General features: G+C 35.2%; 11 protein-coding genes and 1 non-coding gene across 13 annotated transcripts; 10 read left to right on the plus strand and 2 right to left on the minus strand.

The window, feature by feature from the left end:
* Positions 1–150: 150 nt before the first annotated feature.
* LOC105167016 (P-loop containing nucleoside triphosphate hydrolases superfamily protein) lies at positions 151–5,261 on the plus strand. The gene is made up of 11 exons (XM_011086566.3): positions 151–477; positions 734–970; positions 1,352–1,612; positions 1,758–1,837; positions 1,944–2,049; positions 2,133–2,246; positions 3,051–3,149; positions 3,248–3,337; positions 3,854–3,960; positions 4,040–4,183; positions 4,500–5,261. Exons 1-11 carry the CDS (start codon positions 211–213, stop codon positions 4,762–4,764), a joined length of 1,770 nt encoding a protein of 589 aa, XP_011084868.2. The 5' UTR covers positions 151–210; the 3' UTR covers positions 4,765–5,261.
* A 910-nt stretch (positions 5,262–6,171) lies between these two features.
* On the plus strand, positions 6,172–11,182 carry LOC105167017 (cytosolic endo-beta-N-acetylglucosaminidase 1-like). 2 transcript variants are annotated; one of them, XM_011086567.3, is made up of 12 exons: positions 6,172–6,749; positions 7,221–7,358; positions 7,575–7,684; positions 7,768–7,879; positions 7,980–8,087; positions 8,221–8,333; positions 8,577–8,658; positions 8,751–8,831; positions 8,965–9,020; positions 9,326–9,461; positions 9,679–10,405; positions 10,821–11,182. In XM_011086567.3, exons 1-12 carry the CDS (start codon positions 6,273–6,275, stop codon positions 11,039–11,041), a joined length of 2,361 nt encoding a protein of 786 aa, XP_011084869.1. In that variant the 5' UTR covers positions 6,172–6,272; the 3' UTR covers positions 11,042–11,182. The 2 variants fall into 2 exon arrangements, with proteins under 2 accessions (XP_011084869.1, XP_088738470.1); XM_088882344.1 differs by lacking the exon at positions 10,821–11,182 and having other exon boundaries at positions 6,173–6,749; positions 9,679–10,413.
* Positions 11,183–11,875: 693 nt separating this feature from the next.
* On the minus strand, positions 11,876–13,656 carry LOC105167198 (LOB domain-containing protein 12-like). The gene is made up of 2 exons (XM_011086821.3): positions 13,455–13,656; positions 11,876–12,310 (listed from the first exon to the last, which is right to left on the minus strand). Exons 1-2 carry the CDS (start codon positions 13,623–13,625, stop codon positions 11,963–11,965), a joined length of 519 nt encoding a protein of 172 aa, XP_011085123.1. The 5' UTR covers positions 13,626–13,656; the 3' UTR covers positions 11,876–11,962.
* A 4,671-nt stretch (positions 13,657–18,327) lies between these two features.
* LOC105167018 (ferritin-2, chloroplastic) lies at positions 18,328–21,462 on the plus strand. Its single transcript, XM_011086568.3, has 8 exons — positions 18,328–18,747; positions 18,908–18,991; positions 19,092–19,152; positions 19,241–19,328; positions 20,534–20,595; positions 20,802–20,867; positions 20,979–21,042; positions 21,207–21,462. Exons 1-8 carry the CDS (start codon positions 18,452–18,454, stop codon positions 21,251–21,253), a joined length of 768 nt encoding a protein of 255 aa, XP_011084870.1. The 5' UTR covers positions 18,328–18,451; the 3' UTR covers positions 21,254–21,462.
* Positions 21,463–22,391: 929 nt separating this feature from the next.
* On the minus strand, positions 22,392–27,718 carry LOC105167019 (putative apyrase 7). The gene is made up of 3 exons (XM_011086570.3): positions 27,510–27,718; positions 23,985–26,135; positions 22,392–23,391 (listed from the first exon to the last, which is right to left on the minus strand). Exons 2-3 carry the CDS (start codon positions 25,987–25,989, stop codon positions 23,087–23,089), a joined length of 2,310 nt encoding a protein of 769 aa, XP_011084872.1. The 5' UTR covers positions 25,990–26,135; positions 27,510–27,718; the 3' UTR covers positions 22,392–23,086.
* Positions 27,719–29,090: 1,372 nt separating this feature from the next.
* TRNAK-CUU (transfer RNA lysine (anticodon CUU)) lies at positions 29,091–29,163 on the plus strand. The gene has a single exon. It is a non-coding gene; the product is annotated as a tRNA-Lys (tRNA).
* A 1,715-nt stretch (positions 29,164–30,878) lies between these two features.
* LOC105167020 (eukaryotic translation initiation factor 2 subunit alpha homolog) lies at positions 30,879–34,814 on the plus strand. Its single transcript, XM_011086571.3, has 7 exons — positions 30,879–31,396; positions 32,954–33,010; positions 33,114–33,200; positions 33,279–33,425; positions 33,531–33,635; positions 34,239–34,337; positions 34,465–34,814. The coding sequence occupies exons 1-7, from the start codon at positions 31,013–31,015 to the stop codon at positions 34,618–34,620; spliced, it is 1,035 nt and encodes a 344-aa protein (XP_011084873.1). The 5' UTR covers positions 30,879–31,012; the 3' UTR covers positions 34,621–34,814.
* A 594-nt stretch (positions 34,815–35,408) lies between these two features.
* Positions 35,409–40,065, plus strand: LOC105167021 (S-adenosyl-L-methionine-dependent methyltransferases superfamily protein). The gene is made up of 8 exons (XM_011086572.3): positions 35,409–36,677; positions 37,740–37,889; positions 38,003–38,273; positions 38,355–38,465; positions 38,573–38,747; positions 38,846–39,088; positions 39,204–39,404; positions 39,751–40,065. Exons 1-8 carry the CDS (start codon positions 35,649–35,651, stop codon positions 39,935–39,937), a joined length of 2,367 nt encoding a protein of 788 aa, XP_011084874.1. The 5' UTR covers positions 35,409–35,648; the 3' UTR covers positions 39,938–40,065.
* A 1,512-nt stretch (positions 40,066–41,577) lies between these two features.
* On the plus strand, positions 41,578–46,536 carry LOC105167022 (protein MALE DISCOVERER 2). The gene is made up of 9 exons (XM_011086573.3): positions 41,578–42,263; positions 42,411–42,549; positions 42,870–42,941; positions 43,036–43,179; positions 43,265–43,405; positions 43,750–44,243; positions 44,482–44,672; positions 44,795–44,927; positions 45,740–46,536. The coding sequence occupies exons 1-9, from the start codon at positions 42,161–42,163 to the stop codon at positions 46,306–46,308; spliced, it is 1,986 nt and encodes a 661-aa protein (XP_011084875.1). The 5' UTR covers positions 41,578–42,160; the 3' UTR covers positions 46,309–46,536.
* Positions 46,537–46,981: 445 nt separating this feature from the next.
* Positions 46,982–47,871, plus strand: LOC105167023 (non-classical arabinogalactan protein 30-like). Its single transcript, XM_011086575.3, has one exon. The coding sequence runs from the start codon at positions 47,178–47,180 to the stop codon at positions 47,703–47,705; it is 528 nt and encodes a 175-aa protein (XP_011084877.1). The 5' UTR covers positions 46,982–47,177; the 3' UTR covers positions 47,706–47,871.
* A 1,899-nt stretch (positions 47,872–49,770) lies between these two features.
* LOC105167024 (uncharacterized) lies at positions 49,771–53,560 on the plus strand. The gene is made up of 4 exons (XM_011086576.3): positions 49,771–50,404; positions 50,923–51,408; positions 51,932–52,438; positions 53,276–53,560. Exons 1-4 carry the CDS (start codon positions 49,892–49,894, stop codon positions 53,357–53,359), a joined length of 1,590 nt encoding a protein of 529 aa, XP_011084878.1. The 5' UTR covers positions 49,771–49,891; the 3' UTR covers positions 53,360–53,560.
* A 3,469-nt stretch (positions 53,561–57,029) lies between these two features.
* On the plus strand, positions 57,030–58,856 carry LOC105167199 (uncharacterized). Its single transcript, XM_011086822.3, has 5 exons — positions 57,030–57,480; positions 57,592–57,668; positions 57,799–57,838; positions 57,927–58,035; positions 58,258–58,856. The coding sequence occupies exons 1-5, from the start codon at positions 57,258–57,260 to the stop codon at positions 58,769–58,771; spliced, it is 963 nt and encodes a 320-aa protein (XP_011085124.2). The 5' UTR covers positions 57,030–57,257; the 3' UTR covers positions 58,772–58,856.
* Positions 58,857–60,948: the final 2,092 nt, after the last annotated feature.

Here is a 60,948-nt window from a genome sequence, read left to right on the forward strand (position 1 = left end):
TCTATACTAAAATAATCAGAGTGCAAAATCTTTTACCCCAATAAAGAATTTTTTTGAATGTGCAAAACTCTAAAAGATTTTCTTTATTGGGGCAAAAATGAAATTTAGTTAAATTGGTGGTTCACACCGTGAATTAACGTAAGTTGTGAAACCTGGTGAGGGTCCTTCAAAACGAAATAATTCGCCGACGCCAACCAGAGTGCAGCAACAATGGCGGCCGAGGACAATAACCCAAACAAAGCCCTGACTAACACGAGATTCTCCGACCTGAACCCGCCGATCTCCGAACCGGTTCTGGATGCACTTACTCGGTCCGGGTTCGAGTTCTGCACTCCTGTTCAAGCCGCCACCATACCCTTGCTCTGCAGCTACAAAGATGTGGCAGTCGACGCCGCCACCGGCTCTGGAAAAACCCTAGCGTTCGTCATCCCAATCGTCGAAATTCTCCGCCGCGCCGTCCCGCCGCAACCCCACCAGGTCTTTGATTTCAATTAGAACACCCAAGCTTCAGTTTATGTAGCTATTCTGCTAATTTTGTTCATCTAAGAACGTGAAGTAGTTTGCTGAAAGTTGTTAATTCAGACATCTTGGTATGGTGGGAGTAGTTTTGTACCATGCATATGCAGTTTTGAAGTGTGAAAACGTAAATTCATTTAGTTTCTAATTGTTTTTCCGTCTGTGGGGAATCTCTGTTGTGTTTAATCCTTGGCTTACTTGTTACTTGTGCTTACAGGTGATGGGTGTAATAATTTCTCCAACAAGGGAGTTGTCGTCGCAGATATTTAAGGTTGCAGAGCCATTTATTTCGACATTGTCGAATGTGAGGTCGATGCTGTTAGTAGGGGGAGCTGAAGTGAAGGCTGATGTGAGGAAAATTGAAGAGGAAGGGGCTAATTTGTTAATTGGAACACCTGGAAGATTGAGCGATATCATGGAGCGCATGGATGCATTAGACTTCCGAAACCTGGAGGTTGTTTTGTCTCCCTTTCATTATGGAAATAATAGATTTTATGCCTCTGCGGTGTTGCATTACTCATATATTATCTTATGTTTTAATGTGTATATCCCAAGCTCAAGGCCAATCTGTGATTAATATCTGTATAAACTGAAGTTTGTAGGCCATATATCCGTGTTATATGTACCGATCAGTTTTCTGGAACAATGAGACTCTGGTGCTTGAAACTTTGTGTATCATCTAAATTCATATTATTAGGATTACATCTGTTCTCATTCCTTTCCCTTGTTTCTTGTTTGCTGAGTAATGTTTGTTACTTTGTTTGCACTATGAAAAGCTCGCCAATTCGATCAGATGTGGAATGCTTGCTTAAAATGATGTTAATTGGTGATACAGATATTGATTTTAGATGAAGCTGATAGACTACTAGATATGGGGTTCCAGAAGCAGATTAGTGCAATTATATCTCACTTACCGAAGCTTCGAAGAACAGGTCTCTTTTCAGCTACTCAAACTGAGGCAGTTGAAGAGCTATCCAAGGCAGGATTAAGGAATCCTGTGCGGGTAGAAGTCCGAGCTGAAGTAAAGAGACAAAAGGATTTAACATCTTCACAACAAGTTGCTTCTTCAAAAACTCCTTCAGGGCTTCATCTTGAGGTATTCCTTTTTCTATTTAGACTTCCTCTCACTTCCAGTTTGCTGTTCTCGATCTTGATTTGAACTTATTGCCAGATTCAGAGCCTGATTGATGTCTAATAAAAGAAACTGATGTTTATATGCTCTTTGGTGGGTGATTTTGCAGTATCTTCAATGTGAAGCTGACAAGAAACCTTTGCAGCTCATTGATCTCCTGATTAAAAGCAAGACTCAGAAAACGATAATGTGAGTTGCACCGATTCAATGATTTTTGTATGAAGTTGCTATATTTCGTAGTTAGTTTAGCTGCAAGAACGTCTTATGGATGCTTATAATCTCCTTTCTCGTGTAGCTATTTCATGACTTGTGCTTGTGTTGATTACTGGGGAGCTGTACTTCCACGTCTTTCTGCTTTGAAGGGTTTCTCTCTGATCTCACTTCATGGAAAGATGAAACAGGTAATTTTGTAATTGTAGTCAATGGTGGCTTACACATCTGTTTAAAGATTAGAGTATTCTCATTACTTATATCATGCATGCAGGCGGCAAGGGAGAAGGCGTTAGCATCGTTTACAAATCTTTCAAGCGGTGTTCTTCTTTGCACTGATGTAGCAGCACGTGGGCTTGACATTCCTGGTGTTGACTGCATAATACAGGTAGCCTCTAGCTAGTAAACAACTATAATTCTGACTTCTGATCTTCCATTTGACTATTCTACATGATCAAACCTGTATGGCAAAATTGGTTGCATTTGAAATTATTAATCTGATTCTAAGGTATGGAGGATATGATAGACTAATTTTCTGAAATCATACGTTTATTGTGCTTAAAGGTGTAATTTATGGATGTTTACCTGCAATAGCTGCAGTCCTCTTTTATAAATGTACTTGATGTTTTTTTTTCTAATTAGTAAATTGTTGATAGCTGAGTTTGGGATATTTGATTCCTTGAATGTTACAGATAGTATGTGGATTCTTTAGCGAAACAACTCAAGGAAAATATTAACAGGATGATTTTGTAGGGGAAAATTTCTAAAATAGGTAACTGAAGATGGAAAAATCAGTTTCATATATTAAAATATGATCTTTACTTTTTTGTGCAAATGTTCTCTATTAGCAGAACAAACCATTTCTAGGTTCAACATGGACATGATACAAGATTGAATTAAAATGTATTGCTTTCATTACTTAGGCAGGATCAGCGGTCTGTTGGACCTCATTTTGAATGATGTTATATTCTTTTTTTATGTTTTGACTTTAAGAATCTGCAAACTATGCACACCCAAAGTCAAAATATAATATCATGACCATCATTAAAATATCGGGAGATATGTTAGTTCTTTATCCCTTTATACTTCACCTTGCTGAATGAAGCATCTTTGACTTTTCCGTAATTGATCTATTAACTAGATTGATTAAAGCTACTTAACTGTTTGGAGTTGATTGTCATTCTGCCTGCAGTATGACCCCCCACAGGACCCAAATGTGTTCATACACAGAGTTGGCCGAACTGCTAGGATGGGACGACAAGGAAGTGCCATTGTCTTCCTGTTGCCAAAGGTTTGGTCAGAATGGTCTAATCTTGTTGTTTGGATTTTTTGATTTTACAATTGCAACACATTATTAATAGTATTCTGTATAATCTTTCAACTAAACAGGAGGAAGCATATATAGAGTTCCTTAGAATAAGGAGAGTTCCACTTGAGGAGCGAAAATGCTCTGATGACGCTCCTGATTTTATTCCTCAGGTAAAAAACCTTACCTTTTAACAACTATTATACTTCAAATTGTTTTCTCAAATAGCTGGATATTGCATGTTTTCATGCAACACATAAATGGGCTGTACTGTTAGGAATAAATGCCCCAATTTCTATCTCAACCTTCAGATGTCTCCTGGCTTGCCAACCTTTAGTAAAGCATGTGTCCTTATGATGTTATTCGATTTTACAAACAAATGTAAAGATTCGTTCTTATAATGCTTATAATTCATTAATAACAATCCTGTTTTCTCTTGCTAAATAGATGACCTGTGTGTCAAAATACAGCTACTTGCTAGTTTGATTATGTGCTCGGGAACGAGGACTGTGCTAGTTGTTTCTTCATCCTCTTAATCTCTTTTGATCCTCAAGTTTACCTTTGGCATTATGCAATTTTCTGTGATGCTTTGTGTACTTTGACCTATTTAGGAATTGAGATATGTACTCCGAAATATTCATTACTACTACTTATCTGTTGATCTAATCTCTGAGATAACATTGTTCTAGATACGTTCTGCTGCAAAAAAAGATCGTGACATTATGGAAAAAGGGCTCAAGGCTTTTGTATCATTTGTTCGTGCTTATAAAGAACATCACTGTTCTTTTATCTTCAGGTTGTAGAAATTTTTTATGCCCTGATTCAAATGGTCATTTGTTGATTACTTTGGTTCTGATGCTCTGTTTTATGGGCAGGTGGAAAGAACTTGAAATCGGTAAGTTGGGCATGGGATATGGTTTGTTGCAGCTCCCTTCTATGCCTGAAGTAAAGAACCACTCTCTTTCTACGGAAGGTTTTGTTCCAGTTGAAGATATAAACCTGGAGGATATCAAGTACAAGTAAGGATGCTTTCTTAATATTGTCGACTCATTTAAATTCTTTACTTGACTGCATTCCTACATTCAGAATTATGAGTTTGCTGGACGGTTAATATTGTTACCATGAGAATGGGAATTTGTTGTTCGACTATTTTTCTCCTTGTGCATAATTAATGATTTGAGTTATAATTGCTGCATTGACAAGCTTCTTTTTTGTTGGATTCCATATAACATTTAGCACATATGCAAACAACTTAGGTTACTCGATACAACATAGTATGTGAAAATTTTATAGTTGAATGTGGCCTCTGCTTATGGTGTCTGAAAATTAATCCAGGGATAAATCTAGAGAGAAACAAAGAAAGAAAAACCTGGAAGCAAAACAAGCTGAAAAAGAGCAAAAGCAGCAGAAGCCTAAAGCAGGTTCAAATGCTTCGAACACGGTCATGAGGAAGAAAACAGCCCGACAAAGACGTGCAGCTCAATCAACAGAAGATGCAGATGAGCTAGACCGGGAGTATCGCTTGCTGAAGAAGCTGAAAAAAGGAAGGATTGATGAAAGTGAATTTGCAAAATTAACTGGAACAGAAGATCTACTTTGAGACGCTGACTGTGGGGAAGGAATATTGAGTAAGCTATTCGAAGGTCTGGATGTACAAGAATTCCTTACCAACCCAAGTGGGGGTTTGAGCCTACATGGCGTTGATGTTAGGAAGTGAAATGTTGATACCATCGTATATACAACAGAGCACGATCCTACTTAAATATGGTACTGAAGTGGATGGTGTTTCATGTGCCAACAACTGGAACACAATCATAATGGGGTTGAGATCAAGCTTATTTCGCGACGGGCTCGGACTCGAAGCCAATAGTTCTCCTGGAACTTCTGAAGGTAAAGCTGCTTAGATATCACACATCGAGCCAAGGCTTTGAATTTGCTTTTTCTCTCCAAGAAAATGCAAATATTTTAGTTAAATTAAGTTGCAGTTGTAGTTATATTACTTTTCTGACATGATGTGATTAGTGAAATTTAAATTGGTTGAGAGAACAATGAAACAGTGAGACATTTACTTGAAAAATGAATGGTTTCTCAAGGTAATGTGATTATTGTCCCAAATGTATTTTTAAACTTGTACTTGATATATAAATATAGTTTTACTTTCTGTTTGATTATCAATCAAACACAATTACATTTCACATTTGAAAATTAAACCAATAAATATTTTGTGATTTTAGGTATAGTCTAGAATAATAACACAACTTACAAAGATCAATGAGCATAGCTCGAGGTGAGGACAAAGCAAAGCAAAGGTTGCTAATATTAATTCTACTTGAAAATTCAATCAAGTTTTGTACCTATTATAACACTTATTTATTATGTCATTTTACTCGAAACTGTTAGCCTCCGCAGCATGCTATATAGGAAGACAAAATGAAACAAAACATAAACTGAGGTCAGAATATAATTTTTTCTCCATGAATGTGGGTTATTAAAAATTATTAATATTATTATTATAGTGAAATTTTATTAAAAGGATTGGTGAAATTAAAAGATAAATTTAGATATTAAACAATTGGTACGAAAAAAGAATTCCTTTCTATAATTAATAATTATGTAATAGGTATAGGTATGATATATTTACTGTTTAACTATTTCAATTTAGCCCAATTCAATTCAAATTAAAATTTTGGAAACTAAAATCCAATTTCGGAAGGATATGTCTTTTCTATAATAACGGAATGTCATTAAGAATTTTCCCAACATTAAACACTAAAATCATGAGTCAGAAAATAATCAGAATTGTGTGATATAATCTCAAGATTTTCAAATAATTTGTCAAAGACTTACCTAAGTTCAGATAATACAAATAGTCAGAGTTTCCTAGTTTTACATGAATATTCTAACAATCGAGTCATAATCAGCACTAAATCATGTCATGCAGACAGCATTTCCCTCCATGCAATTCACATAATCCAACTCATAAAACAACTACTGTCAGATTTGTCTTAATCCTGCCGCCAATTCGCTGCGGAAAATCCAAAGAACCAACCAACAATCTCATTGCAGAAATCGAGTCAACTCTCGTGGCCATGGATTCTTCCACCTTCCATGTTTCCAGTGGACCGCTTGGCCGGTATAAAAGCCCACCACCGCGGACCTATCGACGACCTCTGCGACTCGGCAATGACACGAACAAATGGAACAGACTCCGCGGCCGCCAACCCTCCGCCGCCGTTCGACCCTTTGGCGCCCGCAGTTCCTATATCTTACCCGCTGAAGACGCTAGAAGAACTGGATTCGCGCGCCTACTTCAAATCGTTTCACTTCCCGTTCAACCAGGCTGGTGTGAAGCTTCCGGCTGGAGGGGGCGGCGCGGAGGCGATGCCGCAGCGGCCGCGGGTTCTGGTGTGCCATGACATGGCGGGAGGGTACACGGATGACAGATTTGTGCAAGGCGGGACGAACGCTGATGCGTACGCGATTTGGCATTGGTATTTGATCGATATTTTTGTTTACTTTTCGCATAATTTGGTGACGCTGCCTCCGCCGTGCTGGACTAATACTGCTCACACACATGGTGTTAAGGTATCATGTTAACAGGGACTATTTGCTTTTGGAATTTGAGTTTTTGGCCTTTCTTTTTTTGGTGATTGCTCATAGTTAAAATCATGTTCTTGTGGTTATTGATCTTTAAGTGGCATGATCATCTTTGACACCCGGGTTCTTTCAAAGGAAAATTGCATTTTTGGTCCCACACTACAGAGAGTATTGCACTTTTGGTCACATGTTTTCCACATTTGATCCCATAGTATAAAAAGTTGTAGCATTTTTTGTCCCGTTAGATTAAACATTGTGGCACATTTGATCTTATAGTATCAAATATTATAGCACTTTTTATCCCAAAATGCTACAATTTTTTAGTGTACCTATCCAAAAGTACAACAACCTCTATCTTGTGCGACCAACACTGCAATTTCCCCTTTTCTTCATGATGAAATTACTGGCTCTTCACTTGGTGATTGTTCATGGAACTGATTGTATTCTTGCGAATTTAAGGTACTAGGTACATTTATCATGGAGTGGGATGAAGGGAGAAAACAAGCTGATAAACTGCTATCCACAAAGACTTCTGCTCAAATGTATGCCGAGCGATTGGCTGAGCTTGCTGTTGCTCTAGGATTTGATGGTTGGCTGGTATGCTTATGCTAATTCGATGCCTAATCGCCGTTTGTAGGTTGTTTTTTGCTTTACAAGTTAATGGACTAATGTGATTTGGTGCTGATGAACCTAATCATGTGTATTTCTCTCGGCAGCATATGGTCAATAAGTTGATGAAATATATCTTGGTACAATTTTCCCCTACAAATATGATATCAAGGAATTAGCTATGGCCTTCCTTTTTTGTGACAGCTTAATATGGAGGTCGATTTGGATCCTGGACAGATCCCAATTCTGGAAGAGTTTGTCAGCCACTTAACACAGATTATGCACTCTTCATTGCCTGGTTCCATCGTCATATGGTACATGCTGTGACTCAACAGAGTAAATTCGTCTTTAGGTTGTTTATAAGTGAACATTTTTGTATATAAATGTGATGATTCAGGTACGACAGTGTTACCGTTGATGGTGAACTTTACTGGCAGAATCAGTTAAATGACCTAAACAAGCCTTTCTTCGACAGATGCGATGGCATACTGGTGAATTATTCATGGGAGGTATTTCTTCTGTTGTATTTTCACAAAGTATATTCTGATTTAACTCTCTCATTTTTTCCTCGACAAAATAACAATAAAAAAAATCATCTGCATGATACAGGAAAGTTATCCTAAGCAATCTGCTGAGGTTGCCGGCGATAGAAAATTAGATGTCTACATGGGCATTGATGTCTTTGGGAGGGGCACTTACGGTGGTGGACAATGGACTGTAGGTTTCTACACATTTTAGCCTTGTCCCTTGCAAAAACTTCAATTCTAGCCATACTAGAAATGTTTCTTGCAGTTCCGTTAGTTCATGAACTCTGATTTTCTTTAAAATCATTATTATTATTTTGGCTCAGACAAATGTTGCCCTTGATGTGATAAAGAAAGACGGCATTTCAGCAGCGTTATTTGCGCCGGGATGGGTTTATGAGACTAATCAACCCCCTGACTTTCAAACTGCTCAAAACCGGTAACGCACTCGCACTTTCTTGTACTGAATTAATCTTATTACTTGCGACTATAGTAATCCGATATTTCTTATAACTATGTTTTAAATTTCTGGTTGATTAAGATACACATTTATTAAAAAATATGTGGCTGGACATATCATCACTTCTCTCCGTTGTGATGGAACTGTATCGACTCACTTAATTTTAGCTATCCCTGATAAGTTCTTACTTCCCGTTGCTCTACATGGATATTAAATAAACAGATGGTGGGGACTTGTCGAGAAATCGTGGGGAAATGTGCAAAGCTACCCCAAAGTACTTCCATTCTACTCAAATTTCGATCAGGTATGTAGCACACATGTTTCATGTCTATTTTCTCTGAGGCATTTACACACCTATATCTGTAATAATTTAAGCGTAATGTTATGATCTCCCAGGGTCATGGGTACCATATATCTGTCGGTGGAGAGCAAGTGTTCAACACTCCTTGGAACAACATTTCTTCCCAAAGCTTTCAAGCATGTGCCAGATAGATGTTTTATTTACTTTTATATATTTCCTTTGTCTTAGAAAGGATGTCTATATATTAGTGTCAGTTTTTACTTAAACTGCCTTTTTCTGTTGTCCTAACTCATAGACCTTGTTATATAGCCTTTCCTTGAGTACCCTGGAGACAACACTGCTCAGCCGATCCAAGTCTCCGTTAAGTATGTATTCTGTTTCTTGAACATGCTAGTCATTATGTGAATTCTTACATATTATATGATAAGTTCATATATGTAATAATATCTACAGAAAATGATATCAAGAAGAAACATTTTGTTCATTTTATCTATATCTCATATTGATAATTTCTGCTTATAGATTAAGTTTTTCCTTCCTGCACTGTCAGAAAGATAACTGTGTTTTATGCGAAGCCTTATCAATATGCAGATTACTATGTTCTTGACATATATACCATGTAAATGTTGTCGCAATACCTGGAAATATGACGTGCATTTGCTAATCACAGTTTCAAGGAAGCGTCTTATAGTGGAGGAGGGAACGTCACATTTAGAGGGATGCTTGGTGACAATGCTGAATTCACGGCAAGGCTCTTTCTTGGAGAGCTTCTTTTGGGGAATTCACCACTTCACGTTACATATTCTGTAAGTCTCTTGCCAAGGAATTTAATCGTACAAATTTCATTTCCCCAACATTTTCACGGATACTACGTGGACTAGAAAAGAAGGAACTTTTGCAACTATCTTAGTGAAAAAGAGATAGCTAAGATAGCATCTTCTAAGGTGACCACAGTAGTATTCAAAGAAGTAATTTTCGTTGATCGTTCCCTCCGATTTTTTCACATGATATTAATCAATGCAGGTTAAATCAAGTGGGAACTCTTTGTTAGGTCTTGCCCTTGTAACCTCTACCACAACCAATGAGAAAAAGACATTCTTCCTAGCCACCTCAGGAAACGCCTTGCTAGCCAGGAACCATTTCTCAAGCCATTTTACCCAAGTGATAATGCCACGTCGAGTAACCAAGCTGGAGGCAGAACCTGGATGGGTCATGCAAGAAAGCAGCATCGAAATGCACGGCCACATACTAAAAGAAATTCGGGCTGTATGCTACAGATCAAAGGCCAAAAATTCTCATGCTGTTGCTTACGCCCCTTCATCTGCTCCATCAGAATATTATGCAGTTCTTGGTGATATCAAGGTTACTACTTCCGGAGAAAATATAAACTTTCCACCATCCACAGCATGGACCGTTGACGGTCAATTCGTCAGTTGGACTTCGGGTCCTAAGGGGTCCAAGAACCTTAGTGTTAAGATTACATGGCGACTAAAAGACAGCAACGTCGATCTTTTCTCTAAGTACAATATATATGTCAACAAGCTAAAGAGTGTTTCGTCTGTATATCAGAGTGAAATGCTTGAAGGATTTCAGGAATATCTCGGTGTAGCAGCAGCAAAATCATTCTACATCTCTGATCTAGAAGTTGCTTCCGGCATTTCCAGCCTGAAATTCACAATCCAAGTCTGCAGTCCTGATGGGGCTTGCCAGAAGCTTGAAGAGTCTCCTTTCTTCCTACTGCAAGTTCAAGGTGCATAAACCTCATTCTCCTTTTCTTTTCTTTTTCGTATTTAAGTGTCGACTGTTTCAATTCCTTACTTTTTCTTCACGAAAAGCTGCTGTTAGATGAACTTGTATGATCATTCTAGCATAGGGTGTAGAATATACGATGTTGATGAGGTTGTCATATACTAGCACAGGGTTGACAAAGATACCATTGTTCGATCCAAATAGTCGGAAATAGGTTGTGTTTGATCTGACTTCCTTATACAGCCCTTCAGGATGCTCTTTTCACGTTGTCCATGTGTATGTACACGAGGACGGCCCCCGGTGATATTACAAAATATTCCAACAACGGACTGAATTGTTTTCGCTGTTCTTTAAATATAAAAAAAGGAATTAGATATGATTCACGGCTTCCTCTAGTAACTTTTCTAGTGTTGCAGGTGTCAAATATGGGAAGGAAAAATGCATTCACCGCCAATATAGTAAGGTTGAAAGTCGCGACATCCTGCCAAGGTATGTGCAAAAGACGAGTGATGACCCTAAGGTACAAATCATGGAAACTGAAGGCGCAGTACGAGTAGTTTATTTATGTTTTATCATGAACTTATCAATTTTAGTCCTCTATACGTCGTATCAGTTCTTGAGAAATAACAAAAATTGATTGAATTGGCATCATCTCTCCGTTTTAGACTGAAAAAGAATTATGTATTCTGCAGTGTCTAAAAGTAAACAAAATAGAAAGATGATGTAAGAATTGAGGTTGATATATATAAGGGATACTATATTTGTCTTGTTATTACCACATTTCCACGACTTTTTAATCTTTGGCTTCCTCTAAATTCAACTTTATTTTCCCGCTTTCCATTATCTAATTTATCTTTTTCTTCAAGTTTTTCTGCCCGTAATGTGACATCCACTAAAGCAAATTGTTAATCAGGTGAGGTAACCTTTTGACAAGAAGCAATTTAATTTCTTTAATACTAACAAAAACTACTTTTGTCTTTTGTATAATCATAGAAACTTTTTGTGCGTGTAATTTTCGAAAAATAGAAATAATTTGTGTACATGATTTTGATATTTCTGATGAGTATATGTGTAATTATTTAAAAAATATAAATGATTTGTAGCGCAGATGTAATTATCCCTTATTAAGTGTGTGAAGTTGTCTGTACCTGTACAGCATTTTAGTTGCTTTTGGACACAATTAATTTCCAGCTGATTATTAATGGACTTGCAGTCGTGCAAGAAATTGAATGAATAAAGACTAAACGACAGGCAACCACAATTGTTGGTTAATTTCATATTATTCAAGTACTCGTCCTTGTTTATGTACTAGCTAGTCCATGAACTGACCACTTTCTTGCACTACTGCCATCCCACATGAAAGAAAATTTCTTATTTAAATCAAAATTTATCGAATCAAAACAATCATAAAGTATTCATTTGATCAGGATATAACTCAATCTATCCAAACTCAACTAGATCTGATTCAATACTCATCCCTACCAGTTACGAGTCATATTTAATAAGAAAACAATATGACAATAATGATTAAAACATCATTAATTGATTCTTCAATCAATTAAGACACCAAATCACATCCGTACACAGAATCTTTCTTGAAAGAGTCGGAACAAATGACATTTTTGTTATCAAACGAGGTAAAATTGTGGAATTGAGGCATATGGTTGTTTTGGGTGGCCGTCTCGTTAAGATACTGCAAAGTGTTTGGCAAGAGCTGTTGATCTTGTCGTATTTGATTGCAGAGTATTTCTGCCTGAGCCAAAGCGAGCTGCATTTGTAGCTGAGCGACTTGGCTTTGGAGGTACGATATGGCTCCCGTGCAGCCATAAACCGGATCTCTCACTCTAGCAGTCGCCTCGTACACTAGGCTGCTAACTGCGTCTGCTCTTTGAGGCAACGGCAGTTCCTGTAATTAGTTACCATATGTTATGGAAATTTGTTGTGAAATTACGTATTAGTACATTAATAAATATATATATAATTATATAACAATTAATAATCACAGAAACAAAGAAAAACGGTTCTTGCATGGTGAGATTAATTAGTTGAGGCGTTTGATTAGGACGAGGTGGGATTTAGGGTGTAATGTCGGAAAACCAACTAAGATCCGCTCAGCTCATGCATCATTTGTCTAAATGGATGGACCCTATAGGAGCTATAGCTGTTGACATTCATCCATCATGTTCACACATTGTTTATAATAAAAAATATTTTTATTCAAATTGAATTTTATATATGGGAAGTTTAATATACTTCTCGAGTGGTTAATATACAGTACATAAAGAGTGGTCAGTTATATACAAATATATTATATTTGCTCTATAATTAATTTAATTCGATCAATTTAATTGGAATAAATAAATTTCATTTATAATACTTCACAAAATTGGCTCTCTTGGATAATTTGAACTCCTCACTTGTACTGGGGTCCAAAATCCAAACTCGGTGGTAGTAACAATAACCCTGTTTTTTCTTGATGGATCCATTTCCACTAAATAAATTTATTTAGGTATAATTTTATTTATATTCATGCCATATGATATATTTATATAAATTATTTTTATTTTTATTCAATTACATAAATCATCTCTAACAATAAAAAAATATTAATAATTTATCTTATGATGTTGATGTTATTAAGAGTGTATGTGGAAGGGGGGTTTTGTGTTAATGTTTTTTGTGGGTGTATATATAATTATCCAAAAAATTGAAATGATATATCAGATAAATTTTTCTATTTTAATAATTTAATAATCTAAAAATTGAAATTGATGCAGTGTAAAATGAGCCTCACCAACCCGTGTCCCAAAAAAAAAAAAAACGAAAAGGAAATTGTTTGGGCATATATTATTAAAAAAAAAAAAAAACCCAGTAATTTAAACAACTTATTAACACATCACAACAACCTCCAACTCCGGCACTACGATATGCATATACAATACAAGAAAAAGCGGGCAAATCGTCAGTCTGTCTGACTGAATCTAAACACCGGCCGATGGCCTGATATTTTTATTACAACATCAGAAGATTTGAGAGAGAGAGAGGTTTACCTGCAACATTTTGCTAATGTTGCTTGCACCAAAAACCTTGTGAACAATGGCAAACTTGTGAGGGTGATCGGAGGGGAAATGAGGAGCAAACACGCAGTCTTTGGCGCAGCGCCGCCTGAGCAACTTGCATGAAGCGCAGGGGGAGTTTCCAGCTGTTCCACTTCCACCCATTATTCAGACAATGCAAATTTTTGAGGGAGTAAAGGTCGTAATAGAAATGGGAATGAGGAATGTGTGCGTGTGTGGTGTATTTATAGTTGATTCATGAGAAAATCCTAATCCCGAGTGGGTTTAGTTGGACATAAATTAATTATATGACAATTACAATAAATATACTTATTATGTTATGTTAGTATATAATTAAAAAAAATAATTAATTACATGACAAGTGTATCACATTTATTTTGTAATTGATTTAATTCAATTAAATTTGATTTGAGGAAAAACCTTTTGTTGATAAGAGTGTGTAACAAAAGAGTTTAATTATTGAAACTGAAAGCGATTAATTACATTTTCATTTAATTATGTTGTGTTAGATGAGATTTTAGAGCTTAATTTTGGCACCACCTTTGTGTTTGGGAAAAAGAGGGCCCAAAAGTGGGTGGCTGAACGTTATACAGTTAATTAATATTAATTTATCTCCTAATTAATTAATTAAAAAATTAATCTACTTTTATATGATATATATATATGTATATATATATTTTATGGAAGTTTTTATTATACTTAGTCGTGAGAGGTTTGTATATTTACGTTGAAAAGAAAAGAGGTTTTTCCTTAGTTGAAGTGATTAAAATTATATGTATATGTAGTTATTTATTAATTGAATTTTAAGTTATCGATCTATTAATAATCAACGAATTATATAATTACTATTAAGTTATCGCTTTTTCCTAGTAAAATTTTAAATCAATATAATTAAGCATCTTTTTTAATAATAAACCACAATGATTAAGATGCCATATTTTTTTTTTCTTTTATGATTTATCTATACTAATATAAAAAGAAAAGTTGCTCCACACTCACAAACAGTGGTTAATGACACTGCTGCACCAATTTTTTATAAAATAAAAAATATCTTTCATAATAAAATAACTAATTTATTCAACTTTTCAAAATTTGTATTAATTGATAAATTACTTTTTCTTATTTTTTATTAATATAATATATTATTTTATATATTTTACTGTTATTTATAAGATATGTTAAAATATAAAAAAATATTTATTATATGCACGTAAAAACGACGTGACATAACGACTAATATAGTATTATTATAATTGATTATACATTAAAAAGTACTAAATTCCTATTCTTATTGTTATTTATTTTTTATTATTATTTTTAAGAACTTATGAGATACCTAGTTTAAAAGGAGAAGTTGCGTCATTGATCTCTTACTTGACTGGTGGGGTTGAAATTTCGTAACAAAAAAAATTGTGAGTATAAATTCTACGAATATAGTTATTTTATTTATTTTTATTAATAGTATTTTTTATTTATTCTGAATTCATTAATCAATTTAAAAATATTGATATATTGTGTATTAAATATTATAAAAATACTATAAGTTTTAATTTAAAATTATCAAGATATTTATTTTAATAAAAAAAGAGTTGAACGTGAATGTTTGTTTGGCGAACATTCACGAGAATACATGCACGTTATGGATTTTGGGCCCCAAAATACAATCCAATTTTGATGAAAACAACGGTCACAAATCTGTTTGGATCTAATGCAATTTATTTTTTATGATATTAAAAATGAGTAAATTACTTTTTTATAAAAAAAATAAATAGTAATTTATCTCACTGTATTTAAAAATATGAAGTAATTTACCTCCCTAGGCAAAGAGGTAAATTGCTTCAATTTTAAAAACATAAAAGGGTAAATTATTATATTTTGAAAAACACAAGGGTACATTGCTATTTTATTTTTTATAAGGGGTTGTTTGCTTATTTTCCATAACACATGTAGGTAAATTGCAATTTATCCTAAATCTATTTATCTATTTAATTATCTAATATTAATATATATATATATATATATATATATATTATTAATAGTGGCAATACGATATAATTTTACATAAACTAATTAATGGAGCCCACATGAATGTTAGTCCTATGCCAATTTGACCGATTGATACGGTTGTTGGTGCCATAACATAATTATGGGATGATCGTTTAGTAAATTGAATCATTTCTTCAAATATTTAAATACGGATTTGAACCATAAGTTTTCATTTCTTCACTTACATTAATTTACAAACTCTTTTTTACGAAGAAAAACGAAGTATGTATCTTTAGCTATAAGTCCCTATACATAATTTTTTTTTTTTTTTTTAAGGAGGATCAAAACTGATTACTCAACTTCTTTCATATGACTTAAACCCATTCATTCTCTCTCTTTAACAAAAACAAAATTCTGCTATTGAGACACTTGATCGTCCCTTACACATGCAATAATTTAGACACATGGAAGAACTATTTTTTTTTTAAAAAAAAAAAAACTTCAATATTTTTTAATCAATAACATACAATTATTGCAACATTCAGTATATAATACATTAGTAATTTTAAATTAATCAATATATCAAAATAAATAAAAAATAATATATAATTATTAAAAATAAACTAAATACCTACCTTGGTAAAATTCAAACTTATAATTTTTAGTGATGAGACCTGGATAACACATGGATGATTGGTGAAGTACTACTTTTATTTACTAACTAAAATTATTTGCCAACAGATCTATGATTCAGTCCAACCCGTTGAATTGATTGGGTCGGGTCTCGAGCCCAATAACTCTTAGCGGGTCAAGTCTTGAATTATCGTCGGACTTGACATCGCCTGATCTCAACATCTGGAAATACAGATCCGACATCCTGCCGCGACAACCGTTGTAAGAGTGTAGTGTAGCCCAATGAGTCGGGTTTGGCCCGTTTGCCAATTGGTTCCTTACCTGGTTCTTTTTTTGATTGCTTGGGTTTGGATTTCAAGTCTTCTTAATCTATGTTTTGTGGGATTTAGATAAATTTTGAATTATTTTTATATGGAATTATTTAAGATCATCTTATTATTAAATTAGTTTTTCAAATTCAAAAAAAGTGTGTTATAGGATATCTATATTTTATTTTACAATGAAGGTAGTTATTTTACGGAATAAATATGGATAAATATTTGGTTGGGTGAAAAGTGGGAGTATAAGAAAAGTGGAAGTGAAAATAAATGTATAAGTGATAATTTGATGTTTGATTAGAGAAAAAAGATAGAGGAGAAGTAAAATTCGATGTTATAAAACTTCTCCCTCTAAAGTCCAATTACGTCCAAAATTAGGTAGAAAAATAAAAGTATAAGGTCAAAAAAGACAAAAGAAATTACAGTTCTTATTTTTATTACCCATATATAAGTATATTGGTGCCTCTAAAATTATTGGACTAATCCCACAAACTAGGCATACTAGCCCAACCGGCTAAGAACCCAAGGGCTCATCAGCAATACAGATAAAGCCCATCAACAGAGATTAAAAGCCCACATGTTTACCTGCTACTTTACTAAACTGACAGACCCAAAAAATAAACTCATTTCAGCTGGGAAGACACCTCATATAGCTTGCTAACATATTTTGTACACATCCTTCTATAATATCTTCATTTGGTTTCAGGTAAATTAGGCATAAATGAGTTAGAAAGTCCATGAGTAATTAATTCACAAAAAAATAGGCAGATCTGACAGGATTTTGTCCAACTCACGTATCTTAGCCAATACTTATCCAAATCACCAACGGTTTGTTGCTTATGATAGCAAACCAAACAGATCTCTAATGGCGTACGGAACTCGGTATTTGACTTCATATCCAACTCAGTACTAGCTTATAAACAGGTGCCTTGTGCAATCATTTGGAAACATCACATTGATCCTCAAACATTCTCTTTTCTTGCACCATTCTCTCTCGATTTTGAGCATATTTCAAACCTATATTTTGCACTGCACGAATATTTAACACTCTCACGTCATATTTCACCATTATTCTCACTTCATTTCAAATTTTTTCTTTTATTTCTTATTAAACAGTTACTGACTTAAGTATTGAAGTGATAAACTTTGTTTTGCATGGCTAGTCCTTCGATAATTTTAGAATTTTCTTAAAGATCCTTATACCCTTGTGGAGTGGCCAAAATTTTTAGCACGCATCATTGGTGTTGTCTATGGGAACAGTTGAGATAAAATGCATAGTTCAAGGGTGAAAAATATGTTTAACCCTAATTTTTATTTTATGTATACTAAATAATGTAAACTAAATAAACAATACTCATTTTGATGTAAAATATTGATAAAGTATATTCTTATTCTTACTTGATAAAACATTTTTATTAATAAATTTTTAAAAAAATTTCATATACTAAAATTATATTAATATAATATTAATTTATTTATTTTCTTATACAAAAAAAAAGGATTATTCAATAAATTATAAAAGTCTTTTCTTCTTAATTTATTTTTCTCATACTAAATCAAAAAAATATTTAAAATTTACTCCTCTTTCAATCATATAAATCAATTTAAAAAAATTGTTATTCTTCCTCTCCCCTCCCTAATAATAAAGTATAGCCATAGATTATAGATTAATTGGAATCTTTTTCATTAATATAGTATTTAATGTTCCAAAGTTTTGGCCCTACATTGGAACAGCCAGGTCGCCGCAGTAGCAGATTTTATCTCGGGATTCCACAACATTTCCACGAGCCAGCCACGCGCATCCTTCAACTGCCCATTCTTCGCCATCCACCTGCTCCGCATCCAACGGCTCACACCAATCCCGATTTCCCATAGATATAGATATAGATATATACAAATCTATTACTTATATATATCTCGCCCCTCACACACACAGAGTTCTATTCCACCACCATTTCCTTCTTTCCATCAATTTCTACACACAGATCTCTCTGCATTTCAACTCCACATACACAGTTAAAAAAGGGTTTGAAAATGCTTCTGAAATCTGCGCCGACTTTGGGTTTGTTGAACTTCCATGGCGAAAATCTGAGCTCTTTGTTTTCCTCTGCCTCGTCTTCTTCCTTTAAGAGTTTTTTGGGCAGGAAGGGGAATGGGTGTGTCGTGTGTGTGGCTAAACACACCAACAGCAAGCCCTTGACCGGCGTTGTTTTCGAGCCCTTCGAAGAAGTGAAGAAGGAGCTCATGCTTGTGCCCACCGTCCCTCAGGATTCGCTTGCTCGCCAGAAGTACAGCGATGAGTGTGAAGTCGCTCTTAACGAACAAATCAAGTGGGTTTTCTATGATTTTAGTCTTCTCTTGATCTTCTGTTCTGTAAATTCTCATTTTCATTCTTCTTCCTCTTTTCTTAAGAAATTAGTTCCGATTTTTTCCTCGTCTGATGGATTCATTTTATTTTTCTCTTTTTGGGAACTTTTGCGGTGTTTACAGTGTGGAGTACAATGTGTCGTATGTCTACCATGCCATGTTTGCCTATTTTGACAGAGACAACGTTGCACTCAAGGGGCTTGCTAAGTAAATACCTGAACATTTTTCTGATATCAGGACTGTTTGAGTCGCTTTTTGTTTTTTTTGAATTTACTCTGATCCCGAGTTTACAATTGTTGTCTTATAGGTTTTTCAAGGAATCAAGTCTAGAAGAAAGGGAACATGCTGAAAAATTGATGGTTTACCAGGTGTTTGATCATATACAACATGTTTTTTTTTTAATTTTTCACAAATTTTAGTAGGATGGGTGATATTCATTTGTTCAACAAAACTCAGAACAAGCGTGGTGGAAAAGTGAAGTTGCAGTCTATCTTGATGCCCCTGTCGGAGTTTGAGCATGCCGAAAAGGGAGATGCACTACACGGTAAATCCTTCTCTTTCATATGCTGTCCCAATTAGAGTTCCCTACTACCATAGGAATGATTTATGTGGATGGAATATGCTATGAAAAGGGTCCAAATTTATCCTATAATTGAATGGATGTCATTTTTGCATCTATCATAATTCATTCGGTGGTCTATTCTTGGGAGGCTATGTGATATTAACTTCAATAATCTGGACCAATTTGTCTCGATCCTACATTTCATTTCGGTTAGCAATAAAGTACAAATAGATGGTATTTCCTGTTGGCCGACAGTTTTCCTTGATAATTTCTTTTCCTTTTCTTGAAATGATATCTTTCGCAGTCATTAACTTTGTTATCACATCACAAGTGTCTGACTGTTGATACTGAGTGGTTATTAAGCAACATAGGTTGTACGTGTGTAGTTAGTTCTCGTATAGGACATGATTTGAACTGTTATAGCTGATTCTCCATCCTTTTCAAAAGAAGTAGGATTATTTTTATTCATGGTGTCAATAAAAGCAACTAGGTCATTCTTATAAACTCAACTCCTTTTGGGCATTCATTATCCCAAAGGTTCCCTGCCTGTATATGCAATAAACTTAAGACGTACTGGGGATCAAAAGAATTTCCCTGCAATGTTTCGGTTGGAGCTATTATTTATGCATGACAAGCGCCCGACTGTATGACATAAATTTTCAACCCAATGAAAATCATACTGCTATCAGGTCATGTAGCATAATATAGTCTATCGCCTCTTGTTATGCTCCACGGTTCATATAAGATTTCACATTTTGCAAAAATTGGGTCCTCAAATGTTTGTTCTATGTAGCATATACTACTTGTTTCATACTAACCTTTTTGATAATTTTGAATTTTATATGGGAAAAAGTATACGAGGAAATATATTATCTCAAACTGCATACATGAGATGAATATTTAACTTAATATGGGAACATTAGTTCATGCATAGAGCATCTTAAAGAATTATAGGACAGTTTATTATTGAATCAGTAGCAATAACTATGAGTAATTGATAGATAATGGAATAATTCAGTTTTATTTTTCTTGTCCATAAAATGCATGAGTTAGTTATTCTATAAAAATGATATGAAGTCTGTGTTGCATGCATCAGCATGTCCAATATTAATCTTGTTGTCAGAATTTGGGCACTCTTATGGTAGTCAAATACTAAATTAACTTGATATTCCCTTCTTATCTTACAGCTATGGAGCTTGCATTGTCTTTAGAGAAGTTGACGAATGAGAAGCTTCTAAACCTTCATGCTGTAAGTTGTGTACTCGGATTGTATTTATTTTATTTCCTTTTTGACTTTGTGAAACCAACTGTAGTATTTTGTTATAGTATGTGTCAAATAAGATTTAGGAATCAATGTCACTATTGAAATATGAAATCTGCTGCATATCTGGAATTTTTGAGGGCTGTGTATCTGGGTGTATGGTTATTGCTAACATCTCCAAGTTTCAATAACAGGTAGCCTCCAGAAACAATGATGCGCAGTTGACTGATTTTATTGAGAGCGAGTATTTGGCTGAGCAGGTTTTGGATTCTTTTCCATGTGTATTTGTCTTCAAGAACAGAGAGGTTCTACCAAGTTCTGCTTGATATAATGGTATAAAACTAATCTTAAAATATTTTCTTCTTTTGCAGGTGGAATCTATCAAGAAGATATCAGAATATGTTGCGCAGCTGAGAAGAGTTGGTAAAGGTCATGGTATGGACATAACTCCTATTTTGCTTCTACCAGCATTTTCATCTTTTTAATATGTGCTTTCACTTTTATATTTTTGGGATATTAGCATGTGGATATTATATCACACTGTTCTAGTCGATTACCCCCTTACTTTTCATAACGATTATACATGCTTGGGATGTTAGGTGTTTGGCATTTCGATCAGATGCTGCTTGATGAAGCTGTTGCTTGAACGGGAGCTCAAGCTCTTTGCCCCCTCAAAGTGCTTTCTGCTAGTGCATGACATTTTGCATTGTAATCTTAGATAGAAACGGTGTTGGCATTAGATGGAAGTTGCATATGAGTCTTGTTTTAGTGGTTTGCAGGAACTTTAGTTCAAGTATCCCGAATTCCCGGTAGAACATGAGTAAATTTTATCTTCGACCGATTGCAGTTTGGATCTGTTGGGTTGCATCTGATTTTTATGCTTGCTGAGTCCCACCCTTTTATTTTTCGCTTTGGTCTCTTGGACACTGTTTGTTCTTGTATTGCCGATTGCTGATAGTGAGGAGAGGAGGGGACAGGCAAGCTATATTGCTTGCAATCGCTCGCTACTTTTTATTTAGAAATTTATGTTGTATCTTCTACTGCTGCATTTCAAAATAAATAATTTAACTCACGTTTATAATATTTTTAAGGAAATATCTTCTACCGATAATTTATGATCGTAAAATACAATATCAATATCCAAAACTATTTGCTATTATTCCCGACGGAATTTGTCTACTGCCAATCTTTGAACGACTACAAATTATTATTGTTGAGAATTGTTTACCAACTATTTGAATTCAATTTGTTTAATTATTATTCACACGGTGCTAAAGCTTTAGATTAATTATGCGGTGTGCATTTCAAAAATATTAATTCAACATAGGAAGATAATAAGTATCAAAGGTGATTTTGTATTCTCTTTCTACATCTTCTACTCTCATTGTTCCTTTTAGTATTCTTTAACGTTTCGATATTTGTAAATTATATCTTAATTTTTAAACTTTTAAAAGATCCTACATTATTGAAAACATCTATACTTTTGCATATTTCCAAAAAAAGTGACCTCTTTTCGTAAGGGGTTTCCACTTTCCAGGGAATGCTGCGACGCTATTCCGTCTTTTTTCCCTTTTCCGATTCTTACCATCATCCATCGCCAAAGTGTACCCAGATTTTCTCCCTACACCTTACCTCTCTTCCTCTGAAGTCTGCACAACATATATATATCCATCAGACTGGAGACAACTACGATGCCCGCTTGTATCATAAGCTTAAGTTACACGGTTCTTTGCCGTGAAAACTCCTATTTAAGTAAATCATCTGCTTTACATCGTACAAACACATCCAAAAATGAATGTTTCTATTAGTCAATCAACTTAAAATTTTTATACAAAATGAAACCCAACGATATACGTGTCATAAGTTAAATATAGATTTATCCTAAATGGTGAGTTCCCAAAATTCTTCAATACGCATGTCAGGCGAAAGAATCCATCAGCAGAGTCGTCTTGAACCTCCTCAATTGTACTTCCATAAGGTTGCAGCGAATTCTCACTGATGCCTTTTACTCTCTCAGCTGCGCCCATTGTCCAAAAGCTTTACCAGCTAGTCCAGAGATGTTTCCAAAGTTGAAATAGGTCTCCAGCTGTTCACAAAATTCGGCTTCTTGTTAATGCTTCTGCCTGATCGCATGTCCACAAATTTTTTTGCACATCCGGCGATGAACTTTCTGCCTCCTACATTTAACCACTTTAGGTCTATTGGTAAGACATCCCAGAAGCTGGAAAACTCAAGACTATATTATCCTTGATACTAGTGCACTTTCTTCATCTATTCTATGTTGCAAGGATCTTCCAAGATTATTTATTTTCAGCAAGCAGCATTACATCTTTGCCAAGTGTGCCTCAGCAGTTTAACCACTTCAGGCCTGGGGTTAAGATATCCAGAAGAAGCAAAATTCAGATTATGTTATCCTTGTTAATGGTGAATCGCTGACTTGATCTATGTCGCAAGAGTCTTTCGAGATAATTTATTTTCATTAGACCTTTGCCAAGTGTGCCTCAGCAATAGAAGAATTGAGGTCTTCTCGGGATTGGGATCTCCTACTTTGAAGACGCATTTGACTTCTATTGGGAGTCCAGATGGAACCAAGGTTACTATTCTCAAATTGCATCTGACCTAGGCTGCCAGAAGAGTAACTGTGTGCTACACTGCTAGACGAAGAATACAACGAGGATTCAGCCAACTGAATGGCCCCGCCACCAAAACCAAGTCCAGTGTCGAACTGTCTTTGCTGAGAACTTGCAACAGTGGGGCTCAATGGCATCTTAGCCCTTCCATCCCCTGAATCAGAATAATCAAGTGGTCCAGATCATATATTTTTGCATGAAATCAAGAATCTCAGAGAATCAAATCTCAGAAAAGTGTGGAGTATAGTCATTGTAACAAACACAATTCAAGAACGACTTTTGATAGCTCTTAAACTCATTGTCTGAGCATTATTCGAGATAATTTGGGAAAAACTTGATGAAAATCTGATGTTCGTAACAAGATTCATCATTCAATTCCCAAATAATTCGGGAATATATCAAACAAAGTATGTACCAATATTGTTAAAGTAATGTATTATGCTTGAAAACTATTGCTAAAAGCTAGTTTATCTAGTAAATTTATATATTTAAAAGAAGAAAAGATGTCCCGTATTAAACATCTGTATCCAGCTAATTAATCTTAATAAATACTTAGTAAGATTCAGAAACAAATTGCTATACGAAAGAAAAATTGGGGAGAACTTCATCGCACCAGTGTTTACAAAAGATATGTACACAATTCAAATATCCTATGAAAATATCGTGTTTTATTTTCCAAAAACTCAAAGAATTTTGTCACTATGACAACACCGCATGTTTTGCTATTGTATGAGAAAGAAGAATTACCTGTATTGATAGGACTCCAGCGCTGAAACCGGAAAGGGGCAGGAAGATTGAGCACTGATGTGGATGTCACACTATTATGTCTGAAAAGCGGGAGATACGACCTTCGCAAGAATTTTGGCATCCACCAATTGCCAATGCATGAAAATGCACAAAATAGGACAAACAAGGAAGCAAACAAAATAGCCAAAAGAATAATTGGATTTATCTCAACCCTCAATATCTGATAGCTGTAATTTTTTTCCCTGTATGGAAATTCCTTTCCAGCTTCAAACAAAGCAACTCCAAGGGTCCAAGTGATGCTTCCAGAACCGATAATTACATGGCTATCAGTAATGTGCAGTCCTTCTCTCAAGAGGCGCACAACATACGGTGCCCTGAAGCAGTATTGTTCTATGAAAGGCTGAGGAACGACACTTTTTCTTGCAACATCCCATGTTTTTTCACAAAATTCACGACCCTTCTCTAGTACGTCATCCAGGGCAGCATCAGGAGTCAAGTTGAAAAATCGGTACACCACATAGAAGCCAGACATAGCATAAAATTGGCCATGAGGGCGAGGGAGATTTTGTTCAAGTGCGCATGGTTGCAGCTCGCAATCTGTTCCTAAACTATGATCTGACCACTCAGACAAGTTGACAGCAACTTTGGCAAGTGCACTGCATTCCTCCCATCTGGGAGTTCCAATAAGCTGAACAGGAACTCCTGCCTTTCCTCCTTTAGGTAATCTTTTCCCGCCAATAGGACTTCCATCTTTTAGCCGTATGGATGAACAATGGGAACATACGTACTTTGACTTGTAACCAGACTGCAAACATGGATGCTTAATTTCGACTTTTCCACTAACCAGATCTGCATTGCTAACCTGAGGAAACTTCTTGAGAAGATGAGATACAGATTTGTCAAATGCGTCATTGAGCCCGTATCCAGCTAAAGAATAGGCACTTAGATGATGGTTAACAGGGCCAATGCTAAGCTTTAAGCTTGTTTCGCCATGGTCACTTACCTTACTTTCAAAAGTAACCTGCAGTGATGAGCCACCCAAGTCAAGTGCACCATATGTTTCCTTTTTAGGAATTGAACCCAGTATACCAGTGTGATAATTTAGTGCTATCCATCCATAATAGGCTTCCTCCATGCCCGTGATAATTTTAACCCACTCCTTTTTGCACAAAAAAGGTGAACTCTTTAGAATTGACCAAGCATTATTAAGAAGCCAATCAGAGTCTGGACTTGGTAGCCTGCGAACTCCAGCTGTAGCATAGAGAAAGAGAGAAGTAGTCTTATGTTCATTTTTTGGAATTTGCTTCTCAGCCCATCTAATAAGAGGTTTTATTGCTTTCCTCAGTCCAGATATATTTCGTACCAATTTGTCAAATCCAGGCTCAGTCTCCATTCTGTTGTAAGCCCGGCCTCTCTGGGAGCCAGATTTCCTCTGGAATCCTTCAGGCAACGATTTTAATAAAATAGGAAGATTATCATCTTTTTGGTGATTAACGGATGCCTGATATACATAAACACGGGTTCCAGTGCTACCACAGTCGATCACAACATAGAACCTGGATGGTCCTCTAGACCAGTTCGAGTAAAGGAACAGCAGGGCGTAACAAAGACAAGTGAACAACAATAAACAGAGGAAAACACAAAGAACTCGCACCCATTTCTTCCTTCCAGATGAAATAGGTGATACCTTCTCCTTGGAAAAGCTTGATGCACCATTTTCTTGTTGCAAAAGCTTTGGCAATAATGCACGACTTGAACTTCTTTCTATTCTGGGGCTATGGATAAGATCACCTTCTGTATCAAGCTGGCGATAAGCAGACAAATCTTGTAGGGATGAGGAGAGTCTCAAATTAGTCTTCTTCTCTGGGCCGGAAAAGGTATAACCATGAAGAGAGCCAGAAAGTGGAGGCAATCCGGGTGATTTATATGAAAGATTAGAAGTCTTTGGGGCTGACAAACGAGTTGCTGCAGAAGAAAGAAACTCAGCAAATTTACTCAAGACCATGTTAGCAGAAATTTGAAGTAGCACTTCAAATAATTTTTCGTCTCAAAACTGCTACCCCTTTTGTCGCAAGTTATAACCAAAAACAGCAAACTGTGTAAGCTCTACAGTCATTGCAGTCAAAGAACTAGTTGAACATATGAAAAGTCCTGCAGAATCAAAAATGACAGGAACACATTATTTGACAGAGGCGAAACGTAATAACTGACCAGTAGAGGTAAAGGACATCTTGTCCTTTACAAATGAATGAAATAACAGAACTGCACATTAAGAGTGTAAATGTTGGCAGAAGCCAGACAACATAGGTTATTATGAGAATAAAGAACCAAGAGACTTCCTGTCAGTTATTCTAGAAAGACTTCGAATCTCTGCCATTACGAAAACTACTTTGTAAGAAGAAAAAGTACGGATTAGTAATCCTTGCATGACCTGTCATAGAAGAAGGTTGTAATATTTGCTATTTGACGATAAGAATTATATAATTTCTTAAGTAATGTAAACATAAGTTCATTGTAAGTACAACTAACAAAAAGGACTAATCAGTCTCTCCCACTCTCTCTCTAGCACATAAGATGGCATTAAATAATTTCTGTGTTTCATATGTTTTCACGTATAAAAGAGGAAAAAGTACAACAGCATCTAATTTCGCATCTGGCAACTTAATTGTAGATTTCTTGAACAGAGCAACATCACAGAAGACCATCAATCCCAATGACAACTTCAATCTAGACTATTAACCCTTGCTTTTCGTAAGTACCTTCAATCAAATCTGAAAGTAAAAGCACAGTATAAGAATGGACAAATACCCTGTTCTCTAGTCTTAGCATTTCTAATCCTCCCATTCAGTTTCACCGGCTGAATACATAAGTGCTCAATTTCACCACTCAAATTTGAATTCAAGATCACACCATCAAGAACTTGAGGCCTTCAAGCCAAATGCATGATTCACTTACAGACAAATAAATTCAACTTAATGCAACAAAACATATCAAAACCTTATCCCTACTAATTACATTGGTTACACGAATCTTCCTCCAAACACCCTATACCAAATGACAACATTGATATGAGAAAATATCAATCTAGTTCAATCAAGAGGTTAATCCAATCATGTCAACCAAAATAACATGTTGGAGTTCTGTTCCTTGTTCTTTATATGTCTTGTTCACACCAGAGTTTGGTAAACAGTCGATTTCCAAAAAGCTATTACTAATCAAAGATAGCATTTCTATAGTGTAGAGAGCTATACTCAGCCTTCACACCTGCAATTGCAATTATTTCAAAATTCAGCACTAAACTAATGTTTCTCCATGAATTCCACACTTAGAAGAATCACTTGGAATCTAATATCCTCTACAACTTGACATCCCATTGAAGACCGCATAAACAGCCAAATGAGACAGCAGACAAACACTCAAAACAACAGATCTTTGAAACCCACCCACAAAAACAAAACACACTGGCGCATAAATCATCCGTAAAAGCAAATATAACAATCTGGGCAAACAAAGATTTCCACCAACCATCAGATCATGAAGTGCTTGAAACGCAGTACAAAAAGTGCTTGTTTGCGGGCTCCATCTGTAGATCCAAATTTTCAAATGGGGTCCGATTTTTTACCCAAAACATCAACCAGAAACCCAATACCCTCTGCGTGTTCAACTACACCACCATCCTCTCTCTCTCTCTCTCTAAGAGGGGTTTGAAGTTTTCACACCAACGCATAAGTTTAAAACCTTCTTGGTTATTATTATTATTATTATTTGTTTATTTCTTTTTGTTCTTGGTAGAGATAATTAGAGTACATTTTGACCTTTCAGTAATTTTACACAAAATTGAAAATACCAAAAAAAAAAAAAACAGCTTATGTTTATTTTCAAATTATTACTAATAATAAAATAAAATATACGGCTGATAAATTAATTATTTTTATATTTTCTAAAAAATAATCTAAACCAAACATCTCAAAGCTACTTTTCCAACTAAATAATGTAATTTAATTTTTATAAAAAACCCTTTTTGCTGCACTCACAAAATAAAATAAAAATTACAGTCTCACCTAATTCAGAGTGACCCAAATTAAAAATAAAATAAACTTGATTTTACTATTTGCATTTCAAGGAAAAAAAAAGTCATAAATTAAATAGAATTAAAATTGAGAATGATATAGTACATTGGATGATACTGAATTCTGCAAGACTTTTCCACAAAAGCTTGGAGGTCAAATGTTTTTAACTCACTGCAACAAATATAGCATTTGACGCTGGCTAAGTGCTATAATTTAAAACAAATAAAAAAAATATTGTAAATGGTTATCGATTATGGTGACATAACGTTTATTGGTTGTGATTTTGTAAATTGGCAAAAACGTCTGTCATGATTAAATGTATTATGATGAATACTTTTGTCGTGGTGAATAAAGTTAAATTTATAGTAATTAAAATATATGGGCAGTAATAAATTTTCTCTAGCAAACCCAATTCAGTACGTAGATATATTTTTCTTGACAATGAGCATTGGATCCATCAAATTCATAGTTTTTTATGATACGGATTAGCTTTTTGGACTTGAAAATAAAAGAAAACGAAGCAAATATGAATATTTTTTTTCTATTATATCAGAATTATAAAGTTAGGAAAAGGTGGATTCATTTATTGAATTGTAGTTAGAGGGTATTTTGCAAAATTTGATGTCTAAGCATATGAAAAAATGATGGAGAAGTTGAAGGCAGTTATTGTTGTCCATTTCATGGTTTAGGTAACACATTCACACTTTGAGGGGATGGGATCAACCTTAGTGGGTAATTAGTTGATATTCCATCATCAAAAGTTGGATCCATCTTTTTGTTACAATCTTCTTATTTCATGTGACATTGGTAAAATCAACAATATATAGATTTCTGAATAATCATTGTTCTATTAAATTTGGGTTAATTATATTTTATTTTTATCAAATAATTATCCTGAACAATAAAAATAATAATAACATGACCGTTGATTGCTTAATTCATAAAATTTCATGAAACCAGTTGAATGTTATATTTGATTTTCGTAAAATTTTTCCCCCTGTCCAAGTAAACAAAAAATTTAAAATCCTTCCAACAAGCCCGTCTAGCTCAGTCGGTAGAGCGCAAGGCTCTTAACCTTGTGGTCGTGGGTTCGAGCCCCACGGTGGGCGGTTATGTTATTTAGTGAATTATGTCACACTTACAGTCCGAAAGATGGGGTGCCTCTGGTAATTCGCGCTGTAGGTTATTATGCAACACGTTTCTTTTGCTTATTCACCAGAAAAATTTCGTTAAATAACTATTTTACATAACAATTCTGTTAAATATTCTTTATCTTATACGGGAAAATATAAACTGGCTGAGGATGAGGAATCCTTTCTTAACGCAAAATTAACTTTTAAGACCAATTAATCAAAATTTTAATTTTACTAATTTAAAAATATTTTCATTTTCACCATCCTTTATACAATAATCAATATAATACATTGATGTGGGGGTAAAAATAGGGTCTAGTATTAAAATAAAAATAAGGCAAGCTATCTTAAATATGCACGAGTTATGGGAAAATGACCCAAGAAATATATAAGTTTCGAAAAATAGAATATGGTCTGTAAAAATTTCGTAGAAGAGTAAGGTCTTTACAAACTTTCATAAGAGGATAGAATGCAAGAAGATCCTTCAAAAGATGCCTTTTGCAACACCATATTTCTTCTAATTATGAGCTCCTAGGTTAAAAGATGACAAAAATCCACGAAATCCCTTAAAGAATCGCTACAAAAGTGCTCCTACGAACTACTAAAAACATTTTACAACAAATTTTAGTGAATGGTTTTCTTAAAGTTTTGTTATGAGGGGTTTTTGAAAAAAGGTCCTATAAATACTATAGCTCGAAGGCATAGAGAAAGAAGAGTGAGAAAAATACGAAAAACATTAAAAAGATGATCGATTCTTGAATAAAATTCTCTCGCATCAGTTTATGCTTGCGTTTCACAAATAATATATCATCATATATTCCCCCCCCCCCCTCTTTTTTTTGTTGTGGTGCTACAAAATTTTGATATATTTTCCTAACATTTAAATAATTTCAAAGCAACAATCAGCCCTCCCTTGCTTATATATTGAGCATATCTTGTAAATATTGTATTCGATGTTGAATATTTTGAATAGTTAGATGATTAATACATGCTCCATTTCATAAAATAAAGGGTATGTTAAAAAAGTTTTAGAGATAATTATACCGTTCTTTTTTAGAATTTGGTGTAATTATAATATTAGATTCTTTATAATTTTGAAATTACATTTAATACCCTTAACATTATTTTCGTTTAATAAATAGATCCTCAATTAGTTAAAAATTATTGAATTATTAACAAAAAATTAAATAAAAATCTATATGTATCTCCGATTGACTTAGTACTGTTTCAGTGTAGGTTAAACAAATTTTTTTTCTCACCAAACTAAGGATTTGTTGCAGGTAAAATAAAATCCATATATATTTGATCATCAAAAAATTTGTTTGATCTGTATACTAATTTAATCGAAGATGAATATGGATTTTCATTTATTTTTTACTAATATCAACAAATTTTGTAAAATTTAACTGATGAATAGATCTATTTGTTAAACGAAAATAAAAATAAGAAGTATTAAATATAATTTTTCAAATTACACGAAATTCATGTATAGTTTCACAAACCTTACAAGAGACGAGGTAATTATCCCAAACAGTTATGATGCATTTTTGAAATTTAAAGTCTATTTTGATGTGACTTTTGCCCATATACATGAAAAAATGCCAATAATTAAAAAAAAGAAAAAAAGAAAGAGAGGGCTAATATGTACTAAAGTAAAGTTAAAGCAAGTAAATAGTTGTAATGGAAAGAGAATTATAATCAATATTCTCTGGGTGAAATTTACTACTGCTTTGCAGTTCTATTTCGCTTCTCTTTCATTCTCACTTTCTCTCAAAACCCCAACCCCCGGAAACCCTAAATTCCCACCTTGGCCCGACCAATATCCATGGCAACCAACGGGCCAAACCTGGAGTGCCGGATGTACGAGGCGAAGTACCCGGAGGTGGACCAGGCTGTGATGATACAGGTGAAGAGCATGGCCGACAGCGGCGCCTACGTTTCACTCCTTGAGTACAACAATATTGAGGGTATGATTCTGTTTTCTGAGCTGTCCCGCCGCCGTATTCGGAGCATCAGCAGCCTCATCAAGGTTGGCCGCATCGAGCCCGTCATGGTCCTCCGTGTTGACAAGGAAAAGGGGTATATTGATCTCAGCAAGAGGCGTGTTTCCGAGGAGGACATTCAAGCCTGTGAGGAGAGATTCAATAAGAGTAAGCTCGTCCATTCCATCATGCGACATGTCGCTGAAACCATGAACATTGACCTAGAGGTATGCATTTTTTGGATTCTTTATGGTTTTTCTATTGGGAGTTTGGAACTTCTTTGTTTGATGACTCTAGTAGGCTTTTGTTCCTTATGTTAAGTGACTTGTGCCTATTATGTTGTAATTTGTGAAGGAAAAACGAAGTCACTTGGTATAGTTAACAGTTCTAATTGGGTTTGCCATTTTTCTTTTTTGGAACTTTTTTAAGGAATAATGATCATAGGGGAAGCTTTGGATTGTATTATATAGATGTTATATAATGTCTCAGCATTGTATCACGGATGAAGATTGACCTTAATCATCCCGCAAGATATAGTGAAGTGGCAAGAAAACTAAAGGGACATCCGTGGTTGAAGCAATGAAGTTTCAATAATTGCGAATGCGACTATTAATGATGTCAATTGTTTTTTTTTTTTTTTAAATTCTGGAGGTTGGAACTTGGAACTAGTGGGAAAAAGTTAGAAAGGTTGATTGAAATACTTCAATTCCAACATCAGTAGGGGAAGAGAAACCACGAGGAAGGCTGGAGAGCAAAGATAGCTTTCTACATGTTTGTGTGTCCATGGATACAATACTTTTATCCATATTACTTCAGAACCTTGCTTAACATGTCCTATACTCAAATTCTCACCTCCAAGGAATAGCTTCCAGGTCTGGTTAATGGTGCGTCTAGTTTTGACAGAATAGTTAGTAATGGCCTTCTGAACTTAATGGAATTCTTCACTCAGTGTAAATGAGTTCCCAGTTAGATGCATGATAAATGAAGTCAAATAATTAGTCATTCGGATCAGTTGAGTTTGTTAAGGTTTTTGCATTGATTTATGGATAAATTAGTTACGACATAAAAAGCTTATGCTTGACACATAAAAGGATTTTTCGCCGCTAACTGTCACCAACAGTTCTATGCCAACACAAATGGGACATTTGGTATGGGATGGCAGTATCATCAACCTTATATTGGTTCTACTGTTATTTTGTCTTGTGTAATGAGACAAGCAGTCATTTCCCCGATTCTAACTGGGCTGGAGCATTCTCTGAATCTGTTGACATTGGGGTTGATGTTCAGTATCTTTGTTAGTATCATGTGTCTTTACCTCAGCTCTGTAGATGCATGAGCAATCAATAGAGCTCTTTGAAGAGCCTTCAAAGGCAATTCTCTGCATGCTACTAGCTGCATTGACATGGGGGTGTTTGGGTTTCTAAGAGCATATATTAATCTCTGATATCAATTTAAATCAAAAGAAACACAAAACCCAATTTATTAGTGACAGAAATGTGCTGGATCTTGAGGTTATTCTCGTTGGAATAATTCTGCTCTGTGTGGTAATTTAGCATCTTCTTGATCTTTCTAATAATTTGGCTCGCAACTACATTTTCCTGGATGGTTAGGTTTCATGCTAGAAGGATTACTTGCATTTCTCCCTTGATTGAGGGGATATGTTTCTTTGTTATTCTTAGGAACCTTATCTGACTGTCATGGTAAACAGTTGTATGACATGTATCTTGATCATCTTCTGTAATCTAGTTTCATGAGCTTTACTAATAGTTATTTTTTTATGGCAGGATCTCTATATTCACGTTGGCTGGCCATTATACAGGAAATATGGCCATGCATTTGAGGTGAGATAATATATCTCTTTCAAGATCAATTGATAATTTTCCGTTATTTAGATTGCTATTCAATAAAGATTGCAATTTGTATTCATTACATATTAAATTGCAGGCGTTCAAATTAATTGTTAATGATCCTGATTCAGTGCTTGATTCCCTCACCCGGGAAGTCAAAGAAGTTGGTCCTGATGGACAAGAGGTAGTCTGTGTTCATTTCAAAACGTTTATTTATCTCCAGGATGTTGACACGACCATTTACAATCTGGTTGTCGTGTAGGTCACAAAGGTGGTTCCTGCGCTATCAGAGGAAGTAAAGGATGCGTTAGTTAAAAATATTAGGAGAAGAATGACACCACAACCCTTAAAGATTCGAGCAGATATTGAAATGAAATGTTTTCAGTTTGATGGTGTTCTGCACATCAAGGTCCTATTCTTGCCATTACTCATGACTTCATTCTTCAAGAATTTTATATCTGGCTGCAAGTGATGATTCTTGGTTATAATTGTTGATCTGTGTTAAACCATGTAGGAAGCAATGCGTAAAGCTGAAGCTGCTGGCAACAAGGATTGCCCTGTTAAAATTAAACTTGTTGCTCCACCAGCATATGTCCTCAACACCCAAACGCTTGACAAGGTAACTGCTATATGTATGTTTTTTATTCGACCGCTTGACGTTTTGTAGGTTACTAGATCATCAAACTAGTCTATGATCTTTTCAGTTGCTCCCGGACATTTTCTTATAAGTCATCCTTGGATCTCATAAAATGCTCAGTTGGCGAATCCTGTCTTTATTTTGTCACTTTTCTCCCTTCCTGAACTTTCTTCTTCTTTTCTGATTTTATATACAATGGTCTGAAACAATTATCTGAGAAAGTCCAACATATGATTAATAAGTGCACAGGTATCACAAGATGTCATAGGATTAGCCTTGATCATGGATGTAAGGAAATTGTTGCCTGCCATCTGGTTTGCATTTTATACCGACAGTCTTAACCATTTTTTTCTTGCTATACTTCGTTAATCACATCTCAACAGATTTTAGTATGAAGCTTACAATAATAAATTTGATTCTCATCCTTCCTTAGTTACGTTCACAAGATTTTAGCGGCAATAGATTGCATTATTTCATGTCAGTCATCGTGTTGTCTAGTTTCCCTTAAATTTGTTATTCTTGTATCATGGAAATCACAGATGAAACTTGTTAAGCTTCTACACCGACTTCATTTTTGATGTACAGGAGCAAGGCATTGCGATCCTTAACCAGGCAATTGAAGCTTGCACAGAAGAAATTGAACGTCACAAAGGAAAACTTACAGTTAAGGAGGCACCAAGAGCGGTGAGGATCACTATATTCTTTTTCCATATTAGATCTTGAATATTACTTGGATGCCCATTTGCCTCATCGACATTTTGAAATGTGTCATTTCATAACGACGTCTCCAATACATGTTTAATGAATTTAGGTGAGTGAACGGGAGGACAAATTACTTGCAGAGCATATGGCTAAGTTGGGACGTGAAAACGAGGAGGTTAGTGGTGATGAGGACAGTGAAGACGAGGAAGATACGGGCATGGGAGAAATTGATGTGGAGAATACAGGAACCGGGATAACAGAGTGAAAAGTCGTGTCTTTTGCTTACTTGAGATAACGTAATCAACATTTTTGTATGTTTTCCTTACTCTACCATGCACCACTTCTTCAATGAGTGTATGCAGTTGATATGAAAAATGTTATTCATAGAGCAGTTGTCCAATTTTGGCTACAATGTCCAGCACACCGTTATTAATTCAATTTGCTGTTGCTGGTTGAAAATCTGTGCTTTTGCCTTCAACCATATTTTTTTGGTAGCAAGTTTGCACTTTTATCTTCTTTGTGAAATTATTTCTCAAAATGACAGCTTCTTTTCTATTAATTTAAAATAATAATGTGGAATTGCTACCGTTCAATTAATTTAATACTTTCCAAGTAGGGCATTTTGTACAAATTTGAATCTTTTTTATTTTTTCAATTCTCATATAAAACCTCGTGACCTGTCATATTAAAACACAAAATACCATGACAAATTGGGACACAGGAAATGGCACCATATATGATATACACCACCACCCGACCACCACCTCTAACGGAGGTAGGAATGTGCTGCCATGGCCGCAGACACCGCCATCCCCATCGTATCACCACCGATCTAGAAATTGAAGAAAAGAAAATAAGAAGAGCCCATATAATAAGAAAGAAAGTCAATTTCTTGTTGTGTAAATAAAGGGTATGAGGTTTTTTTTCCTTTTCTGCAAGAAAACTTCAAAAAGAGACTTTTTCCACCCACAATGCCTCCTCGAAATCGCCACAAAAGCCTGCAAATACCAGAAATCCATGCCGTTAAAAATGTGCACACTCCCATGCAAATAAAAACACTCGGTCTCATTCCTAGATATTCCCTCGTCACCACATACCCACCGGTCCAACCCCCACCCATCATGTCTTGAATGTTTGTTTCTTCTAATCTCCATATTTCATCAAGAATCAAGAACTGGACGTCATCTTCTCCATGAACTTTGCCTACCCGCTCTCTCTCCCTCCTTATTTCTTCCGGGAATCAAGACCCAAGACAACAACAGTCTTGAATTTACCCTGCGTACATCTGAAAAAATGGCGATATCGATGCCCAGTATCTTGAAAGAAAGGAAATACCCATTTATCTTCATCTTCTTCCTTTTACTAGTCTTCGTCACTTTCCTCCTCGTCTCCGATTCCCAGTCCCCCATTCTAATTGCTACCAGTAATCTTCTTCGACCCCAAACCTTTTCATCCAACCCCTCAAGTTCCTCTGAGAGTAGCAACCCATTGTCCTCCGACCTCAAGAATCCTTCGGCTTCTAACCCTTCGATTGACAGTAGCATCCCGTTTTCATCCGATCCAAGAACTTCCTCTGACAGTGGCACGCCATTGTCCTCCGACCCGGACAATCCTCCCACTTCCAACGCTACGAGTGACAGTAGTATTCCGTTTTCATCTGACCCAAAAAGTTCCTCCGAGAGTAGCACGCCGCTGTCCTCCGACCCAGGCGATCCCCCCACTTCCAACGCTACGAGTGACAGTAGCATCCCGTTTTCATCCGACCCCGAAAGTTTCTCTGAGAGTAGCGCCCCATTGTCCTCCCCCGACTCGAAAAATCCTCCGGCTTCCAACGCTACGGGTGACGGTAGCATCCCGTTTTCATCCGACCCCCCAAACCCGTTTGTTTCCAACTCTTCGTCCGAAAGTACTGTCCCGTTCTCCAAGGACCCGAAAAGTCCCGAGGCTTCGTTGCAGCCCGAAATTAGTAGCAGTCCCGTTGGAAACGCTTCGCTCGGCAGAGGCATTTCGTCGAGCAATGACTCTGCAACTACCAATATCAGTAGCAACCCAAGTACTGGTACGGTGGACAACGCTAATCCGGCCGCGGGGGCGGGTGCTAATTACAATGAGGTAGCGGATATAGAGTGGGAGGCGTGTAAGGGAGAGGTGGCGGTGGATTATATACCGTGCTTGGACAACTGGAAAGCGATAAAAGCATTGAGGTCCCGTAGGCATATGGAGCACAGGGAGAGGCATTGCCCCGACCCGAGTCCGAGATGTTTGGTTCCTCTGCCTGAGGGGTACAAGATCCCGGTCCTGTGGCCGAAGAGCAGGGACATGGTGAGATCACTCATTCTATGGTGGTAAGCTTTATATTCTTGTATCTCTGGGGGTTTTCTTTTGATTTTTCTGTCTCGTATCCTCGCAATTGATATTTGAGATGAAGTTGTTACGTTGACTGCATGATGCCAAACAAGATCATATATATAGTCATTGAGACGGATCACTTCTTACATCTAGTATCATTTTTACAACGAAGGTATTCTGAAAGAGTTGGTAACAATATAATTTAGAGAAAAATGCAATTTAGTCCCTTAATTTATAATTTGATCATATACAAATTAATTTTCGCAACTTAATCCTGTAACTTTAAAAATTTGACAATTATCATCCTTTTACGGCCAAAAATTGCATGTGACTTGTATATAATTCAATTAAATTATAATTTTAGTCCTGTAACTTAAGGGTCATTGGCGTTTTTAGTCAAAAAGTTGGAAGAGTTGTTATTTTTGGTCCTGCATGAATTTATTTACAGATCTAAACTTGCAAGAAAATTACAATTTCCAGTCAAATTGATCGAAAAAAGACTAAAATTGTCAAAATTATAAAACTATAGGACTAAATTTCAGAAATTAATTTGTACAGACTAAAATTATCACCACTCCTAAGTTAGAGACTAAAATTGCAATTTTCCTTATAACTTATGGCAAAAAAGTATACTATAATATAATGATGTGAAGACTAATACCCATCTTTGTCTTTTAATCATTTTGCTCTTGAAAAATGACAGCACCATATTATTTCCAACAAAAATTCACCAAAAAGTGATCCGGACAACTAATACAAAACCAACATTTAAATTTTAAGGCCGACAAGAAATCATATTTTTATTTTTAGGGATGAAATATCTGAATTTTTACGAGAACTAGTGTGGTTAATCTTATATTATTTTGTACCATGAATTTAAATTAAATTTTGTTTTTAATATTTTCAAGAAGCAGTATTCAGTATTGGTCTAACAAAATGATGATTGTTTTCCTCAATTAAGAATCTGAAATAAATTCCCAATGTTTAACCATTTTTTAGTATAACAAGTGGTTACTGAATTCATTATTTTCTCAGATATGGTACAACAATGTCCCTCATCCTAAGCTTGTGGAATATAAGAAGGATCAGCGTTGGGTGATGAAAAAAGGTGAATACTTTTATTTTCCTGGTGGAGGCACACAGTTCAGGAATGGAGTCAATTTTTACATCAACTCTATTGAAAAGGTAGTCTATAGATATGTTGTAATTTCCCCTTCAATATTACGATTTTGTTTAGTCTATGTATGTTCTATGTTGTTTACTCTGATCAACATCCTATGTTTCTTGTAATACCTCAGACTTTACCAGGAATTGAATGGGGTAAAAAAACAAGGGTGATATTAGACGTTGGCTGCGGCGTTGCTAGCTTTGGTGGTGCTTTGCTGGGCAGAAACATCATTACCATGTCGTTGGCCCCAAAAGATGAACATGAAGCTCAAATCCAGTTTGCGCTTGAACGTGGAATTCCTGCTGTGCTCTCAGTCATCGGCACACGTAGGCTTCCCTTTCCAGACAATTCTTTTGATCTGATTCACTGTGCAAGGTGCAGGGTGCACTGGAACGCTGATGGTAGCATTCTCCTCCAACAAGTTTAAGTTCTATCTTTCACTACAAGTTCATCGTTCTGGTACTAAAATTTGCAAACTGCAGGTGGAAAACCAATGTTGGAACTGAACAGAATTCTTAGGCCTGGAGGGTATTTCATATGGTCGGCCACACCGGTGTATAAGAAGGATGATTGGCATAAGAAAATCTGGAGATGTTAGTCAATTCAGTCAGTTTTCCAAGTATTTTGAGCTGTACCTCATGAGTAATAGTTTAGTGCATGTTTGACATATTTCGGCCATTTCTTGCTCTGTTGCTTGCAGCTATAGTAGCTCTGACAGAAACCATTTGCTGGACCCAAGTGACAAGGTCGTTCTTCCGTTCTTCCCACATCGGCGTAGCTATTTTCCAAAAGCCAGTGTCGCCTTCCTGTTATCATACTCGCAAGGAGAATAAGCCACCTCTCTGTGATATGTCCAGTCGGCCAAACAATTCATGGTATTATATATTCCTGGAAAATCAGATGTCTGTCTTATGTTTATTTTTTTCTCTGTAGTTATCTTGATTATCGCTGTTATTTTCTTTTCTTGCAATAGGTATGTGCCTCTGGACAGTTGCCTCGTCCCACTGCAAGATGACGCCCCCAAATGGCCCTCGGCTTGGCCAGAAAGGCTGACCGATAAACCTCCAAGACTCCCTTCTGAACCAGATGGGGAAGAAATGTACAAAGGGGACACCAGACACTGGTCTGCACTTGTCTCAGAAGTTTATCTTGGAGGTCTTGGTGTTAATTGGTCAAGTGTGAGGAATGTCTTGGATATGAATGCAGGTTATGGAGGGTAAGACCATACCTGTTTTCTTATTTATACAAATAATGCTACATTCGGATAAATCAATTTGATATGTTTGCAATGTTCTGTCAAAAACTCCAAACCTGTTCTACTATGTTTGTAGGTTTGCCGCTGCGCTCATTAATGTACCGGTTTGGGTGATGAACGTTGTTCCCGTTCCTGTTCAGGAACCAGATGCTTTGCCCGTCATATACGACAGAGGATTGATCGGAATTTACCATGATTGGTGTGAATCTTTTAACACGTACCCTCGAACGTATGATCTTCTACATGCCAGTTCCCTCTTTGGAAAATTGACTAAGAGGTACCAACGAAGTTGCAAAATCTTATAGTATTTTCTGGAAATCCTATAGCAAAGATCATTCCGTAGTAATAATTACACTAAGTAAGAATCATCAATGAAGCTGCTTTTTTCGTTATATGCTTCAAGATTTTGCGCAATCATATAATATTTTCTGGAAAATGCCTTAGTAAAGATGATTCTATAGTAATGATTGTAGCGATACCTTATGAATATTGTTTTATCCCAAAGAAACATAAACCCGTCAATTTGAAAGTCGTATTTTACATTACAAATTCTCGAGATTTTTCTTAACTTTCTATTTTCTGAAGAAACTTAAGGTGATGTGATTATGGTATAATTTTGTCAGGTGTGATGTAATAGAAGTAGCAGCAGAGATGGACCGGATACTGAGGCCTGGTGGATATTTGGTGGTTCAGGACAGCACGGAAGTACTAACAGAGGTTTCCCCAATCCTCAGATCCCTTCACTGGTCAGTCAATGTATATCAAGATCAGTTTCTTGTTGGCAAGAAAGACTTTTGGCGCCCAGCATGATTTTGATGATCCTTCAAACACATTTTTTACACTGTACAATCTTTACCTTAAATCTCCCATTCATTGTGTAAGAAAAATGTCTCTTCACATTGTTTACGAATAAAACTAGCTAACTCTTTTGGAGATCACAGTGTTGTCACGTACGAATTTGTGATTGTCGATGGAGGATTATGGACTGGATTGTCGATTTTAGATATGCTTAAAGAGATATATTATGTGATTCCATCGGTACAAAATTTTAGAAGAACGAATACGCGCTCTTTTTCCTTCATAATCAATATATAATGTAACAGCTCACGTCTCATAAGAATTTTAAATTTGCATATAATGATTGATGTATTGATTAATTCAATGTCACCCAAACGGATTAATATCCATCTCATTGGAAAATCATTGATAATAATTTTAATCATCACGTAATTATTTTCGATCCAGTGATTCTCAATTCTCAAATGTGTCAATCATGTACTTACTTGCGGAACAATAATTACATCATCATAATATGTATTCACAATAATTTATTTTTAATGCATTTGAAAAATATAAGAACTAATGATTGATATAAAAAATTCCAATGTTTCCTAAAACATTAGTCATCTTGTTAAATTAGGCCAACTTCTCTTAACAAATTGTTCAAGTCAGTCATTAGATGAGCTGATTTTGTTGACAACTGGGAAAATAAAATATTTATATAATTGATTGAGTTCGGTCAAATTTAATTGTATTTGAAATTAAATTTTATGACGACTTCTTTTATGATTCGTATAATTTTAATGAGATTTTTTTTTTAAATGAATGAAATGATATATTAGATTAAACTTGATTTGACTATTTTATCCTCACCTCGGGGGATGATCATCTTATTTTATTTAAATAATTTATAAACTTATTTTTAAAATAAAATCTAACATTTTATAAATTTCTAAAAGCATATATTTTAAATAAGTACAAGCCAAACAGCCCTTATATTGAATTTGGAAAAAAGAAAACATTCGGGGACCGGGCCGCCAGCGACTTGTGGGATTCTTCCATGTTTCATTACTCAGTCAACATCATCATTCAACTTCCATAACTACTGTCTTTATTATTTAGGATTATTTATAATTACACCCTTCTAAAATATGAAATTATATATATATATTTTAATATATTTCACATTTTTTAAAACCTACTATTTAAATTTGATTCATTTTTATTATGATTTTGTATGAAAAATACTGACGTTAACAAAAAAGTCATCAATTTTTATTTTTTACCTCTTATTTAACATTCTAATGTAATAAATTTATACTTTTAAGAGAAAATATGTAATGATCTTAATCTTATTGCATATATTTATATTACATTTATCTTTTTATAAGTATAAAATTATATTTTAAAATATTAAATAAGGGGCAAAATTAAAAATTTATATAAATTTTTTTATTAACATTAATATTTTTTATTCAAACCTTAAATAGAAGGGAGTCGAGTGTGAATTGAAAATTTTTGAAGAGGGTGTAAGTTTAATTTTAAATATTGTTTCAAAAAATATAATTTTATTTTTTAGAATAGGTCTAACTATAATTAACTTATTATTTAAGTATATTTTCATATACAATCAATTCATAACCCACACTATGATACAACACACATGCAATTCAATCATTGCCAGCCCAGCCAAGTTCCGTATTTTCTTTTTCTGACATAGACTGATAACTAAGTTATCATCTGCAGTATAATCAGCAGAGAAAAGTCACCCGCCTGCTCGGCAGCTCAGAAAAATCCATACAAAATCAGCACCCCTCATTTGAATCCAAGAACACATGCAAAGATCAATACTTTATCTGATTCTGATGACGAAAATCCTTTTTCTGAGTTCATTTTGTTGGTTTTTGAAGTCAAAACAAGGCCCTCGTTTGAGGTTTTCAGTTATTTTGTGTAATTTACACTCGCACGCGGTTTCAAGAAACAGTCTTTGGTAATCCACAATCAGGGCAAGAAGACTCCTTTTTCTTTAGACCCTTTTTATCTCTTTTCCCCTGTAATTTACTGTTGATTCGTCTTTTCAACTCTGTTCCTTAACTTTCCGGGGAATGTTCTGCTCTTTCTGGTGGGCTGGACTGAGTCAACTCGGTTTATGATTGGAGGGTTCTTCAAGAAACTTGTTGTATTGGAGTTTCTGGTGTAAGTTTGATCATGCTAAGTTGAAAAGAATTGTGGGTTTGTGTTAGTTTGTGATTAATGAAAGAGTTTTGGGGACCTGATAGTCGTCTCTTGGCGGCATTACTGGTATTCTGCCTTTATCTGCTGAACTTAAGTTTATGCTGGTCTCTCAATGATGAAGGTATGAACTTTATGTTTACTTAGCTTTGTTGGGATATCTGTCTCTTGATTTTTTGTTTTTTTGGGTTGATGAACCAATGGAGAAAATGAAGTAAAAGCAGCTTGAGCTTTGAATTTTACTGTGTTGTCTTTTTTTGAAATCTTGTAGGTGTGGCCTTGCTGAGGATTAAAGAGAAAGTTGTAAGTGATCCACATGGGGCTTTGTCAAATTGGAATGATGAAGCGAGAGTAGAGAGCCCATGTTCATGGTTTGGAGTTGAGTGTTCAGGAGGATATGTTGTCGCTTTGTAAGTATGATGGTCCTCCAAATTGCCCTCATGTTCTTTCAGTTTCAAACTGAATCTTACAATCCTCCTCTGCCTGAAGGAATTCTTTTTTTTTTTTTATTGGTCGTTTTTTCATGTTTTCTTTGCCCATGATGCATGGTAATATTCTTGTGTAATTGGATATAAATGATGAATTGCGTAAAGTCGTGTTGGTTACTTGTCAAATTTTGTAAGAGATTAGATAAGATAATACCCAAGGAGAATAGTTTCAGTTCTTGATATGTTTGGAAGCATAAGTGTATGAACTGGATGTTCATAATTTCATTAATGTCAATGTGCAGAAACCTGAAAGATCTCTGTTTAAGAGGTACTCTGGCTCCTGATGTTGGGGAACTGGTTCATGTGAAATCTATGTAAGATGCAGTAAATTGATTTCTATTCGGTTACTTCCAGTCCTTCCTTATCTGTGTGGAGCTTGGTTTATTTTTAACTTTTTGTTGTTGGTAGCATTCTGCGCAACAATTCATTTTCGGGTGTCATCCCCGAAGAGATTGCAAATTTAAGGGAATTGGAAGTATTAGACCTTGGATATAATAACTTCAGTGGACAAGTTTCATGTCGGTTTGGCAATAATTTGTCGATGCTGCTCCTGTAAGTTTGAAAGTGAAACTTGCTTTATCCTTCGAGAAACTGCCTTTGTGTGATCTTAATTTTAGGTGGGTTGTATGTGTCGCAGTTTACTTGACAACAACGAGCTTCTTGACAGCAGAGATCCTGAGATATATGAACTTCAAAAGCTATCTGAAGCTCAAGTGGAGGAGGACCTGTTATCAAGCACCAAACGGCCGTCTTCTTGCAATGAACTAATAATCTCCCGGTAAATCCACTCAGATCGACATTCCTTAAATATAAAAAATCGAGATGAGCAAATCTTATGTTTTCTTGTCAATCACTTTTAAAACATAGTACAAAACATCAAGATATGAAAATTTCATCCAAAATGTTTGCTTTCTATTTTAGGCCAAGCCATGCATCATTACCTACATGTTACTGGTGCATTGGCAAAAAACTTTTGTACAGAAACATAAAGCAAATAGAGAATTGCTGAGAAATAAACACTCATTGTCTCCTGCTTTTGGTTGATACAGTTGATCTTTTAGCTTACACTCAATGCTTATCAATTCGATTTTTCCAAGTTCATGATATCCTTTCTATTTATAGAAATTCGCTGCAAACAGGAGATGGGGTGACCCGGAAATTGTTACAAGAACCTCCCTTTGCACGAAGGCCAGCCTTCAGCTTTTTCCCTCTTTTTCCACCCCCAGAATCCATAGTAAGAAATGAACCTCCCCCTCCAACTCTGATTCCGGATCCTGAGCCAGATCCAGCTGAGGATCCATTTACTCCAGCTCCAGCTCCAGATCCAAATCTATCTCCGGTTCCATCTACTGGGCCGTCAACATCTAACCCTTCACCTTCTCCTGCTAATCCTATATCTCCATCTTCACTCCCAACCCCAGCAGCAGGGCCTCAAGCACCAGCTCAACATTCTCGGAGACATCATAATCGACTTCTGATAGTTTCTGCAGCCTCTGGAGGTCCTCTGTTACTTCTTGTAATAATCGGCATCTTCTTTTGGCAAAGTGGTAAGGTTGCTACTGTCAAGCCCTGGGCTACAGGATTAAGTGGACAACTGCAAAGAGCATTTGTAACTGGTAACAATTTCTATTATGCTTTGACCGAGCTAGCAATACTTAATGTAGTTCTATGTTTTTGTCAAATCCACTAATCCTCTCAATTATTGATTCAAACCCGTTATACTGTAAAAGCCTTAAAGGATAAGGAACAAGTTATGTTAATTTCAGTTCTGAATAAGGCTGAATTTATACTTTCCTACATTTGCCGCTATTCAGTGATTATAGGGATTTATTAAACTGTTTTTTTGTGTCTCAGGAGTCCCAAAGCTCAAAAGATCTGAACTTGAGGCTGCATGTGAAGATTTTAGTAATGTGATTGGTTCTTCATCATTGTGTACTTTGTATAAGGGTACATTGTCAAGTGGAGTCGAGATAGCAGTCGCATCCATTTCAGTGGCATCTGCAAAGGACTGGTCCAATAGCCAGGAAGCCCAGTTTAGGAAGAAGGTACCTCTTTTTATAATTATGTGGATTTGTTGTTTCATGGATATTAATATCTGAGAATATTAACGCACTGCTGACAGTTTTTTTCCTCCCTTTAAATTGATTTGATGCATTTCCGGTTTCAGATCGACACACTATCAAAAGTGAATTACAAGAATTTTGTTGGCCTACTTGGATATTGTGTGGAAGAGGAGCCGTTCACGAGGATGATGGTTTTTGAATATGCTCCCAATGGAACTCTCTTTGAGCATCTGCACAGTGAGTATTCAAAATTCTCTTGAGTTCTTGTATGATGAAGTTATACCTCCTTTCTTCCTCAAATTGTTGTTGTTGCTGTTTTGGTGAAACAGTTGGTGCCTTTAAATCCTTCTTTATGATGTTTGCTTCTAAATATTTGCTAAGACAGCATTGAAGATTCTGTTAGGTCAATTTCTGTTCAAATTTAGCGGTGATCATACTCGTTTTTCTTCATGAGATATCAAGTTCTATAAGCCTTGTATTGCAAGATCCATATCACTAGAGTTACTATAATATCCTCATAAAGCCATTGAAGCTCAAGTTGAAAATTGACGTCATCCGAACATATATTTTCTTGTCATCGCTCGTGACAGCTTATCAAAATTCACAGTGGGGGTTGATGTGAGATCAAATTAGTGACTTCTCTTGATGTTTTGGAGCCTTCATTAGATATACTGGCGACTTTGTTTTGATGGATAATTACGACATTCCCCGATGTATGAGCATATTTACAAAATGATCCTTCAATCTGAAGAATTATACTGACATATTCGTACATTACAAATTCTCCTCGACATTTGGTCGTCAAAAGGAAATCAATAATGTAGAACATGACTATAGGGATGTGGTACGACTTGTCAGACCAAGTAGTTTATTTTCAAGGGATAATTACTTAATATGTCTGAATATCAAGAGGTGTTTATGTGATTGTTTCTTGTTTTAGTATCATGCTGGATGCTTTAGCCACAATGTTCTAAACGCTAATTTACGTATGCAAAAGCTCCCTCTTTGCACATTCCGTGATATAATTTTCTGTGTGGATTCTTCTACAGTAAAAGAAGCTGAACACTTGGATTGGGCAACGCGATTGAGGGTAGCAATGGGCATGGCATACTGCCTTCAGCACATGCACCAATTGACGCCGGCATTAGCCCACAGAAACTTCAACTCCTCAGCCGTGTATCTGACGGATGATTATGCCGCTAAAGTATCCGACTTAGCCTTCTCCAATGATGGGTCTTCATCTGACAACGATCCTAACATTCAGAACAATGTTTACAGCTTTGGCATCGTGCTATTTGAGATGATAACTGGTAAGCTCCCATACTCAGCAGGCAGTGATTCCTCTGACGACTGGGCTTCTGATTATTACCTCAGTGGAGCACAACCTCTACGAGAAATGGTCGACCCAACTTTGGAGACGTTTCAGGAAGATCAACTTCAACTACTTGACAGTGTGATAAAATCTTGTGTCAATCCAGACCCGAGACGGAGACCGACTATGGTAGAAGTCTGCGCAAGGCTGAGGGAGATAACGGGGATAGATCCTGATGGAGCGGCCCCGAAAGTTTCACCTCTTTGGTGGGCAGAACTGGAGATTTTGTCGACTGAGGCAAGCTGAATGCGAAAAGCTAAAACTGTAATCGCTCGAACCTTGCGCGTTTCCCAGTATATTCATTGAAATGTGGTGGGAAACCTTTCCTGCTGGTTTGTAAGTAATGCAGGAACTGGGAATGTGTATATAGTGAGGTGGGGGAAAGATTTGGTGAAGTTTTCTGATTGTTTCTTTTTTTTGCTGAACAGAGACTTGTTCCAAAAAGTGCAAATTACAAAGGCAAATTTGAGTTTACTACATCTTTTATCAGAATCAGATTGAAGTAACTGAAAAATAATAACAATAGTCTGATCGTTTTCCAACACTCAAATTAGTGAAATCATGCACACAATATAAACCTTCAATATCCACACAATCCCCAATTTTATATGCATACTCCATAACCTTTAAAATTGTATCCTCTTCGAATTTTCTAATTTGGAATAAAATTTCTCTCGCCCCAAAGTAAGAAATATGACTTGGTATCATCATATGTTAGCCCATAAACTACTTCACAAAACCAAAGTAATTCTAGAACAGATTGAATCCCAATCAGTCCAACTTTCGATAAAAACAAAAAAAATAGATGATAAAATTGTGTGTCCTGACACGTTGCCATTATGTTTTGAGGAAAAAATAGAATATGACAAAAAAAATTGAATCCCAACAGTTTTGACATAAACTAGAGACACAAACCTCGAATACAACTCACCTACTACCAATGTGCCCATCACGTTAGCACCAAGTAGGAAACCACATTATCCAAAACACACCTTAGTAGTTCCCACGTCGACGCCCTCAAACATTCAAACCCCAACCGTCGCCAACTTTCTATATAAACACCGCCTAAACCACGCTCTCCAACCACCAGTCTCATAATCCGTCTCCTCGTGAAGATGGCAAGCGCCCAGCTCATCACCATCATCCCTCTCCTCTTCCTCGCCATCCACACCATCGCCGCCCACGAGCCACCCAAACCGGCGGAGAAAGCAGTCGATGTGGTGGTGGAGGGAGTCGTCTACTGCCAGAGCTGCAACAGCTACGGCAGCTGGTCACTAACCGGAGCGAAGCCGATCGAATCCGCCACGGTAAGCGTCATCTGCAAAGACCACAGGAACCGCGTGAGCTTCTACAAGGCATTCGCGACGGACGGAAACGGCTACTTTTATGCGGAGCTAAAGGGGTTCAGAATGAGCCATTATTTCCTGGACCATCCGCTGCAGGCTTGTAAAGTGAAGCTGGTGGCGTCGCCGATGGAAGCGTGCAATGTGCTGAGCAACGTGAACTACGGGCTTTATGGAGCTCCGTTGCGGTACGAGGAGAAGCGATTGGTGGGGAGCAACTACGAGGCCGTGGTGTATGCTGCCGGTCCACTGGCTTTCCGGCCGGCTCATTGCGCTCCCAAGGGTTATGATCAACCTTGAGATTGATCATTATGATGGTGATGAGTTTTGAGTTTTAGGGTTTGGATTTTGAGGGGTTTTTTCAAGTATAAAAAATTTAATTTTAGTTGATTCTAACAATTCTTTTCTGAAATTTTATTTAATAAATCTTTGTTATATTTTGATTTTAAGAGGGGTTGACAGCTTGTTCTTCTTATTTTTGGCAGAAATAAGATATCATAATTAAACCATTTAATTGAGGGTTGATCTAATAACATCAGAATCACTTCTGAAACTCAATTATGGGGATAATATTCTGAATTTAAATTTTACTTGAACAACTCTCAAACTAAAACTCTGAAATTATTTGGTTTCATTAAAATGTTTACTATTTTATAATTTATTTTTATATGGCTTTCTGTATTTAAAGTTCTATTATTTTTAATTTCTCTTGTTTATAATAAATAACAAAAAATCTATAATGCACGAACAAGAATAAGGCGATGCGAATACGACGACACAAAAAACATAAAAAATACGACGACACAAAAAACATAAAAAATACGACGACACAAAAAACATAAAAAATACGACGACACAAAAAACATAAAAAATACGAATACGATAAGGCACTGAACGGCTATATATAATGTATTTTATATTATATATATTCTCAATTTCTCATGAAACTAAAATATGCATTATGAAAAAATATAAAGATAAAACATAAAATAAACATGTCTTATATTTAAATTTTTAACCAAATATGACTTCAAAATGTACATAATTAATTTATTTTAAAAAACACACAGTAATTTTTTTTTAATAACCATCTCTCTAATTTTTAGTAATTTCATCCCAAAATTTTTAGTTTGAGAGCTGTAAATTATTATTTTTTATTTAAGCCTAAAACTCTTTTTTTTAAGACATTTCAAAAAAATTTTAAATTACATATATAAAAAAAATAAAAACGTGTCAAACACACCAATAGGCGTGTCTGACGCTGTGTTCTTTTTTTAATTTATTTTATACTTTCGACAGACAAATGCCATGTTTGAGGCGTGTCCTTATCCGAATTGAATCGAATAATTTTTTAAAATGTCGGTGCATTATAAGAAAAAACAAACAACATTTTAAAGGAAAGTTAAGTCGACATCTCTGTAGACTAGATCTAATTATACAAACACTTCTTGTCCATTTTGAAATTACAAATACACCTTCAAGAAGGCGATCTCTTGTTCTTTATAAAATTATCAATACATCTCCAAACGGATGTTGGTTTATGTACTTATCCGTTATAAAATTGTAAATACACTATCTAAGGAGGTATTGATGTAATATATATATGTTTGTATTAGAGAGTGTTTGTATAATATTTCATAATTCGATAGGGTACATGCAATTACAACTATAATTTTAAAGTATGTATTTATAGTTTTACAAATAATATGAGGTACTTGTGTAATTAGATATAATATTAGGAGTGTTAGTGCAATTTATTTTATTTCTAATTAACGGAAATAAATATAATTTATGTATTGGAACATTATTAAAAGGGATAAGTACACTTCTCTGTTCTGAGGTTGAGTGTAATTACACATAAATTTTATATGGTTTGGAATAATATAGCACCCCTGACACTTGCTTCTGTTTAACAAATGAATTTCTCTATTAGTCAAAATTTATCGAATTTGTTGATATCAATAAAAAAATCTATATATACCTCAAATTGACCTATTACTGACTTATAGCAGGTCAAATAAATCTTTTCATAATCAAAGTATTCTCATACGTCTTCGTATGTTAATGCATGTACGGATGTATATTTTCATTGTTATAAAGGTAGTTTAGTTCGAAAAAATTATTTGACCTGTAATAAGTCAGTTTTAAGTCAATGAATAGTAAATATAAATTTTTGTTCAATTTTTTTGTTATTAGCAAATTCACTAAATTTTAACTAATATGAGAACTTATTTATTAGATGGGATTAAACTTCAAGAGTATTAAATGTAATTTCTCAAATTAAAGGAGGTTTATGTATAATTATTCCAAACTTGATGAGAGGAGATTGTAATTATTCTTTATTAAAATAAACCTTCGCAACGGACGACGTCGTATGGTGGTCTCGAGCAGCAACTCCCTTTCGTTCAGTCGTGTTCTGTCCCCCACACTTCATTAGAATCAACTCCATCCCGCTCCACCGCCGGTCCGCCGATCACCGCCACGAAATGGAAACCCAGCCCGAGTCTGACCAGGAATCTAACCAGACAGAGAGTGCGACATCGGAGCCGGAAGATTTCGAAGAATTCGAAGAAGACGACAACGATGACAATGAGGATGACTTCGAACAGGAAGAGGGAGAAGAGGCCGAATCCATGACTGCAGAGGCTCGAATGCGGAAGAACCGAGCTAAGATGGAGTCCCTTATCATGCGGCTGTCTAAGGAGCAGGTTCCAGTCCGGGTTCATGAGGTCATCATCAAGGGCAACACCAAGACCAAGGGCTCTTTGATCGAGTCCGAGGTGGAGGCGATCCTTAGGGACGCCACTAGGTTCCAGCAGCTGTTACGCGCCGCCAGTGTAGCCAACGCGCGGCTGCAGCGCCTTGGTGTTTTTGATTCGGTTAGTATTACCCTTGATGCGGGCCCGCCGGAGGTGCCCGGGACCGCCAACGTTGTCATTGAGGTTTCTGAGGCCAAGAACCTGCTTAACGGTGAAATCGGGATTTATACGAAACCCGAGGTACTGTTGTTGAAGTAGTGTCTCTACTGAATTATGTGATTAATTCTGCATTCTAAGTTTATGTAGAATCTTAGCTAGCATTGTTTCGTTGGTAAGTCGATTGATTTTCGAAATCTTGAAATGCTATTGCTGAGTTAATGTGGTTGGGCTATAGATGAAAAACTGCGTTAGGATTGTAACTATTATGATTTTGCTGTAGCTTCAGTTTAGGATTCAGTAAGAGGAAATGTATACTTTAAAATCAGAGTTGAATAAGCAAGTATTGAATTGGGTTGTTCAGAGCACTCAGGAAAAAACATTGGTATAGTTATTGAGTAGTATGAATGAGGAATGAACTGATTTCAACAAACTGCTGTAATTAACTTCATCTCTATTAAGAATTGTAGAATGAAGGATTTATTTAATTTCTTGTTGCATTGTTTCGTTTTTGCAAAACCAATCTTGTTTCCATTTTCTTGCTTTTTATGCTAGATCTCTTTTCTATCTAAGAACTTTGATATTCTAAGGTGCTTTTGTAGGCTAGATCTTGGTCTCTGGAAGGGTCACTGAAACTGAAAAATTTGTTTGGTTTTGGAGATCTATGGGATGGTTCAGTGGCTTATGGCTGGGGTCAAGCATCGGAGGTTAGTACAGGAGTGTCTCTACCCAAATTCAAAGTATTGGCTACACCCATGTCAGCTAGAATATCTCTGCTTTCCCAAGATTGGTTGAACTTCTCCTCCTATAGAGAGCAAGTGCTAGGGCTCTCACTTGGACTACTATCAAGTGGCAACCATGATGTATCTTGTAATCTCTCTTGGCGTACATTAAAGGATCCATCACAAATGTCTTCCGACACAGTGAGGAGGCAGCTCGGACATAATTTGTTCTCAGCTTTGAAGTATGCTTTCAAAGTTGACCGCAGAGATTCACTTATGAGGCCAACTCGAGGACATGCTTTTATTTACACTACTCAAATTGGTGGTCTTTTTCCTGATATTAGGAGCTTACGTCTTATTCGCCAGGTCTTGTGAACATCTTTGCTCTTTCCCCTTTTCACCCTCTATTTTCTTTCATATTTTTTGTTGTTATATTGTCAGCCGTTAGACCTGCAAAGTTATTTTTTGGCTTGAGCAACATAGCATCATCCATTCAGTCGTTTGAGAAGTCATCTCCATAATCTGATATGTTAACATGGTTTCACTTTTTTTATTTGAAGTCTTATAATTGTACTTTGGATTATGGTATCCTTCTATAATTCATGTCCTTAGAAACTATGTTGCTTTTTTGCTATATGAGTGTTATACACTATGTGAACTGGATGTCTATCTTCAGGTGAACTTTGTGCTATCAGTTTATTATGGTCAGTCATTCTATTGTTGCATATGTATTGATAGAGTTGCTAGGCAAGTTAGTTCTGCTGCTAGAGGAACTCTACAGCTCTACTGACAATATTTCACATCCTCATGGAACCATATGTATGTCATGTGGAAGTTGTTGGAAAATGTCCCTTTTATCTAAATGTGACAATTTGTCATTTCTGAGCAGGAGTTTGATCTTCGTTATGCTATCCCCCTGGGATTCTATCGCGCTGCATTGAACTTTGGAATTTCAGGTGGCCTTGTATTCCCATGGGGGAGTGGATACATGAATACACCCTCATATTTGCCCGAGAGGTTCTTTATCGGTGGTAATTCTTCTCCAGTTTGCTCCTTGAGAGGCCCAACATCTGTTTTAGGTTTCAGGGCTAGGGGGCTAGGTCCTGCTGAGCCTAGAAGACCAGATAATTCTGACGGTGGAAAACCTGATGATTCTGGAATGGATCATATAGGCGGTGACCTTGCTCTCACTGCTTTTGCAGACTTGTCATTTGATCTCCCTTTGAGGGCTTTAAGAGAAGCTGGTATCCACGGACACGTGTTTGCTTGCACTGGTAGTCTGAATAAATTAACCGAGAATGCATACAAAGATTTTTCTTTCGAGAAACTTAGAGATTCTTTCCGAAGCTCAGCAGGATTTGGAATCATTGTACCTACCAAGCTATTTCGCATGGAGGTGAGCTATTTGGCTTTTTATATTAATTTCTGTTGTCAGATTATCTCTTCTCTTGCTCGCTTGCTGAAAGAAAGACTTTCATAAACTGGATTTGGCTTATTCATTGCAGGCCATCTAGTGGTGGTAAAATTCTTTATCTGCATTGAACTGTTTAGATGGAAAAGTGAGTTCAATTCATCGAGGTTATCAGAGCAGAGTATAGGATATTTGTAGTCTTTCTGTTTCAAATTTCTGTTGGATGCAAGCCTGTTAAATAGTTCCAAAGCTGATCAGCCACCAGTTCAAATTTGAAACACTTCAATTATTTGTAGAGTTTAGTTTAAGCCACCTTTTTGGCAGTCTTGCATCTGATAACCTCGAAAACTATTTCTGATTGACCTTTGATTATTTAAGGGTCTGTTGGCTGCTAGAGTGTTAAATAGTTCCAAAGTGTGATGATGGGAAATAGTCCTTGGGGTTCAGATGCAGATATCGTAACCATTTATGACAAAAATTGCAGGAAAATAACAAACACTGTTTTATGATGATATGGCAATAGAATTACTCCTGAAGAAGTGGCTAATAAGATATTGGATCTTGTAGCTTATTGGCTGTTGATAAAAGTGTGCTGCTGCTCTCTGCATTAGATACAGATGCAAAGTGCTGTTAGGGAAGGGTAGGACCTGTAGGTAAAGCCGATAAAGAAATTGAGGAAATATAAAGCTTTTCTATGCATGTTTCTGTTTGATGAAACGGAAACAATACATTAGTTTGGGATCTTCTCTACATTTCATGTGTATGCATTTGTTCAAGCTTTTGTTGTGTTGAATGTTGCTGACAACTTGACATGCTTATCAGGTCAACTACTGCTACATTCTGAAACAAAATGAGCATGACCAAGGGAAGTCTGGTGTAAAGTTTAGCTTCTCTTCCCCACTTTAACTCCTGTGGTAACGTTTGCTATCTTCTTGATATGTGGCAATGTTTGCTGACCTCCAAAGATTTAATTTAAGACGGAAGTTGAGAAATTTTCATTTTCACTGCTTACCTTCTGTTTAGACAGCTCCCAGAATTGTAATTTTAACATCTGAACAGGGTGCAATTACTTTTACACAGAATAAGAATCAATACCCCATATAAGCATCCGCATACTTCATTATTGCTCCAGCTAACATGATGCTTGAATTTCAAATGGCTTTCTTTGTAGGAACCAGTTACTCTTTTCTGCATTCACATGGTAACATGCTAAATCATGTTCTTTCCCGTGTTTTCCCTGTAGACCAAGCGGGACGAACCAAAATGTTCTTTTTTTCCTTTGAACCCAAGGTTCTTCTACATTCCTGAGTTTCTATCGAACTTTTGTTGGGTGAGGATTCTGACGAGCTTGTGACTTGTCCAAAAGCTTGAGAACATTGTTGAAAAATGCAACTTTCTTGCAGAATAAGCTGTTTGGCAACATTGTAATCACCTTTCTAAGCAATCAAAAGCTTTTTGTTGCTTCTTTTTGTCTCTTCTTGAAGCACTCTTCCACACTTTCAACACCCCTCAGCTTCTCAAGCCTTTTATTGAACAAGTTGTACACAAGACATAATGTTAAGAACCTTACATGAAAGTGAACAACTAATTTGACCCCGCATATCAAATATTAAGTTATAGAAATAGTCATGGCTAATGGCTCACAGGGAGTAGTATGTGACATCCTCTGGGTGCGGATTGGGTTTTCTGTTACAAATTGTATTTCATCTCTTATTTCATTCAACACACACTATATATAATGATGACATCATATATTTTATTTAGAGAAAATATTTATACACATGGTGTGATTATGTTAGAGTGTGAAATCTCAGACTGTGAATTAATTGAGGAATAACGTGAGAATGAAATAAAGAATGCAGTTCCTAAGTCCATCTCACAAGGAAGGATCTGATTAAATTTTATATTCCATAATTATTATTAGTATAATTGCCCAACTCTACAAAATAATTTACTTAAAAGTGACAGATATACTGACCGTGGGCTAAACATGGAATCTACTCATTACTCAAAAAGGGCAAGTATGTAATAATATATATATATATATAGTACACACATAATTATATATGTTTTCTCTTTACTTATCTAATTGTTTATAAGATTATTCAAATCACAAATTACTTACTACAATTACCAAAATCTGTAAGAATCTTTGTTGAAAGGCTAGTCTACCACTCTACTTGTAGTCAATATCTTGGATGGACCATCAATGACGTGTATTATATGTCCTTTAACTCATAAATTCTATTTTGTGCTCATGTATCATGCCATCTCTTAATAGTATTTGTGACGAATACTTCACTTAAAACCTTAAATGGTTCAAAATATTATTACTGATGTGTCCCATGATTTGAATGGAACTTCTATTTGCTGTAATTGAACCAGAATTAAATATTGTCTCACCAACAAATCGAGTCGAAGAAATTAAATTAATGGTCTTTTGGTATGTTCATGACTCTTTAACATATTATGGGCTGAAGTTTGCCATTCAACTTTGAAAAAATAAATTAATACGTTAAAGTATAAGTATAATTAATTAGAGCATGTAATTTAAGTAGTAATTTCACAAATGAATAAATATTGGGATGGAACATGGGTGGTGAGATGTCACTCACGTGGGACAAGGAAAACGTAATTTGACAAGCAGACGAAAAATACCTTTATTAAACAATTATTCAACTACTGATATTCTCTTCAACCATGCATATAATTATACGTACTTGGGATTAGGTATTTTTTCCTAATTATAAATTCGAAATAAATAGAGGTAAGTGTTTGTTGGAGGTTGACTTTACAGGTTGGGGTACTTGGAAATCTTGCTGACCAACCTGTCCTTTTTTTCTTTTAAATTAGTACAATCCTTCACAGGCCTAATTAATTACCCCCTCTTTTCTCCTCATTTAAGGCAAAACTGGATTTTTTATTATTCTTTTATTTTTTTGTTTCATTCAGATTTTAATATTGTGAAATCTTTAAATTAAGTCACAGCTTTCTGAGGGCATTTTCATATTTTTACATTTTTTCAATTGACTATGTGGTACAAATATCAACCTTGAGGTGCGAGCAGTGTGTAATTATTCTTATTCAAAAATATGATTATAATAATAATGCAGGGAGTACGTATACGTATATGATACGAAAGCTTTTTCAACATAATCGTGATTCATACTACTTTTTGATGATGCACGACTATAATATATACATATGTGTGTGTTTGTGTGTGTGAAAAAACAAAAGAATTAAAGCCCCTCTTTTACACGCACAATATCATGACAAGAAAACAAAAAGGCTGGTTTGTGGGCTGGCTTTTAATTAATTGGACGGCTGCGAATGCAAGATCCTCGTGAGTTTAAAACACACGAGCGTAGAATGTAGTTTCTTCTAATTTAATTTCATCAACATTTATAGATCGAAAATTGAGGTTGGAATAATTAGGAGTATTAATTAGGGAAGAAGTTCCCCAACCCCCAACCACAACAATCTTTTACACTTGTTCATTCTACCTAGTGTGAATTTACAGCTAACTACAACAAAGGATCAAAGCTTCATTTTAAAGGTGCACTACCTGCAATAGTTAGGTTTTGTCATAAAAAATTGTGAGATTCTTATAAATCCAGACTGAATAGTATTTTACATGGTAAATCGTTCAAATCGCTAATTGTATTAGTTACACACTTCAGTATATACATATGTATACAATTATACAACACTCGATCGTCATATATATACATAGAATTTTTAAGACATATTAGTTGAAAATGGCTAAAGTTGTCACAATTTTTAAAATTACATAACTGAATTACGAATTTTCATTTAAACAATACCAAAATTGTCACTTCATAATTTAGGGGGCTAATTAAAATTGCATTTTTGCCAAAATGATATAATTATTATTGTTTAATATGAACATTTTCTTTAAATAAGTATATATTTGGGGTCGCCATATTATGAGTTTGATAATTATTAAGATTGAAATATAAAGAAATAGTTAAATATTGGGGAAAATGGGAAGCGAATATCAGCATTTTCTGTTTTTGAATTTAAGCTTGATCAAGTAGAATTATTAGTTATTAATTACTACTCAGTTAATCCAGGTATAGCTAGAGAGAATTGCAATGATTCTTGTCTGAAGACTCTTGTCATTTCTCTAACACCACACACCATATATATAGTGGATTAATGTTGTATGATCGATCATGTGCATATATATATTTATACGCGGAAACACACTCAATTATTACACAATTTCAATTTGTAAATGGATCAGCAGCTGCATGCCTTCTTGTTCTTCACCAAAACCAAAACACAAGTACTTATAACTTTATACATATCTTCACCTGAAAATTCAATGGTATGGCTGAGGGGAATGTCATATACTAACCACTATCGTCAAAGAAAAAAGCACAACAAATTAAAATTATTTCACCAAACACAATTCTGTTGGTTTATTTTTAAGCATTTTCATTTTCTTCTTTCTGAAAATATATATTATAACATGTCCATGCAATAAATTATCATCATCATCAACACACACACGCAGAGAGAGAGAGAGAGAGAGAGAGAGAGAGAGAGAGAGAGAGAGAGAGAGAGAGAGAGAGAGAGAGAGAGTTGTTGTTTATATTCCTAACCCCAGGAATTTTCATTCCCAATTCTAACAACTTTCCCTTACAAGAATATATATAATTACTTGAAGTATCTACTCTCTCCTCATCCTCACAACAATATTAACACACACACATCCTTGAATCAGACCATTTCTCTCATTATATACACACCAAATTAATTAAACTCAGACAGCAGCAGCATGCAAAGTTCCATGACAGCCCCTCCCGCCGCTGATCATCATCAGAGTGAAGAAAACGAAAGCAAGCCCAACAGCACCGTCGACGTTGAAGAGAGTGGCAAAAAGGTCGTCAGTTCCGGATCTGTCAGGCACTACACCCGCTCCAAAACGCCCCGCCTCCGCTGGACGCCGGACCTCCATCTTTGCTTTCTTCATGCTGTTGAAAGACTAGGAGGCCAAGAAAGTATGTAAGAGAAACATTATATATATATATTTCATTTTAATTTTCTGAATCCATTAATTTTGACCTAACTAATAACTTGATAATTATTAATTTGATTTTGGGGTACTGCAGGGGCAACACCTAAATTGGTGCTCCAATTGATGAATGTTAAAGGCCTAAGTATTGCTCATGTCAAGAGCCATCTTCAGGTAATTTAATTATATATACATACATATATTTCTACAAATAATTTTTTATTAAATTTGAATATTAATGCTATATATATATACATACATATATTAATCCTTAATATTTTGATTTGATTTTATCCTTAATTAGATGTACAGAAGCAAGAAGATTGATGATCCAAATCATCAAGGTACTGCACAAATACTACTAATGCCAAAAATTAGGGTTTTTTCTTTTATTGATAACTAGTTCTAATTTACAAAATTCTCAATATATAGTAATTTCAGAGCAAGAATTGTTGCTTGATGCTGGAGATCGTCATATTTATAAACTCGGCCAACTCCCATTGCTGCAAGGTTACAACCAAGCACCAATCTCCAGCTTTCGGTATGTGCACCGATCACCAGTTTTTATAGACTTTTGAAAAACATTAAACACTCTGAATTGGGTATTTTACCTAAATATACATTTATAACATAGAATTTAAGAAGAAACGCATAATTGAAGATAATTAAATGCAGACCAATTAATATTTTATGGTAAATTTCTTTTGCTAAACCCTATTTTAAAGATCCTAAAATGATATAATTATTTTCCTCTTTTTTGCAGGTATAGAGATGTTCTTTGGGGTAGCAAACCCAATTCAATTTATGGTCCTTACAGAAGGTGGGCAGCAACAGATGTTTACATTAATATTAGACAATCTTGTCCAAGAATTCTTGAAAATGATCACAAACATTTACAAAAATTCGCGGAGCAAAGCTTTTGGCAAACCCAAAATAAAAGCAGCCCCACAAACCCTATTAAATGCCCAGATCATAGAGATAACAGAGCACACTCAATGTACGTGCAAAATCATCATTTTTCTCGACTATGGGCTCAAGAAGGGAGTGGTAATTGCAACTTGAAAAGAAAGTTTTCGTGTGACCAAATGAATCTTGACCTCGATCTCTCCCTAGAAACGGCACCGAAAAACGAGAAGAAAATGAATAAGAGGAGCTTGAAGGATGATGATGATGGGGTTGATAGTATGTTGTCTCTCTCATTGTTTTCAACATCCTCGGAGGAAATTCATGATTGCAAGAATGCAAAAATATCAGCTACTTTGGATCTGAGTTTGTGAATAGGACAATGTGTGAGTGAGATTTTCCAAGTACTTGTCAGTGTGCCAATGCATACAGATCATTTATTCGAGGTAAATTTGTCCACTTTTTGATTAATTGTTTTTTTTTTTTGTGATTCTTGATTTGTACGTAGAGATCATATAGGTAGCTAGATATATATATAAATATTAATAATTCTGAAAATTAATTATATATATATTTGATCAAGATGAATCTTTGCATTGGGTACTGGGCTAATTGTACGTTATATAATGAAAGAGATCAATGCAGATCTTTGTCTCCATATTAATTTCGAAATTTTGTTTTAATTTAAAAAGATCAGATAATTACGAGATGAACTGTTGTCAATTAACTTATATATAGGCGCCCGGCCTAGTTAGTTTTTCAATAATTTTTTTGTTGCGTTAATATCTGTTTTATGTATATATATATATATATATATATTTATATACTCCTTTTTTCTTGTGTGAACTATATATATTCCACTGATATTCATGGTATAATTGCATGCACTGAAAATTTATTTCTCAAGATTATATATTATTACTTCTTGGATTATCTATGCTTTAGGAAACTTGAATATATGTAAGACTAAATACGTCGAGTTTTTTCAATTTTGGACTCATTATAAAAATTTCGTCAAGCAGATGAGTAATCATGTGTTGAATTTTTCCAATTAATATGGGATCATTTTAAAAATTCTGTAAAGCAGAGGATTAAAGTGTTAAATTCTCTATTTCATGAAATTAAAAATACAATTTTGTCTAAAAATGATATTCCGAGTTATTGGTGTTATGGTTGAGGTTCAAAATTTTAAAAATATGAGGTCATGGTACTTATTTCATCAATAATTAGGTCGTGTTTAAATGGATAATTTGAATTGAGAGATTTGCAATTCTTGATAATACTTCTTTTTTGTAATTTGTTTGGAATAATTAATTTTATAAAAGAACATGTCTTAATTTATATATAATACATGAATACGGATAAATTCATACATATATATATATATTACAAATATATGAGACATGGCGATTCTTAAGATGCATTTGGATTGACCCATTTGAATTTTATAGATTTAAAATTCATAGTTAAAATCCATCTAATTTGTTTTGGATCATAAAATAAATATAGTGAATTTTAAATCCTTCATTTAACCTATTAAATTTTAAACTTATTTATGATAAATTTGAAATTCACCTAATAACCTAGTCATTTTAAATCACTTTATTTGAATTTGAAATCCTTGCACAAATTTCTTTTAATTCCAAGTAAGAATCAAAAGAATTCGGAATTCATTTTAAATTCTTAGCTAAATCCAAATTCGTCGATCCAAACATATCATACTATTTTAATATGGCTGCAATACAGTTTTTGTACATAAACAAGATTAAATATGGGTTGGAGTAGGAATTGAAGAGAAAAAGATTAATTTTTAACTTGTGCAAGTATTTGACGTGTTTAGATCTCAAGCTTCATTTTTGCTTCGTTAATATTAATCACCCGTCACTTCATAACAAATAAAAACTTTTACATTTCTAATGGGATTTAGGCTCATATCACTAGAGAAATATAACATTAATTAGCTATACTTAATTGATAAAATTAAAAAATAATCACAATAAATAATTATTAACCATAATCATCAAAATTTATTTGACGTAATTTTTATCAAAGTGGCTAAAACATTTACAATGCATTAAAGTCATAGCGAATGTTTTGCCATGCTTGGACAATAATTTTTGGCATAGTGAATAAGATAATTTTTTGAGACGATTTTATTTAACTATGTTAATATAAGATATTTCAAGTCATAACAATTAAATTGTAGGTAATACCAATTTTTTAGACAAAATGTATAAAATTCTCGTGTGTTTTAAAAAATCAGCTAAAAATTCCTTTTTATTTTAAAAATAGGCTAAACTCCCCCTGTGTTTATTAAACGTAGTTCAATCGCCCCCTCTCCGTTATATTTAACTAACACTGTTAATTATTTTAGAAAATGATCGTTATACCCTTACTTAATATATATTATTTTTTATTTTAATAACCGTTGGATCTTCTTTGCTTAAATATTGATTGTTAGATCTAATCAATTAATTTCAATCGTTAGATTTTAAAAAAATAAAAGCAACAGTTTTTTTGACTTATATTATATATAATTAATTTAAAATTA

Source organism: Sesamum indicum, linkage group LG7 (assembly GCF_026168435.1).
Source record: "Sesamum indicum cultivar Baizhima isolate 11 linkage group LG7, ASM2616843v1, whole genome shotgun sequence".
In the NCBI taxonomy this organism is placed as follows: Eukaryota; Viridiplantae; Streptophyta; class Magnoliopsida; order Lamiales; family Pedaliaceae; genus Sesamum; species Sesamum indicum.

What these genes read in the sequence shown, in the direction of transcription:
- LOC105167020 (XM_011086571.3), top strand. Translation starts at nt 31,013, where the DNA reads ATGGCAACCAACGGGCCAAACCTGGAGTGCCGGATGTACGAGGCGAAG. An exon ending in CCATGAACATTGACCTAGAG is followed by an intron (nt 31,397 to 32,953) that starts GTATGCATTTTT and finishes TTTTTATGGCAG; the next exon opens with GATCTCTATATTCACGTTGG. An exon ending in TTGGTCCTGATGGACAAGAG is followed by an intron (nt 33,201 to 33,278) that starts GTAGTCTGTGTT and finishes GTTGTCGTGTAG; the next exon opens with GTCACAAAGGTGGTTCCTGC.
- LOC105167022 (XM_011086573.3), top strand. Translation starts at nt 42,161, where the DNA reads ATGAAAGAGTTTTGGGGACCTGATAGTCGTCTCTTGGCGGCATTACTG. An exon ending in AATTTGTCGATGCTGCTCCT is followed by an intron (nt 43,180 to 43,264) that starts GTAAGTTTGAAA and finishes TATGTGTCGCAG; the next exon opens with TTTACTTGACAACAACGAGC. An exon ending in GCAAAGAGCATTTGTAACTG is followed by an intron (nt 44,244 to 44,481) that starts GTAACAATTTCT and finishes TTTGTGTCTCAG; the next exon opens with GAGTCCCAAAGCTCAAAAGA.
- LOC105167023 (XM_011086575.3), top strand. Translation starts at nt 47,178, where the DNA reads ATGGCAAGCGCCCAGCTCATCACCATCATCCCTCTCCTCTTCCTCGCC.
- LOC105167017 (XM_011086567.3), top strand. Translation starts at nt 6,273, where the DNA reads ATGTTTCCAGTGGACCGCTTGGCCGGTATAAAAGCCCACCACCGCGGA. An exon ending in TTTCAAACTGCTCAAAACCG is followed by an intron (nt 8,334 to 8,576) that starts GTAACGCACTCG and finishes TTAAATAAACAG; the next exon opens with ATGGTGGGGACTTGTCGAGA. An exon ending in CCGATCCAAGTCTCCGTTAA is followed by an intron (nt 9,021 to 9,325) that starts GTATGTATTCTG and finishes TGCTAATCACAG; the next exon opens with TTTCAAGGAAGCGTCTTATA.
- LOC105167199 (XM_011086822.3), top strand. Translation starts at nt 57,258, where the DNA reads ATGCAAAGTTCCATGACAGCCCCTCCCGCCGCTGATCATCATCAGAGT. An exon ending in AAGACTAGGAGGCCAAGAAA is followed by an intron (nt 57,481 to 57,591) that starts GTATGTAAGAGA and finishes GGGGTACTGCAG; the next exon opens with GGGCAACACCTAAATTGGTG. An exon ending in TGATGATCCAAATCATCAAG is followed by an intron (nt 57,839 to 57,926) that starts GTACTGCACAAA and finishes CTCAATATATAG; the next exon opens with TAATTTCAGAGCAAGAATTG.
- LOC105167019 (XM_011086570.3), bottom strand. Translation starts at nt 25,989, where the DNA reads ATGGTCTTGAGTAAATTTGCTGAGTTTCTTTCTTCTGCAGCAACTCGT. An exon ending in CTGGAGTCCTATCAATACAG is followed by an intron (nt 23,392 to 23,984) that starts GTAATTCTTCTT and finishes ATTCTGATTCAG; the next exon opens with GGGATGGAAGGGCTAAGATG.
- LOC105167021 (XM_011086572.3), top strand. Translation starts at nt 35,649, where the DNA reads ATGGCGATATCGATGCCCAGTATCTTGAAAGAAAGGAAATACCCATTT. An exon ending in ACATCAACTCTATTGAAAAG is followed by an intron (nt 37,890 to 38,002) that starts GTAGTCTATAGA and finishes GTAATACCTCAG; the next exon opens with ACTTTACCAGGAATTGAATG. An exon ending in ATGAATGCAGGTTATGGAGG is followed by an intron (nt 39,089 to 39,203) that starts GTAAGACCATAC and finishes CTATGTTTGTAG; the next exon opens with GTTTGCCGCTGCGCTCATTA.
- LOC105167016 (XM_011086566.3), top strand. Translation starts at nt 211, where the DNA reads ATGGCGGCCGAGGACAATAACCCAAACAAAGCCCTGACTAACACGAGA. An exon ending in AAGACTCAGAAAACGATAAT is followed by an intron (nt 1,838 to 1,943) that starts GTGAGTTGCACC and finishes TTTCTCGTGTAG; the next exon opens with CTATTTCATGACTTGTGCTT. An exon ending in TTGTCTTCCTGTTGCCAAAG is followed by an intron (nt 3,150 to 3,247) that starts GTTTGGTCAGAA and finishes TCAACTAAACAG; the next exon opens with GAGGAAGCATATATAGAGTT.
- LOC105167018 (XM_011086568.3), top strand. Translation starts at nt 18,452, where the DNA reads ATGCTTCTGAAATCTGCGCCGACTTTGGGTTTGTTGAACTTCCATGGC. An exon ending in GCTCTTAACGAACAAATCAA is followed by an intron (nt 18,748 to 18,907) that starts GTGGGTTTTCTA and finishes CGGTGTTTACAG; the next exon opens with TGTGGAGTACAATGTGTCGT. An exon ending in AAAAATTGATGGTTTACCAG is followed by an intron (nt 19,153 to 19,240) that starts GTGTTTGATCAT and finishes AACAAAACTCAG; the next exon opens with AACAAGCGTGGTGGAAAAGT.
- LOC105167024 (XM_011086576.3), top strand. Translation starts at nt 49,892, where the DNA reads ATGGAAACCCAGCCCGAGTCTGACCAGGAATCTAACCAGACAGAGAGT. An exon ending in GGATTTATACGAAACCCGAG is followed by an intron (nt 50,405 to 50,922) that starts GTACTGTTGTTG and finishes GTGCTTTTGTAG; the next exon opens with GCTAGATCTTGGTCTCTGGA. An exon ending in CCAAGCTATTTCGCATGGAG is followed by an intron (nt 52,439 to 53,275) that starts GTGAGCTATTTG and finishes CATGCTTATCAG; the next exon opens with GTCAACTACTGCTACATTCT.
- LOC105167198 (XM_011086821.3), bottom strand. Translation starts at nt 13,625, where the DNA reads ATGGGTGGAAGTGGAACAGCTGGAAACTCCCCCTGCGCTTCATGCAAG. An exon ending in ACATTAGCAAAATGTTGCAG is followed by an intron (nt 12,311 to 13,454) that starts GTAAACCTCTCT and finishes AACTAATTACAG; the next exon opens with GAACTGCCGTTGCCTCAAAG.